Source organism: Scyliorhinus canicula, chromosome 8, assembly GCF_902713615.1.
Source record: "Scyliorhinus canicula chromosome 8, sScyCan1.1, whole genome shotgun sequence".
NCBI lineage: Eukaryota > Metazoa > Chordata > Chondrichthyes > Carcharhiniformes > Scyliorhinidae > Scyliorhinus > Scyliorhinus canicula.
The window spans coordinates 176,091,330-176,151,091 of NC_052153.1; the positions used below are offsets into that span (position 1 = coordinate 176,091,330).

Here is a 59,762-nt window from a genome sequence, read left to right on the forward strand (position 1 = left end):
GATGGGCAGCATGGTGGCGCAGTGGGTTAGCCCTGCTGCCTCACAGCGCTGAGGTCCCAGGTTCAGTCCTGGCTCTGGGTCACTGTCAGTGTAGAGTTTGCACATTCTCCCAGTGTTTGCATGGGTTTCGCCCCCACAACCCAAAGATGTGCAGGCTAGGTGGATTGGTCATGCTAAATTGGCTCTTAATTGGAAAAAAATAATTGGGTACTCCAAATTTAAAAAAAAAGATTACTGGAGGATATAGTCAGGCTGGTCAGATGGGCTGATCAGTGGCAAATGGAATTCCATCTGGATAAGTGTGAAGTGATGCACCTGTCAGGACAAACAAAGCAAGGCAATACATGATGAATGGCAGGATCCTGGGAATCACCGTGGGTCAGAGGGATCTTGGTGTGCTTGTACAGCAGTCACTTAAGGTGGCACAGCAGGTGGATGAAGTGATTAAGAAGCCAAATGGTATACTTACTTTTATTAACCAAGGCATAAAGTTTTAGAGCAGGGAGGTTATGCTGGAACTGAATAAAACGTTGGTTAGGCCACAACTAGAATATTGTGCAGTTCTGGAATCCACATTACAGAGGGATGTGATAGCACTGAAAAAGGTGCAGAGGAGATTTACCAGCAAGTTACCTGGGCTGGAGAGTTGTAGCTTTGAAGAAAGGTTGGATAGTTGTTTTCATTGGAGCAGAGGAAACTGAGGGGGGACATGATTGAGATGAAAAAAAATTGTGAGGGACATAGGCAGACAGGAAGAAACATTTCCCCTTTTTGGAAGAATCCATGACCAGGGGGCATAGATTCAAGGTAAGGGACAGGAGGTTCAGAAAGGATGAGAGGAATATCATTTTCACCCAAAGATTGGTGGGAGTCTGAAACTCACGCCCGAAAGGGTGATGGAGGCAGAGACCCTCATAACATTTTAGTAGTATTTAGATGTGCAATTGCGATGCCTAGGCATACAAGACTATGGGTCGAATGCTGGAAAATGGGATTGGAATACTTGGGTGGTTGTTTTTGAATGGCGCAGACGTGATGGAACAAAGGGCCTATTCTGTGCTGTGGGCCTCTATGACTCAAATGCACTGCACCTATGGTTATTCTGCACATTTGGTAGTATGCAAACTTCTGAGTTAACATATGTCCTGCCCGGTTTTCAATTATTAAGCAACATTTAAGTAGTTCGCCATTTACCACATGAATTAATTCTGTTATTTCCCCCCCATGTCAATGTAAGCTCAGCCTTTGCAATTGAAAACAATTAAAAATCTTAAAAAAGGAATAACTTATTTTAAAATAAATCTATTTTATACAATGGTATATCAATCCCCCAAAAAATTACTCAATGGTTCAGGCAGAATCTGTGGACAGAGAAACAAAGCTGAAGTTTTGGGTCAATGACCTTCTAATGGGTCATTGACCTGAAAAGAAAACTGTTTGACTCTACAGATGCTGCATGACCTGCTGAGTAGTTCAAGATTTTCCTGTTTTTATTTCAGATTTCCATCTTCTGCAGTATTTTGCTTTTGCATTAGCATTCAATTTCATTCTACTCTCCTCTATGATTACTCTTCTTAATTGGAGTAGCTTCCATTCCTGGAGGCGGACCCCTCACCACACATCCAACAAAAAGTTCCCTAAATGGAACAGGGATCGCAGCAAGGAAGAGAAGAACACAATTCATTGTTAACATGTTCTTCTTTTGGAAATCCACATGGTTCCGAATCCCCACCATGTGAATGATCTCCTGCTGTCCTTCGAGCTTCAGTTCTTTTATAACTATAACACCAAAGAAACCGAATAAACTTCATAAGCAGCTTCAAGCACTTAGTCAGAGGAAACCCCTTTGTGTCATCATACCAAAGTATGAAAGATAAGTAACAGTAACTCTGCACGTTCTCCCCGTGTCTGCGTGCATTTCCTCCGGGTGCTCCGGTTTCCTCCCACAGTCCAAAGACATGCAGGTTAGGTAGATTGCCGTGATAAATTGCCCTTGGTGACCAAAAAGGTTAGGAGGGGTTATTGTATAATGGGGATAGGGGGCAAGCGAGGGCTTAAGTGGTTCGGCGCAGACTCGATGGGCCGAATGGCCTCCTTCTGCACTGTATGTTCTATAACGAGATTTTAAAGCCTGCTTGACTCAGAAAATTATAAGCCAAAATACATATCCTAATTACCTATTGGATACAAAAAAACGAACTGATGCTGTATAGTCTTTTTTCAAACTAAACTGAGAAACTATTTTCACAGTAGTTCATAATGCCTAATTCAATGGCTTCACAAACCTTCGTCCGGTACGAATCCAGGGCACCGCACTTTAGGAAAGATGTGAAGGCATTGGAAAGCACGCAGAAAAGATTCCTCAGAATAGTTCCAGGGATGAGGAATTTCAGTTGTGAAGATAGATTGGAGAGGCTGGAACTGGTTCCTTGGCGAAAAGAAGGGCGAGGGGGGATTTGGTCGAGGTATTCAGAGGCATGAGAAGTCTGGACCGACTGAATAGGGATTCATGTGACCACAGGGTTAAATTAAGGGAGGGGCGGTTTTGGTTATTGTGCAAGAGTGAAAAAGGAGCTGAGCGTACCCCATCTCCCACTCCTAATTCCACACTTCCCATCTTCCCTGTGGGTTTACTGTGGGCGGAGAAGGGGGAAGAGTTGATGAAAAGGCAGGGTTCCACCCCCCTAAAAAAAAAATGAAAATGAACAGAGTTTTTTGCAGCCGCAGCAGACAGGCCTCAGAGATTCCCGTACCAGCCTCCCCGGACAGGCGCCGGAATGTGGAGACTAGGGGCTTTTCACAGTAACTTCATTGAGGCCTACTCGTGACAATAAGCGATTTTCATTTCATTAGTCCATTTAAGTTATTAAAGAGAGAATTTAAAAGGGTCTCACAGCGGTCAGAAAGCAGCTATTTCTGCCTGTGAGATCGTGGCCTCAAAATTTCATCTGGGTCACGACCCACAGTTTCTGAACCCTGGTCTAATACCCACGCTCCTCGCCTTCTCCTGGTTTACAAGAAGCTAAACTGAAGAAATATACTCCAGAACTCATTTCCCAGTCATGAGAATCTCAAGTTATATCTCTACAAATAGATTTACATTTATAAAGTAGAAGAAACTAGTAAACATCCAAAGCAACAATCCGGCAAAGATTGCCTCAAATATTAGAACGGATGATGAAAATTTTGTTTAAAGTGGTAGTTTTTAAGGAGAATCTTGAGTCTTGAAAAATTGAGGTTTAGGAAGGCAATTCCAGAGCTTTAAGCCTGGTTGGCTGCCACAGTGAGATACACAAGGGTTGGAAAAATACAGAGTTCCTAGAGGGTTGTAGGACTGCAGACCGAGGGTTGGGTGGACGGGAAAGGCCATGGAGATATTTTAACATCGGGATCAGGATTTGAAAAAGGCATAGTGGACGGTGAGTAATGTATGTCAGTAAACATGGGTACGAAGGGCAGACAAGACCTTGTTTTAAATGATTTCAAGTTTATGGGAAAGTGGAAGATGGTAGGCCAGTCAGGAGATTAGTGGAATAGTCAAGACTGGAGGGAAAAACATGGATGAGGGTTCCAGCAACAGATAAGCTGAGGCAGGGCAGAGATAGGTGGTGGAATAGGGTTAGTAGGTGTGTGTTCACGCTGGAGAGGATGCAACATAAGGAAACTCTGCTCATAGTCAAAAAGGGCATTCTTAAATCAATTCTTAGACTAGGAAGGGGGATGGATGAGAATGGACTCTGACTGTCCAAGGACAATAGCTTCGATGTTTTATTGGGAGGAAATTGAAGCTCAACTAGGAATGAATATCAAATAAGCAGTGTGACAAATCAGAAGGCACAATATATCAATAACTACTGAATTAAGCAGAGGAGTGAGATTTTGTGCTTGGGTTAAGCAAATAACAAACACCGCGCATCTTATAGGGTGATGCTCACTAATTCCAATAAAGTCCATCTGGAATATGATTAACTAATTGAGAGAAATCAGTGGCCATCCAAATCTTACTTTTAAAATATGGACTTAATTTGCAGAGAACATATCAAGGTGGTATTGAAAGGATGAATAAAACAATTTCAATTTTATATTCCTTTGATGAACAAAGGTTCAATTGGAGTATTAGATAGATTTTATTTGGAATTACTATGTAATTATATTCCAAACTAATTTCATAGAAAATTCTTTCACAGGACCAAAAGACTCTTTTGCACTGGGAGTATTAAATAATTTGTGATGGGGAAATGAAGGCAGGATTTTTATCTGACAAGTTGGACTAAAGTTCATACGCCCTAGCTGAAGCTGAGAAAGACCGGATAAGACCCTTCTGAACTAAATGTGGGAGAGATCACACAGGAGGTGCAGGGCGAATTCCACAAAAGCCCAGAGGTATATAACTCCCGAATTAAGTCACAATTTGAAACTTCAGACATCGGAGTTCAGAGAATTCTCACATCCTATAACTTATAAAACCTATTAATAACCTCTATAATTATGGTGTTTAAAACTCATTCTCCAATTTATTAATACTTTCTTGCAAAGATACATAGAAAAACCAGGTTACAAAGAGAATCATGTCAACTATTGAAGCATGTCAGCTACAGAAAGAGAATAAGGAAAACAAGACATTAATTTAACATAAACCATCTTTAAAAAATTATCCTGCTATGCTGAATGAAAACGTTTGCAGTTTCCAGATTTTAAATCGACATGATTTTTTATAAAACCACTTAAAAATAGTTTTGAAAAGAATCATTTGCACTGAATGCATAAATATCATCCAAGTAATGTTGAATCCTTTGGAATACAGCAGAAAGCAGGATCTTACCAACAACTAATAATTTAAGTTTAAAATTTGAAAAATTGCCTAATTGTCCCTATAAAATGTCCTCTCAATCCAAATGATAACTCAGAGTTTTAATCACTAAATTTATACTCTTAATTCAAATGATTAGTCTTTTTAACAGTTACAAAAATTGATTAATTAGCAGGCGTGGACAATGGCTGTGTTAAAGCTTAGCTGCATTTATAATTGTTTTATCTTGAAAAGAAAATATTACTTGTCCAGAAATTGTTGCCATGTTAACACATTTTTCTGAAGACAGACATCTTCTGCCTTGAAAGCTCATCCACCGTGGTCACTGTTTTTGGTTCTGCCATTCTCTCGACGTTTAAAATAGTCGAGGCAATGTCGATAGTTTATATCCAATTTTGCTGTCAAATGTGATGTAACTTTAGGCTTCGATATCTCTGGAGCCCATTTCCAAAGTGACCAACTCCATCATGATCTTGTACATCCGCGAAGCATGGAAAATTTACCTGAGAAAAATAACTTTAATAAACGTTTTCCCTAACTATACCCTTACATTTTTGTGATCGGTTTTCACTACCTCCTAACCACATCCTGCAACTGCCGAGCTGAACATCCCTTCTCTCCCCCAACCCCTGCCATTCCCAACAAAAAGATCTACATTTTGCAGTGAACCGTCCTTGATGACACTGTGGACAATGTATCAGTATCTGCTGCTCATTTGTTATGGGGTGGATTCTAGGTCAATGCATATCCAACCCGAAATACAGAATCTCAATGATCTAGCTTCATTATGCAGGTCTACTGGAGGAGAGGATGTCTGGAGGTTTTATCATAATGTGAATTCAAAATAAAGATTCAGCAAAATAGCTACACACTTTTATGAAAACATTTAAAATTACAATTGAAAGATTTCATCATTTTCTAGTGCTTGGGTCAGTGAATCAATTCCATAAGTGCTTGCCTCAGCAGTACACAGGTCGTCGTTCAGTTGCCTGGAATGGTCTCGACACCAGGTTCATTCTTTGTCCATTGAAAAAAATTACACTGTTTGCCCATTCCTTGTGAGCACACATAAAAAGTACGCCCATTATTAGGCCCAAGTTTCAGCACTGTCCTCATGATGCACCGCTTTCCATGATTGCAGAATGGAAAATGTAAATCAGCCCACTATGAAATATAAAGATGCGTTAATGCTCTCAACACAATCTGCACCCAATAGTTCACTTGTAGTCCTATCTACCTGAACTTTTAGTGACATTAACGTTTACAAAGTTAATTGGAAATACTTCAAGTAGTTACTGTTATGTCAACCTCTATACACATAGCTGTACAAAAAAGATAACTGCATGACACAAGTGTATACAGACGTGCTAACTGTATTTAACTTCTGTATTTTCCGACAAAAAACATGGAACCAGTATGTCGCAGTTGAAAGCCATTCTGTGAATTTTAAAATTCTCATCTCCATTTTCCAATTACAGAAAGTTTGTAACAGTTTTGCATTTGTTACCTTGACGTTATTTCACCTCCAACGTATTAACTATTATGTTTTGCGGAGAATTATTATTTGATCGATTTTTTGTCAATTTTTTAATTTTAGGCTCGAAGAATGATTTTGTATTCTGTATAATGTGGTTGATATAGACTACAGTACAATTCCACAAGTATGGAAATATGTTCCCAAGTGCACAATTACAATTATTAGTGTCTTCAGCTAATTAGTAAAATCCTTTTGAATTGCAGGCTTGATATACAAATCACATATAATTAAACTGAACAAATATAATAAAATTATAAATAGTTGAAATACTTTCACGCCATGTACTGTCGTCTATTAATGGACTACATTCATTACCTAGTGGAGAGACAGCAATTACTGCAATTTCAAAATCATTTTAAATAGTTCAATTCAACAGTCAAACTGCAGTGTCGCTTGTTGTGTTCTGCTGCTTCAGATAACACAGGCTGCTACTTGATGCAGTCTTAACTAAAGGATGCTCCAGACTCTGAAATGAGTTCAACGTGTTTATTGAACTATTAACACAGTTCTCAAATGAGTTTGACTCTCTGCTAATCTAACTGTACAGTCACTAAGCTCCTTCCTCCAGCTGCGCTCCGAAAGCTCATGTTTGAAACAAACCTGTTGGACTTTAACCTGGTGTTGTAAGACTTCTTACTGTTCTTACCCCAGTCCAACGCCGGCATCTCCACATCAATCTAACTGTAGTAACTCAGTCTAACTGTACCAGCTTGCTCTAAGCCACGTGCTGGGGTGTGATGCTGCTGATCAACCCTGGCTAACTCTCTAGATGTTTGTCTGTGGAAAGAGGCAGGGTGTGAGTGCCTCATCTTTTTTGTAGTGTTTATGTCATGCCCCCTTGTGGTGATGCCACCTCCGAGTGCCCTGACTGACCATTGGTGTGTCCTATTCTGACTGTTCATTGGTTGCATGTTTGCATATCATGACACCGCTGATGTTTAAAGCAAATTGTGTAGAAATATATCTAATGTGAGGCATAAGTCACAGTCAATCTGAACACTGCAGTTATTCACCTTCAGGTTTTTGGATGGAGTTGAAGTGCCCTCTTGAGGCCATTCAGTATAATGGTAACTATTAAACGTATCAAGACTGAATCGCCATTGAACTGCAATTACACTAAATTTGGGTTGTAACATATTCAAAAGAAAAAAAAGTTTCAACACTACTCAATGCAGGACATCTATAATTACTGATAACGTTAATAGACTCTTTGCCATATTTATCCAGACCAATAAAACAAAACAGCTAGTGTTAGAACGGTTGTTGCTTTGATGTGGCAATGTTATTTATCTGACTGGATTACTTAAATTGATAAGCCATAGTGTAACCTCAATTTCTAGTATTCTTGATTATTTGTAAGATTTTCATAGAAAATTGACAGCCAATGGGATTCAAGATCAGTGGTATTTTTCCATCATAGCTCTTCTGTTCACATCAGTGAAAGTTCCCCATTCACCTATCACTACCTTTTTTCTCCACCTGCTCCATCCCCTCTTGAACAGTACAGAATCCATCACATTTCTCCCTTGCTTTCGTTCTGAAGAAGTCACACGGACTCTTTTCACTCTCCACAGATACTGCCAGACCTGGGTTTAATCAGCATTTTCTGTCTTTAATCTGCGATATCAGCTGTCAAATCTGACACAAAACTGAGAATGTCAGCCATGTATTGGTTCACCCAGTAGCCAACACCAGATCCACAGATACAAGGGGGAGTGCTAAAAGGTAGTGTATCTTCACATGTAGCAATCTCTGCAGTGGTGATCTTAGTGGAGCAGTTGATGTAAAAATTAGTACCGAACCTACTTGTTTAAATAAGGTTCTGTACTCTTAGGCATAGCACATGTAGAATGCAGCACCAGCTCTGAAATAGTAGGGTTGTGGTTGTCACTGTGGGGAGTATTTTGATGTCATTCTTCAATCAATGGTGTGTCCCGTGACTTGAATCACAAGTAGATCTGGAGGGAACCTTTGAGCTAACAGATAGAGGAAGCGAGGAGATGTGAAAGTGGATATTGACAGCGTACTTAACATTTGGAGCAGCTATTAGCAGGTTATTTGGGGGGCTCAATCACCCAGGAGTATCACTTCCATATCAGGTAAGAGCAAAGAACTAAGTACAGCACAGGAACAGGCCCGTTGGCCCTCCAAGCCTGTGCCAATGACGATGCCCTAACTAAAAAAAAACCTCCTGTCCATACTCAGTCCGTATCCCTCTTATTTCCTCTCTATTCATGTACCATCCAAATGCCTCTTAAATGCTGCTAATGTGCCTGCTTCCACCACATCCTCTGGAAGCATGTTCCAGGCATCCACCACTCTGCATGAAAAAAGTACCCCGTACATCTATCTTAAGCTTTCCCCCTCGTAATTGACACTTCCATCCTTGAAAAAGCCTCTGATTATTCCCGCTGTCTATGCCTTTCATAATTTTGTAGACCTCTATCAGGTCTCCCTTCAGTCTCGGTCTTTCCAGTGAAAATAATTCTAGTTTATTCAACCTCTCCTCATAGCCAACACCATCGAGACCAGGCAACATCCTGGTGAACCTTCTTTGTACTCTGCAAAGCTTCCATGTCCTTCTGATAATGTGGTGAGCAGAACTGCACACATACTCCAAATTCAGACTAACCAAGGTTTTATATAGCTGCAACATGATTTCCCAACTCCTGTAACCAATGTCCCAGCTGATGAAGGCAAGCATGCCATATGCCTTCTTAAATCAGCTTGGCCACCTGTGTTACCATTTTTAGGGAACAGTGGACCTGTGCGCCCAGATCCCTCTGTGTGCTAATGTTCCTAAGGGTTCTGCTATTTACAGTATAATTCATAGCTAGATTTGATCCTCCCAAAATGCATCACCTCATATTTGTCCGGATTAAACTCCACCTGTCATTTCTGTGCCCAAGTCTCCAATCTATCCTGTTGTATCCTCTGACTATCCTCGGCACTATCAGCAACTCTGCTAATCTTTGTGTCACCCACAAACTTACTAATCAGACCACCCACATTTTCCTCCAGATCATTTATATATACTATAAACAAAGGTCCTAACACTGAGCCTCACGGTAGCATGGTGGTTAGCATCAATGCTTCACAGCTCCAGGGTCCCAGGTTCGATTCTCGGCTGGGTCACTGTCTGTGTGGAGTCTGCACGTCCTCCCAGTGTGTGCGTGGGTTTCCTCCGGGTGCTCCGGTTTCCTCCCACAGTCCAAAGATGTGCGGGTTAGGTGGATTGTCCATGCTAAATTGCCCGTAATGTAAGGTTAATGGGGGGATTGTTGGGTTACGGGTATACGGGTTACGTGGGTTTAGGTAGGGTGATCATTGCTCGGCACAACATCGAGGGCCGAAGGGCCTGTTCTGTGCTGTACTGTTCTATGTTCTATGAGCCCTGCGGAACACCACTAGCTACAGATCTCCATTCTGAAAAATACCCTTCCACCGCTACTATAACCAAGACAGTTCTGCCCATCTAGCCAGCCCACCCCAAATCCCATGTGATTTTAGTTTTAGTACCAGTCTGCCATGTGGGACCTTGTCAAACGCCTTACTAAACTCCATATAAATTACATCCACAGCCCTTCCCTCATCAATTTTCTTTGTCACATCTTCTAAAAACTCAATCAAGTTGGTGAGACATGACCTTCCCTGTACAAAAGGGGCTGGTTTAGCTCACCAGACTAAATCGCTGGCTTTTAAAGCAGACCAAGCAGGCCAGCAGCACGGTTCGATTCCCGTACCAGCCTCCCCGGACAGGCGCCGGAATGTGGCGACTAGGGGCTTTTCACAGTAACTTCATTGAAGCCTACTTGTGACAATAAGCGATTTTCATTTCATTTCAAAACCATGCTGCCCGTCACTAACTAGTCAATTTTCCTCCAAATGTGCATGCATTCTGTCCCTTAGTAACTTTTCCAAAGGCTTCCCCATCACTGATGTCAGGCTCGCCGGCCTATAATTTGTTGGATTATCCCTGCTTCTTTCCTTAAACAAGGAACAACATTGGCTATTCTTCAGTCCTCTGGAACTTCGCCTATGGTCAAAGAGGATGTGAGGATATCTCTTAAGGGGCCAGCTACTTCACCCATTGCCTCTCGCAATAACTTGGAATAGATCTCATCTGACCCCGGGGACTTGTCTACCACAATGCAATTTAGGATACTTTACACTTCTTCCTTTGATATATTGACATTCTCAAGGGTGTTCACACACCTGTCCCTGACCTCAATATGTCATATCCTTCTCCCCGCTGAATACCAATACAGAGTACTCATTAATGAGTTCACCCACTTCCATGCATAACTTCCCTCCATTGTCCTCAAATGGGCCTACTCTTTCTCTTGCTCCTAATATGTGCATAAAAAGCTTTGAGATTCTCCTTGACAATGAGCCCTCCTAATTCTACATTTTAGTTCCTTCCTACTTCCACTGTACTTCAAGGGCTTTGACAGTTTTTAGATGCCTAGATCTATTGAATGCTGATAGAGGGGCTGATTTAGCTCACTGGGCTAAATCGCTGGCTTTTAAAGCAGGCCAGCAGCACGATTCGATTCCCGTATCAGCCTCCGCGGACAGGCGCCGGAATGTGGCGACTAGAGGCTTTTCACAGTAACTTCATTGAAGCCTACTCGTGACAATAAGCGATTTTCATTTTAATTCATTCATTTCATTTCATGCTTCCTTTTGACAATATTTAGCACAGGGCTAAATCGCTGACTTTGAAAGCAGACCAAGCAGGCCAGCAGCACGGTTCGATTCCCGTACCAGCCTCCCCGAACAGGCGCCGGAATGTGGCGACTAGGGGCTTTACACAGTAACTTCATTTGAAGCCTACTCGTGACAATAAGCGAATTTCATTTCAATTCCCTTGTCATCCATGGTTCCCGAATCCTGCCATTTCGATCCTTCATTTTTTGTGGGGACATAATAATGAATCCACTAGAGCACAGTAACATACTCACTTGAAAGTAGTTACACTTGGATTCTGGAGGTAAGGAACATGTGTAGAACTGCCTCCCCTTGTTGCTGCCTTCTTTCTTGACCACCCTCAATGTGCAGGGGCGACTGTGCTCTTTGCAACTTGGGATTTGAGAATTTGCAGCAGCAGAAGCATCGTCATTCATATTAGCAGGGTCCCTGTAAACACAGTATTGGTTGTTATTAATTCAACCACATTATTCATCAAAATCATTCAATAAAACTGCTCTTTGTGCAATTTCAGGGCTTAATGCCTGCTGGACAAACAAACTGCAAGCCGAAGCTTGATAAATATTAACATTTTGCAGCAAATCACTGGACTGCAAATAATTCAACAATATGTCATTTTAGAATGATTCTGCCTAAGATGTTACTTTGTCATTCAGATTTACTAAGGGGTGAGTGCATATTCCGTCTTACAAACCCTTGACATCAAAACTATTCCTGTAGTCATTTCTCTCCTGCCAGTAAACGCGTTCAGCTGCAACTAGGAAAATATCAGGGTAGGGATTCGCCGGTCCGCCAGTAACGGGATTTTATCTTCCGTCGCTTGTCAATGGGATTTCCCATTGTAACCACCCCATGCCGCCGTGAAACCCGCTGACAGGAATGCGCTGCCAGCGGGAAAAGTGAATCGCAATGACTGGCAAATTCCAGCCCAGATCTCTCAGTAATCTTCATCCATATCACCCCTATTGAAATCATGTTGCTTGGAAATTGATGTAAAACATTAATACTGAAATAAATAAAAGTGCAGTATCTATGGTACCTTAAATACACCTGAGATGAATCACATTTAGATTTAATCAGTCTTTACGCGATGTCCACATAAATTTGGAGATCAATAAGTAGCAATAGGAAGCTGAGACCCAGGCAGGGGAGATCTTTAGTCCATCTCGACTATCATGTATATTAACGAAAGGGAAAATGCTGGAAAATCTCAGCAAGTCTGGCAGCATCTGTAGGGAGAGAAAAGAGCTAACGTTTCAAGTCCGATGACTCTTTGCCAAAGCTTTGACAAAGAGTCATCGGACTCGAAATGTTAGCTCTTTTCTCTCCCTACAGATGCTGCCAGACTTGCTGAGATTTTCCAGCATTTTCCCTTTCGTTTCAGATTCCAGCATCCGCAGTAATTTTCTTTTATCATGTACATTACCCTGGTGTACTTTTAATAACCTATCCATGTACTGCTAATCGTTGTTGGCTACCAACCATTTACCAGTTTATTTTAATACATCAATATCTATCCCATCAGCCTTTCTTTTTTTGCTCATGGGATGTGGGTGTTGCTCGTAAACCCAGCATTTTTGTTTATCCCTGGACAACGGTTAAGCGGCAACCACATTGCTAGGTTTGTAGTCACATGCAAGTCAGACCAGGTAAGGGTGGAGTTCCTTCATGAAAGGACATTAGTTAAACAAAGGAGTCATTTAAAATAATAATCAATGATAGTTTCATTACTGAGAAAGCTTTCAATTCAGATTTATTTTTAAAAATGGATTTTAAATTTCCATTAGGTCCCATGGTGGAATTTGAACCGCCCCCGCGAAGATCAACCTTGGCCTCTAGATTGCTAGCCCAGTAACATTACCACTACTCCATCATGTGTTCCTTCAGTAATAGCCTGTCAGGTGGATACTTTCCTGAAATCCCATATCGCCTGTCTGTCGATTATCTTCAAATGGGTGACACAGTAGCACAATGGTTATCACTGTTGCTTCACAGTGCCAGGGTCCAAGGTTCGATTCCCGGCTTGGGTCACTGACTGTGCGGAGTTTGCACGTTCTCCCCGTGTCTGCGTGGGTTTCCTCCGGTTTCCTGCCACACGTCCCGAACGTCACGCTGTTAGGCAAGTTGGACATTCTGAATTCTTCCTTAGTGCACCCAAACAGGCGCCGGAGCGTGGCGACTAGGGAATTTTCACAGTAACTTCATTGCAGTGTCAATGTAAGCCAATAATAAAAATTATTATTAGTTTAGGTCAGTTCCTATTTTTATTAATCCTTTGTGCTATTAGCCAAGGCATAACCAAAAACAACTGTAGCTCTTCAATAGCTGCTTTTGTGATCAGTTAACTTTGGGTCAGGATTATGGATTCAAGTCACACTTACAATCATGGCACTCGACTACTGCCCGAAATGCTGTTTTTTGAATGAGGCATAAACTTGAAGCCCTGTCTATCTGCTTTGAGGCTCTCTATTCATCACTATTTTGAAAACAGGAATTCTCCTGGTTTCCTTCTTTCTCAGATTCCCCAAATAGAGGTTATATTCATGTTTATTTATCTCATTTTCCGTTCTGTGACCTTGCTGTATTAAAATTAGATCACATTTACCTACAAAACTGCGAGAGAACTTTGAAAGTAATCCATTGCGTGTGAAGTTCTTTGGACACCCTAAGGTTGTGGTATAATTTCAAGCTCTTTCATCATCTCCCAAGTTGTCCATTTAAACCGAGCTAATCAAGGAAGCTTTCATCTAACAGACATCCATCTTGAAAATGAAGATTGTACAAGCCTCTCTGCTATGAAAGCACAATTGAAAATTACTCTTAATTTGCTCTTAAGTTTATTTAAAGCAAAGAGCTGTCATGTTTTAAATGTACTTTTAAAAGGAGTAATAATGTTTCAACATACGGTTGAGAGAACATCTGATAATCTGCCAACATATGAAAAAATACATGTGCAATTAAAAATTTTGATTTATAAAACGCTAGAGCTGTTAAAATCTGATGTGCAGGTATTACCTGCAAAGGGAAAGGTGAAATAATGTGGTCAGTATGTCAAATTCTGTGCCAATTAGATTAATAGCTGCTCAGATATTAGCTATGACGTTCACTAATTAAGCGCACTGTCTTGATTCATCTTTTGCAAAATCAAGTAACAGAAGGATATATGCATCCACTATAGTATTTGTTCAAAGGCAGCAATGGGAAGCTGTGTTAGGATTACCTTTTCTCTTTAAATAAAATACTGCCTGATGGTGTGAAAGCCAGTCACTCCTACCAAGCAGTTATCTTACTTCAATAGTGACATTCCACAACAACCTTCTGCCACCTGCAGTTCCATTTTAAACTCAAGTCCATGGACTCACCTGAAAACAGAAACTGTAGAAATTGATTTGGAGTCAAATGTTGAATAATGGTCCTTTTTCATTCTTTTGGGAGGATGGTGGAATAAACTTTGGTTGGTGCAACCTAATGATGATGTTGGATTGCTGGCATTGTCATTAAATGGACCTTTCATCCAGAGGTTTGAGTTCATTTCATTTGCAGGACGATTGTTAATCGAAGACAAAGGTCGACGTGAAGGATTTCCGAATGCTAATAGTGTCTTCCCTCTCATTTCATTGCCTGCTGAGAAAGTGGAGCTGTGGCTCTTTCCAGGGCTCCTGAGAGACGTGAGAACCAGTGTTGTGGTACCAAATGCTGCCTTCCGATTCAGCTTCCACTCCACTAGAGGCTTACCAAAATTATTGCATGGGTATTTTATGAGATCAGTGTTAAAATCAGACATCTGAAGAGAAGTTTCCTCTTTAAAAGATGGAGAAGACAGTTAACATTTTGGAAGGAAAACAGAGTTAGCATTACTGAACAGAAATCATCAATATTATTAAAGTGAGTGTTTTTTAAGCTCCCTTCTGCAAGTTAAATATTGTATGTTATCATCAGGTGGCAAAGGGGATTGTGTAAATGCATTAATTTAGTTGTGAGCAAGAAGATGCTCACTAGTGTTAAACTCAGTCCAACAAAATATAAAAGGACTTAGTTGCAAATTGAACAGTTTACAACGTTCATTTACCAATAAAACTAATAATACCATACACTATTGTAGATACAGTAGAACTCTTTTCAGGGAGGGGAGTGGTGAATCTAAGTCCCAGAGGTGGAGGAAATGGTCATTAACATGTAGTCAGTCATTAATGTTTTGTTCATGTATAAATAAAATTCAACACCATGAGAAGCATAATTGACCTTTATAAACATTGTGGCCAAGTTCATCCAAAGTTTTATGTCACACTTCCAACAATAATACATCTCTTTCGACAGATACGGACTGTGACACGGAGTTAAGAAACTGGAGACATAAAATCACAAATGTACAACTGTTAAATTAATTTGAAAACTTAAACTGTTTTGGTCCACTTGCTGAAGATGATACTTACTGGCAGGCCTCTGCGTCAAACAAGCATTACATGACATGGCTGATGGTACATTTATTAATGTGCAAAGTGAACATGTCCATTCTTCCTCCTCTTTTTTGGCAATGGTGTCAGTGGAATGATTTTCAAAACCACCTGCCCAGCCTATCAGGCTATTCCGTTTCGGCAATCTATTGCTTGAGAATAAGACACTTGAAAGGTTAGAAAAAATGGTTTCATTGTGACTAAAGTAGAAATTTTCAAAACAAAATGTAACACATCACTTACAATGTAGGAATTATTGAAATGAAGATTTTCTAGGATAATAATGTCCTAAATGTAGGTGGTGCTTGGATATACAAAAAATATACATAAACCGCTGATTAAAAAAATTACGTTAAGCTTGGCAAACACCAGCAATGCCAGTTTATATATAGAATGTCTATACGTGTACTGTTCAAAATAGAATACACAGATTACTTTAAATGCAGCAGTTTCTCTTCGCACATAGTGATTAATATATTGAATGGTCTTCCAGGTAAAGAAGTAGAAGTGCAACTCAAAAGGTGTTGCAGTGGAGAGGAAGAGGAGACAATGGGTCTTTTCGGATGGATGTACTAAAATAGGACGATGAAAACCTCCCACTTGTATTTATCTTGTGATGTGATCTTGCATCTCACCATGGGCACGTATGGACTGAAGCTACAGAAACGTGATAGTTATTGGAGCAGATCAGAGGCTGGGTAGTTTAAGGCAAGTGGCTGACCTGCTGGCTACCAAACCCTCTGCACACATACAAGGTGCAAGTCTCCATTTGCTTAAATGGGTGTAGCTGCAACAATGTTCAAGAATTCTGATGTCACTTTGGACAAAGCTATCTGCTTGACTGGCACCTATCCACTCGCCTAAACATTCACTCCCTCTACCGAGAACATATCGTGGATGTAGTGTGCACCAACGAATGGTATGGCAGCAACTTGTCAAGGCACACTCCAAACCCACAGCCCACACCACTTATAATATAAGGTAAGATAACATCGCCAAAGTCCCAGATGACCATAGGTTGCTTTCCGCTTTGAGGGGGAGAGCTGACTGGTGGTGGTTTTACCGGAGGATCGGCATTCTTCTGGTAAGGAGCCAGGTTGAGAAGGTGGGACCTTCATGAATAACCTGAATAATAAGGATAGGTGGATGGAGCAACATGCAAGTTCTCCTTCGAGCCACACACCGTCTCGGACTTAGATGCATTCCAGCATGCCTTTGTTGTCATTGAATCCAAATATTACTGGTTGTCTTATACATTAGCTTTGGATGTGAATGTGGGGAGCACGATGGAAAATTTGCAGATGACACAAAAATTGGCCAAGGGGTGGACAGTGTAAAGGATAGTTACAATCTCCAGAAAGATAGTTGGGTTGGTGGAGTGGGCAAAAAAAGTGGCAGATGGAGTTTAACATTTATGGAGGTCAGTTATAGGAAGTACACAATAAATGGGAATATACTAAAGAATGGTAGAGGAAGTGGGAGTCCCTAAAGACTGCAATTCAAGTAGAAAAGGTCATTAAGAAAGCATATGGAATGCTCTCTTTCATTTGCAGAGATATAGGGCGGAATTCTCCGCAACGGCCGACGCCGTCGTGAAACCCGGAGTGTTTCACGACGGCGCGGACGCCGCTCCTCGGCCCCTATTCTCTCCCCCCCCAGGGGGGGGTGGGGCCTAGGAGCGGCATTCAGTAAATCTCGGCCGCCGGGAATGACGCGGCCGGCGCGCCTAATGATGTCAGCCGTGCATGCGCAGGTTGGCTGGTGCCAACCCGCGCATGCGCGGTTGCCATCTTCCCCTCCGCCACCCCGCAAGACGTTGCGGCTTGATCTTGCGAGGCGGCAGAGGGAAAAGAGTGCGTCCCTTGGAGACGCCGGCCCGACGATCGGTGCGCACCGATCGCGGGCCAGTCCCCTCCCAAGCACGACCGTGGTGCTCACTCCCCTCTCCGCCCCCCACAAGCCACAAACGAACCTTTGGCGCCATGTTCACGCTGGCAGCGACCAGGTGTGGCGATTCTCCAAGCGTTTTTGTGGGGGGTGGGGGAAAGAAAGAGCGAATCGCGGGGGGTGCCAGAGCGGCCCTCCCGTGATTCTCCCTTCCCGGCCTGGGCAGCGGAGAATCGGAATTGTATAAGACAGTGGTGAGGCCACACCTGGAGTATAGTGTGCAGTTCTGGTCACCGCATTACAGGAAGGACATTGTTGCTCTGGAGAGTGCAGAGGAAGTTTGGAAGAATATTGCCAGGGCTAGAAAAGTGTAGCTACGAGGAGAGATTGGATAGGTTGGGGTTATTTTCCTTGGAACAAAGAAGGCTGAGAGGTGACTTAAATGATCTGTACAAATTATGAGGGGAAGAGATAGAGTGGACAAGATAAAATTGTTTCCCTTGGTGGAGAATTCTAGAACCAGGGGACATAGATTCAAGTTAAGAGGTAGAAGATGCAGAGGGGACATGAGAAAGAACTTTTTTATGCAGAGGGTACTTGGTATCTGGAATTCGTTGCCCGAGTTGGTGGTGGAGGCAGAGACCCTAAACTCTTTTAAAACGTACCTGGACCTGCACCTTAAGTTCTCTAAACTACAAGGCTGCGGACCGGGTGCAGGAAGGTGCGATTAGAAAAAGGCACCTGGGTGTTCTCGGGCTGGCTGGCCTCCTCCTGTGCTGTAACCTTTCTACAATTAGAACTCCCTATCTGACATCACAGTGAAAACATCTTCACCACACACTGAACAATTCAAGAGGACTCACCCCTACCTTCTCAGGTGCAACTAAGAATGGGTAGTAACTGCCAATGACAGCAGACTGAAAATGAAAAATTATACACAGTGGCTCGTTATAACACTGCGCTGTGCTACCGTGGGGCAGCACGGTAGCACAGTTGCATCACAGCTCCATCACAGTTTCGATTCCCGGCTTGGGTCACTGTCTGTGCAGAGTCTGCCCGTTCTCCCCGTGTCTGCGTGGGCTTCCTCCGGGTGCTCCGGTTTCCTCCCACAGTCCATAGATGTGCAGGTTAGGTGGATTGGCAATGCTAAATTTCCCTTAGTGTCCAAAAAGGTTAGGTGGGGTTACTGGGATAGGGTGGAGGCATGGACTTAAGTAGGATGCTCTTTCCAATGGCCAGTGCAGACTCAATGGGCACAATGGACTCCTTGTGCACTGTAAATTCTATAGTAAGAAGTCTTACAACACCAGGTTAAAATAAAACATGTTTGTTTCAAACACTAGCTTTTGGAGCGCTGCTCCTTCCTCAGGTTCACCTGAAATAAACATGGTGGACTTTAACCCGATGTTGTAAGACTTCTTACCGTGCTCACTCCAGTCCAACGCCGGCATCTCCACATCATGTAAATTCTATGATCTATGAACCTGTTCACCCCATTGGTGTAGGTAATAGTGCAGCCCTTAACAATATGTGAATAGCAAGAAGAAAATGATTAAACTCAGGGAGGGAGGAGATAAAGGAAAGAAAGGCAACTGATAAAACAGGCTGGTCGGACTGTCATGTGATGCCACAATCAAAGTTTTATATCATAAATTGAGATTTGCAACATTTGGACAGGTCACAAAATATTGTCACAAGAAATCTGGATAAATGTTACATAAAAGATGGTACACAATACAAAGAAATTGGGAATAACCAAAAATGACCAGAAGACAAAACAAAAGCAGTCAAATTGAAAAAGTAGTGGGGAATGAGAAATATGGATGAAAATTACAGGATTTTGAACTGATAATTGGAACTGGGAAGATAACTATAAATTGAAGGACTGCTCTACATTTCTTCGATTAAAAGTGAAAATAAGTTTCTACGAATATTCAAGTTGGCCAAGTTCACAATGTTGTGTGATCTAAAATTGATCAAAATTACAATTTCATAATGGCAAGCAAGTTTACATTGCCTTGTCTTAGCTCAGTTTCCAGATGTGTGTCCTTCGTAAAAGGTACTTTAATATATTTTGTACATAATGTATGTAGTACCTAATGTTAACCTGACAGGGATCTTCCTTCTGACAGTCCGAGCAGAAATAGGTCATTCGCTTATTCTCACCAAGGCGGCAGACAGTGACTGTGCCATTGCACTGTCCACATGAGGAACGCTTGTATACTTTGTAATGCTTATACAAGGCTGAGCCCATCTTGCGACACTAAAATTTAGGAAGAAAAATAATTAAATCATAACACAGTATAGTTTGGACTGATGATGAAAACCCAAATCTCCTTCCAGTGGTTAATACAAGAGCACAAATTGAACCAATTACAAGCAGGTATCCGGTGTATTCCTCAAAAGAGGAGGCGGTAGTGTAGTGGTATTGTCACTGGACTAGCAAATCAGCGACCCAGACCCGGTTTTGAATCCGGCCACGACAGATGGTGAAATTTGATTTGAATTTAAAAATCTCAAATTTTAAAAAGTCTAATGATGACCATGAAACCATTGTCGAAAAAACCCACCTGGTTCACTAATGTCCTTTAGGGAAGGAAATCTGCCGTCCTTAGCTGGTTTGGCCTACATGTGACTCCAGACCCACAGCAATGACCTCTCAAGGGAAATTGGGGAAGGGCAATAAATGCTGAGACAGCCTGCGACGCCCACGTCCCATGAACGAATAAAAAATAGTATGCCATAATCTGAATTTTAATACATACCAAGTATAAATGTGTTCACCTTTTTCTCACACTTGATTCTCATGTAAACAACTGATGACAGCATTACCACGACCACCACCTCTCTCCTCCCCTCATCCCCCCCCCCCCCCCCCCCCCCCCCCCCCCCAACTGATGTAACTGATGTAATCACATCAGTCTCCCAAATTACAGAAGGGAAATGGGTGCAGAAATCGGCAGGTCTCTGCCATTTTGAAACGACTAATTGACAAGCTATTAAGCTGGTCACAACTCAATAACAATTTTTCATTTTCCGCTGCATTTTTCAGGCATAAGTCATGAAGAAGCTTGGGGGTAATTTCCAATAGCTATGAGAAGATGGCACATGGGTGGATGAAAAGGCCGTCACCGGAACTGCTGGAAGGTGGCATCAATGCCAATTGCGTATGGAGCCCCATCCCACCTCCAACTTTTCTCCTCTAATTGGCCGGTCCTTCCACCTGCATGGCCACTAAACAATCATCGATGATTGATTAAATGAACTGAGATGGCAGGGGTGTGCAAACCATTAATTTTCTGTTCTTCCTCTCTTATCCCCTCCAATAAATATAGGGCGCGATTCTCCGCACCCCACGCCGGGTGAGAGAATTGCGGGAGGGCCGGGCGAATCACACCACGCCGCCCTGGCACCCCCCGCGATTCTCCCACCCCCCAAAAATGGCGTGTCATGTTTTTCGACAGGCCGCTCGGAGAATCGCCGCTTCTCACAGCGACTGGCAATTCTCCGGCCCGGATGGGCCGAGCGGCCTGCCGAACCCAACCGGTTCACGCCGACGCCAACCACACCTGGTTGCTGCCGACAGGTGAGTGTGGAGCCTGTGGGGGGCGGAGGGAGGATCGAGCACCACGGGTGTGCTCAGATGTCTGGCCCGCGATCGGTGCCTACCGATCGCCGGGCCGGCGTCTGTAAACGACGTACTCCTTTCCCTCCACCACCCCGCAAGATCAAGCCACCATGTCTTGCGGGGCAGCGGAGGGGAAGACGGCAACCACGCATGCGCAGGTTGGAGCCAGCCAACCTGCACATGCGCGGCTGACGTCACTTCGGTGCCGCCGGCCGCATCATTCCCGGCGCGCCACTTTGATGCATAGCTCCCGGGGGGGGGAGAGAGAATAGGGGGCGAGGAGCGGCCTCCGACGCCGGAGTCAAACACTCCAGGTTTCACTCCGGCGTCGGCACTCAAGTCTCCCGTTGGGAGAATCGCGGCCATAAAATCCATGCCATGGGGGTGACAAGAATTAGCCATGGTGCCAGCTCCAGCTGCCGATCCGGCCAGAGAATTGCCGTGTCCAAGGCAGTGGACGCGGCCGTGCCGTGCAACATGGCGCCGGCTGCGCGCGGGCTTGGCCTGCCAAAGTGTTCCCCCCTTTGGCCAGGCTCGCCATCCCCAGACCACCCCATACTAGTGCCTCCAGCCCCTGCCAATATCCCCCCTGCCCACGGATCGGCTCTCCCCCGACTGTGGCGGCACTGTAATGAGTCCGCAGCCACCACACCGAGTTCCCAGAAAAAAAAATAGCATGAGAGACCCACACCGTTGGGAACTTGACCGGTCAGGGCGGAGCATCGGGAGAGCCCTCTGGCAACATTCAGAGGTCGTCCATATGTCGTGTGGCTCACTCCTAGCGTACGCTGCTTTGGAAGGAGCGAAGCATCGCAAAAGTGGCAGCACCCCCGATTTTGTCACAAACGGGGATTCTCTGACCCATCATCGAATGCGATTCCAATGTCATCGACCGGAGAATCCCGCCCATTGTCTTGGGGTCTTTTTACCCTGGCCTCAGGGAACAGATGGGGAACAAAAACAAAGTGCTGAAAAAATTCAGCAGCTCTGGTAGCATCTATAGAGAGAGAAACATAGTTAATGTTTCGAGTGGAAAAACAACTCCTTCAGAACTGAAGGGAGGGAGCAATGGGATGGATTTTATGCTGTTGAAAGGGGAGAGGAATAACAAAAAAGGAGGGCAGAGGGTAGGAGAGATTAAATGACCAAGATTCATGGAACTAAAGGCAAAAAGAGTGGCAATGGTTGGACATTGGGAGAATGGGATGTTGGAATCAAAATTGATTCAAGTCAAAGGAGCAAGCAGTACTTGTACAGTCATTGACTTGCTGAGGAAAAAAAAAGAGGGCCTAAGTAAGACGAGATAGATGGGGTCTTGATGTAATGCCTCACCTGAAAGCCTGCAATGCAGATGTAATTTATTAATGCACTGGAATGTCAAATTTCTGAAGTTGGACTTAAACCACAAAACCTTTGGCTCAGAGATTAGAGTCGTGATTTATTTATTTAATTTGAGAGTATCCAATTTCTTTTTCCCCCCAATTAAAGGGCAATTTAGTGTGGCCAATTTATCTACCCTGCACATCTTTTGGGTTGTGGGAGTGCAACGCGCACGGGTCAAATGCGCATAATCCACATGGACAGTGATCCGGAGCCGGGATCAACCCCGGATCCTCAGCGCCGTGAGGCAGCAGTGCTAACCACTGCGCCACCCAAGAGGTGTGATTTAACCGCAAAAATGTCTATGTTTGGCTTGAGGTTTCTCAGCAGCTGCTGTGACAAGAAACACCCTGCTATTCAACGGCACCATACCATTTTGTTTTAGCCTCGAGGAGTTTCTCTCTGCCAAGGCCGCACTTAAGAGTCATTTCCAGTGGGCGAGCCCAGCAGGAAAGGCTCCTCGCAGATCAGGGGTGCCCGATGTCTGGCTGCCCAGATCTCCCCCCACCCCGTTCCAGAGTGCCGCTCCTCCCCAACCTCAGGGAGGCCCCTGGCAACACCCCTGACTTGTAAAGTCCCCCTCCCCAGTAGTGCTAGGTGCCCGGGTGCCACCCTGTCTATGCGGGGGTCTCCAAATGCCTGGGAAACCCCCAGGTGCCATTATGACTTGTGTACATTTGTGGAAAGCAGAACTAAACGTCACCCTGGCAACATCTCCCAGGCGCGGCTGTTAGGCGCCGGGAGAATCTAGAGGACGCATATTTAATTTAGCCTAGTGACTCATTTAAATATGCTGATCTGCATCACGTGCAGTTGAGGGCGAGACCAAGATCACGATGCCTCACGAGACTCCGTTAAATCTCACGAGGCATTTTGAGCGTCACAAATCTTGAGAGTTTTCTTGTGAGATTCAACGGCCTTGTCTCACATCAAGACCGGCACAACAAGACAATTAAAACACCCCCGTGACTGCTATTATCAACTACAGCTGACAATTATAACAGGGGAATGGGTCTGAATGCACGATAGAACATAGGTGGCAGTGTTTATATGTGCTGTAATTTGAGAAAGGAAGGAGTTTGAAAATCTAGCAAGGAGGACACCGGAGTAACCCGAGTCTGAGACAATGGCATGGATTGATCTTCAGTAGTATTGAAAGTTCAATTAGAGCAGAGATGATAAACATGTAGGCTTGGTGATGGCCAAATATGGTATTTCACTTGTGTTGTGACTCCGGGTCAACTGGGTCTGGAATTGACCGTGCACTGGCCCAGGGTGTTGTAACACATGCCAGCGTTCTCCTCAAAATCATTCAACTGGATTAATCAAGCACCTATCTTTCTTAAATCCATGCTGATTCTTTATCATCTCATATTCATCCAAGGGTTGAACCATTCTGCTCCTAATTTTTCATAGAATTTACAGTGCAAAAGGAGGCCATTCGGCCCATCGAGTCTGCACCAGCTCTTGGAAAGAGCACCCGACCCAAGCCCACAACCCCACCCTATCCCCATAACCCAGTAACCCCACTCAACACTAAGGGCAATTTTGGATACCAAGGGCAATTTAGCATGGCCAATTGTGCTAACCACAATGCTACCGTGGTGCCCTGGAATGTAATGATACATTCCCCACAACTTATGTTAAACTGACAGGTCTGTAGCTTCCATGTTTCTCCCTCTCTCTAAACACTGGATTGACATTTGTAACTTTTTAAAACACAAATGCACAATTCTTGAAAGATTATAGCTAGTGAATTTGCGACTGCCTCACTAATTTCTTTTCATTCCCTGCTCTTTTATACTTTTCCTCTTTACTGTGAAACTGAATATGAAATATTATTAATTTGGTAATTCTGCTAATTTCTTATTTCCCTTTTAGTCTCACTTGAACCTAAAGGAAAACGGATCTTGCATTTATACAGTGCTTTTCACAACCTCAGGCCAGCATAACGGGGATTTTTGAAGCATAGGTGCTCATCCAATGTAGGAAATGCCACAGCCAAACTGCGCATAGCTTTTTGTGTTGCTTTTTATAACACTCCCAATATGTTAGATTTGTACTATTTTGTACAATTGTGTTAACATTTCTCTTTGGGTGGAAACTATTTTTAAAAACTTAATGTGTGTTGATCATAGTTTCTAAGTGAAGATCGTGCATTTTACAGACATGAAAGGATATTTTTTCTTGTGCAACTACTTTAGAATACTGACCAGATTTTGACTGCAATTTTACTCATTAATAGTTCCACCCTGTTTAATGTAATTCATTTATTTCCTGATGTTTGCCTTCCTTAAATTTAAAACCCTGATTGGTGATTCTACCTGCTCCCACTCAAAATTAATAACAAGTTCATATTTTGTTACTAGAAGGTCCCCTTACCATCAGATTGTTAAGTAGTTGTGGTTCTTAACTCACTATTAAATCAAGTATGAGATATTCCACAGGGAATTGAGGTATCTGAGCTGGAAGAAAATAAAGATCAGCTTTGGAATCGCCAAGCCTCAAAAAAAAACAAATCTTGGAAATTAAGCAGAATGACCTAACGATCCCTATTTATATTATTTGTCCATAAAAACAATTTAACAGTTGTTTGACAAGATCTAAACCCCAAGGTTATTTTAAAGTCTCAACAATTTTTAACTAAATCATTCATGTGTTGTGCAAGATTCAATAATGCTGAATTCTGATCCAAGTGGTTTCGCAAAGATATGTGGAAAAGTAAAGATGTGAACCATCACATTGGGTGAAATTCTCCGCCTCGTGATGCTGCAAATGCGAACCACGATCTGGCGGAGAATCAGGCATCCAGCTAAAATAGAGGTCTGCGCCCAGCACTGATATAGGAGCCACTCTCCAGGCCCTTTAGCACTAACTCCAGCCCCAGCGGATAGAAAGCCCGCTGAACCGGGAATTGCTCGGACATTGCACGGGCAGTGTGCTGGTCCAATTGCATATCCTGACTAGCTTCCCAAAAGTGCCCATAACGAGAACATAAATTATACACAATTCAGTCCCAGCAGCAACACTTAAATTAAAATCGCTTATTGTCACGAGTAGGCTTCAATGAAGTTACTGTGAAAAGCCCCTAGTCGCCACATTCCGGCACCTGTCCGGGGAGGCTGGTACGGGAATCAAACCGTGCTGCTGGCCTGCCTTGGTCTGCTTTAAAAGCCAGCGATTTAGCTGAGTGAGCTAAACCAGCTTAGTCTCCCAAACGGAGAAATTTGCCTGTTGTATCTGCTTCATTGATACCACAACATATGCCTGAACTTTCTGCTTGAATAGTATTTAAAATAAACTGTACAAGACATTGCTCAGGTGGAAGTCAAAGTTTTTCCAACTTCAACTAGAAGGAGAAAATGAGTTAGATGATGTAACAATTGAGTTGATTTTTGCAAAGAATAGAGGTAGATTCTTACTTTATAGAACAGAACTGTGAAGTCACGTGTCACTTTTACAAGGTGGTGGATTTGTTCAGCTGATAACCGCCAAATCTACGGGAAAGAACATAATAATAATAATCTTTATTGTCATAAGTAGACAGACATTAACACTGCAATGAAATTCCTGTTTGGGTACACAGAGAGAATACAAAATGTCCAAATTACCTAACAACACGTCTTTCAGGACTTGTGGGAGGAAACCCGAGCATCCGAGAAACCCATGCAGAAACAGGGAGAACATGCAGACTCTGCACAGACAGTGACCCAAGCCAGGAATCGAATCTGGGATCCTGGAGCTGTGAAGCAACAGTACTACTCACGGTGCTACCGTGTTATCTCAGATAATGATTTAGTTTATAAATCAGTGACAATTCATGTTTGATTTTAAACTAACTGACTTCACATTAACAGCCTTTTGAAAATCTGGAAATACACTACTGCCCAGCTTAACCAACAGAGGCTACCTCTCAAAGAAAGGTGATAGAAGTCAGGTACAAAAATGAATTAGTCAATTGTCACTCCTTCACAGATTTACATTATTTTGTATCTGAGTTTATTGAAAAAAATGCAATATTTAGTAATTGTGACTTTTAAACGGTACTGATCAAACTGGTTTGTGGCTCAGATAATCTACACAATAGGCAATATTTAATGGAGGCGGCAGGGGTCCTGTCTGCAGGCTGGAGATCTGGCAAAGAGCCCCGCCGCCTTTTAAGGAAGGGCCCGCTGTATCAAGCACCACTTTGGCACTTAACTGTATGGAAGTGGGCCTATCCCAGGATCAATGACCCTGGAGGTGTAATTCCTGCCAATCGAGAGCTAGCTACTACACCCACCCAAGGCCTAGCATTGTTGCTGAATCCCCGGCCACAGGCGAGTGATGGTGAGGTGGGGTGATGAGAAGAAGCACAGGGTGGGGTCTGTGGAAGAGAATGGGGCTGAGGGGTGTTTGTTGATAGCAAGAGCAGGGGTGGCTCTCACCCCCCACCCCCATTTCTAATGCTGGGTCCCTTGTTCACACACCAAGTGCCTTTGACCAAAGGACCTTCCTGTCCCCATTAGCCCCCCCCCCCCCCCCCCCATCCAATTCACCTCTCACGTCCTCACCCCCTAGCGTGGATCCCGCAAGCAACCTACACGGGTTTGCTCTTCATGCTCTGCTTTGGGACATTTACTATGTTAAAAGTATTATATGAATACATGTTGTTGTTAGCTATAGAACAATAACCTAGTCTATTGCAATCAACTTGAACTCAAGAGGAAAAAGATCATGCTGGCAATGTCCTTGACCTCAGAGTTTAAAAATATAGAGCGTCATTTGCTTCACAATCTCTTTAATCTTAATTTCTGTGACAGCAGCGTTGTAGAATTCAGTCAAGATTGACTAAAATAATAAACTTTAAAATCAGCTAATTGGGTTATAAACAGGTCTGCACAAGAATGTTAGCTTGTATTTAAAATTAAACATGTTTGTGCATGGAGAACTTGGCAAGTGGTTAAGCAAACATTGAAGAGTTGAACAAATGGCATGTGAATGCCACTCATTTATAAATTGCATTTAAGGCACAGATTTAACAAAATAATTGAAAGACAAATGGAACTGGCTCCATTTCTTCTGAATTGTAATAAATACAATAGGGTTGTAACATTCATCATCCGACTGGATTTTGAAGTTTTGAATAATTCCTGCAGCAAAGCTTTGATGCCCTTGGGGCTTATGTAGTGAAGAACTGAGATGGAAAATTAAGATCTGGGTCAGCGGTTATGAAATGGTGGCAATGTCACATGCATCAGTGGTTGTGCTAAAATGGGAGGATTGTAGGCCGGGAAAAAAATGACAGACATAAGAGGCACAGGCACCAGGGGCGCGATTCTCCGCAAATGCGGCGAATCGTAAAGGCTGCCGTGAAACTGGCCGTGTTTCACAGCAGCCTCCGCGCCCCCTCCCGGGACCTGATTCTCCCCCCCGGGCGGGGCTAGTAGCGGGGCCCCGTGAAGCACGGCATCGCGGACTTAGCGACCGTCGCTAAGTCCGCGCGGCAAGCGTCACGCCGTCATCTCCCTCGGCCGCCCCGCGGACTGATCCTGCGGGGCAGCGGAGGGAGAAAGAATGCGTCCGTTACGGACGCACTGCCCGCGATTGGTGCCCACCGATCGCGGGCACATGCCCCCCTTGGCACGGCCGTGGTACTGCCGTGCCAATCGGGGCCCTGGATGCCCAGAACGGGCATGTTGCGGCCGTTTTTACGACGGCAGCAAGCAGGTGTGTTTGCTGCCGTAAAAACGGTGGTAAAGGCCTGGGCACTCGGCCCATCGGCCTGGGGAGAATCGCTGTTCGCCGTACAAAAACGGCGAGCAGTGATTCGTGTCGTGGGGCGGCCGTGTTTGGGGGGGGGGGAGGAATAGCGGGGGGGGGGGGGGGGGGGGGCGTGAAAAATGTCGGGGACACCCTCCAGCTATTCTCCGACCCGTCGTGGGCAGCGGAGAATGTGTTTTGAAAACAAGGGTAAAATTTCAAAATTTAAATATTGTTGGACCTGGAGCCAATCAAGGTCAGTGAGCGCAGGGGTGATGGGTGAACTGGACATTGTGTGAGTTGGGATATGGGTAGCAGAGTTTGGGATGAAATTGAGTTTAAGGAGGTTGAAAGTGGGAGGCTAACTAGGAATGCTTTGCGGTTCTTTGCCTATGACCGGACAGCTAAGAATGGAATCAGATTCAGGCATACCCCCCCCAATTGATGACAAGAGAACGCCATTGAAGGACAGGGCATTGCCAACTGAACCAAAAGCTGCTGACTGTCCAAAATGGATGAGGAGGATAGTTTACCATGCTCAGTCGCACTGGATCATTATCTAGTAATCATGGCTAAAAGCACATGTATGGAGCTCTGCTGGAATGTAGTTTAAGGCCAGCTTACGTCAGCAAGCTACTGGAAGATTGCTTGACAAATGCTCAACAGGACTGAATGGCCAATATTTATAGGGAAGTAGCAAACAGGCCTTTCCGGGGCGAAATCCATAAATCTTGGAAACACAAAAGATCTTGCCGAATTTAATAGCAGGACCCCCTGCCCCTCAAGTGTTGTCAAAAAGCACTTACTTGCTTGGTCTATTTGTTCTGGCCTCCCTTTAAGTGCTGGGTTTCCCTAGCTTTGGGAGACCTAGAGACACAAAATCTAATGACTCAAAACTTGAGGATCGGAGCCTCATTAACAGATAAAACTCTCAGAGTGGGGCACCCCAAACCTGCTGCAGTAACAACAGAAGTAGGTGAGGTTTACATAATTTCTGATTTGTTTATCCTCTGTCTCAGTGGTTGATAAGATTACTTGAATGTTTAGGAGAGAAAATAAAATACAAATAATGTTTGCGAGGAGATTATTACTAAGCTATGCCTTTAAAATACTTTTGAAATTAAGTCACTACTTATTTAATTTTTCGTGGCCGAAAACATGCACATTAGTTTTGAATAGACTCTGCTACACGAGGCATTTACCTTTACTGCAGGATGGAAGCTACTATCAAATATTGATTCATTTTTGATGATATTTCCCACTCCAGGAAGCACAGTCTGGTCCAAGAGCACATCACAGATCATACGTGCACCATGTTTCTTCAATTCATTCTCCACTCGTGAGCAATTAAAATTAACAGAACAAACATCCAGCTCTTCCATTAATTTTACTTTCTGCTCACAATCCGATGTGCTCCTGATAAATAATAGAGAACATTAATGTTAAATTCCATTCAACGTATAACATTGTCAGGTATTTATTGCACCAGAGTTTCTACATAAGTCTTGACTCTCAGCTAGTTTTCAATTCCTTCAAACCTAATGCTTCTTTTCCCTTCCAATTCCACTTTCCCACCCGCTCCACCTCTGTTGATTCACTCAGAAACCAAAAACATGTTTACGTCAGCCTCTGGGGTGCAGAATTTCAAAGATTCACACCCGAGTGAAGAACTCTTTCCTCATCTCAGTCTCAAATGATCGGCCCCTTATCCTGAGAACGTGCCATTCACAGTCAAAGTGTTTGACAGTCACAGAAAGAGTCACAGTCACACCTCACACTTTCCCCCATTTTACTCTATCTGTCAGCTTGTTTCCCACTCACTTAACCTGTATTTCTTTGCTGCCTCTTTGTTTCCTTCTTGCAGCTTTGCATTCAGACTTAGTTTTGTATCATCAGCAAACTTAAGATACATTACTCACTGTCTGCCTTTTCTGATCACCTTTCTGTAATTTTTCTTTTGATATCTATCTTTCAAAGTTATCTTGCCATTCCAATCTGACTTTTTTTATATTACCCCACTGCCCATGATGTCTGCCATTTCATTTGTACAAAAATGAAGTTCCAAGGTCTCTGAGGAGGGGGAAAACAGTCCAGGTGGTAGTCTCAATCATTACAATAGTTACCCAGAAGTTAGAAGAGGTTTTAACTCTACTAACTTTTTCTGGGTGACCATTTGTGTAACGCAGCTGGAACTACCCGAAGTTTGTGATTTAAATTGCACTTTTGGATGATTCCAAGCACAGAGGAAATTTGCACTTCTGGGCAATTGCTACGCAAGACCTTACCTGGGAAGCCGAGAGGGATTCCGAGCTTATCTCTGGATGCCTCTCAAATCCGATACTGGGGAGCTTGGAAGTTAGAGCCCGCGATGTAATGGTGAATTTATATAAATTCTTATTCAGGCCGCAGTTAAACAACTTCTATAGAGCTACCGGCTCTACATTATAGACTACTGAGAAAATGGAGAGGGCACGATGTAGCTTCACTAGGGTACTGGTTGGTATGAAGGAATTAATTTATGGGTTACTCGGTAATTTGACAAGCATTTAAAATTATGCAGGGATGGACAAAGTAGGTAGAAACAGACAGATTCAACTAACTGAAGGTCCAAAACAAAGGAACATTTATTACTAAATGGAATTTAAAAGAAATGGAGCAGAAAACAGAACAAAACATCTTTATAAAATAGTTATGATATGTGGAATGAACACATTTAAGAATAGACAAAGAGGTAATTACAAGAAAGCAGAATGGGAACAGAGTGGGCATATGGGAACACGGCACATGCAGAGGAAAAACTCATGTTAAAAAAGGCCCGATTCCATGTTGTAACTTCTACGTAATTCTGTTGTGACTGAACGCGTTTGCTCTGTTGTTAGTAATAGTGCTGTAGTGTTGAATAACTATTAAGAAGCCAGATGTATATTTGTACAATTAACTTTGTTGGATCATACTTAGACCCGGACATAGGAAATAAATGTAGAGAAATTAAAACACATACTGATGGGACATGTGAAATCCAATCTGGAGTCAAATCATTTTGAAAACAAATTTGTAATTTATTTCCATCAGAGATTAAGGTAACACAGAAATTGGTGAAAAAGAAAACACAAAATTAAACCAGAAAATTAAGTTCATAGACATTTACCTGACATCCATTGTGGAGTCAAAGAAACAAATCAAATCATTGGTCAGCTGGATTTCCAGAACTGCTAGAGCTCCATCCTTTTGCTTTCTCTCAGGTGAATTAATCCACATTGAACCATGCATTCCAAAATGCACCCTGGAATGGCATATAAATTAGATACTTAGTTATTTCAAACAACGAGTGCACCAGAATTTTCCTTGAACAGGTCTGCAGATTATCTCGCAAAGGTTCAAGTCTCTGGGCACAATTCTCCAAAAATAAATCTGGATAGAATCATAGATTCCTACAGTGCAGAACGAGGCCATTCGGCCCATCAAGTCTACACCGACCTTCTGAAAGAGTACTCTACCCAGGCCCATTACTTTGCAATCCCATACTCAATCTAACTGTTGAAAGCTAAGGGACAATTTAGCATGGCCAATCCACCTAACCTGCACATCTTTGGACTGTAGGAGGAAAGCGGAGCACCCGGAGAAACCCCACGCAGATACGGGGAAAACGTGCAGACTTCGCACAGACAGTGACCCAAGCGGGAATTGAACATGGGACCCTGGCGTGGTGAAGCACTGTGCTACCATGCTGCCCTATCTTGCCAGCTAGGGGTGGACGAATCTCAAAATGAGATCTCCCTGCCGCAAATCCTGTTATAGCCCCTCTCGCGAGGGTCTCCAGCTACAATGGGATTTGCGCCTGTGCGATAGCAGCTGGAGAATCACCTCCAAAGTTGAATCACAAACTTAAATTCTACATTTTTCACAGATGCCTTAGATGGGAGTTCCTGGAATATAAAAACAGTTTAACTTTGAACACATTCTTGAAACACCATACCGAAAGCGGTCTTTGTTACTGAACAACTGATTCTTGCTGAACAAGCACAGAGACAGGTTTTAAAAAAATAATGAAAATAAAAACACAAAACCAAAACTATTGCAGGTTCGCAAAACTCTAGCCAGCAACTGAAACAGTTCATCAGGTCTTTCATTCCAATGAAGCTGGTGAGATCTTGGTATTTATTTCCCCGAGACGTGTTTTGAAATGACCCACAGTTTTTGTACATTTTTAGTTTTTATTTATTCTTTCACTGGATGTGGGTGCCAGTGGCTAGTCCTGCATTTGTTGATCACTCCTAATTGCCCCCGAGAAGATGCTGTCTGTCAACTCATTGAAAGAGCAACGACGCCTATACACCTTGGGACTTCACAATTTTGGTGTCGGGCTATGGAGCATCCTGCCCAATGTGTTTATTTTTTTGTGTGAAAATGAGCTGATATAGCTTTGTATTGGTACCAATATGGAATGGTGATGTTTCCTTGTCGTTTAATGGTTAGTGCGATATGTTTTTTTTAAATAATCTTTATTGTCACAAGTAGACTTATATTAACACTGCAATGAAGTTACTGTGAAAAGCCCCCAGTTGCCACGTTCCAGCGCCTGTTCGAGTACATAGAGGGAGAATTAAGTAGTTGATTTAAAATCTTTGACTGTTGATAGTTTAATAAACAAAATGTTCTCAACTCTCAAATGCCTCGTTGAAGGCACACGTGCCATGTCTCAGAGGATGATTACTGCATTGCATTTCAAGCAACCTTTGATGCCTGAACATTGTGTCTGAACTCTAGAAGTGTCAGCACCATAGAGGCAGCAGCCAACAACACTAAAGAGCAGGGCTTCAGCATTGCAGTGGAAGCAGCCGATTGTAGGTCTATATCTTTCTCCAATTCCTTCCAGATACCAAAGTGATTGCTAGTGGCGGTCCCGCACCAGCTGTTCTCATGTTGATGGTGGCAGCCCAGGCGGACATATGATCTTGGATCACTTTGCCCGGATGGTTGGGGGGGGGGGGGGGGGGGGGGGAAGTGAAGGACAACAGTGGTTAGGGGTGAAGGTGGACCCAATGTAAAGATTAATGTGACAGAGGTGTCACATGTATCAGGTGCAACATGTTTTAATAGTAAACATTTGACATTTCCATTCCTCCTAGCTAGATAATGACCCTTACAATGTGGGTTTCAGTGCTTGAAGCCTTTGGGACTCCTCCAATCAGCTACGCACTCGCTGGGAATGCCACTGACATCCCCGCCTGAATGTCACAGCTGCATCCCATCAGCTCTGGGAGAACCTTGCCCAGTAGCTCGACATCTGTCTGGGAACCAGCAGAGTCCTGGGTTCCAGTAGACCTCCTACTTCTGTCGCCCTCGGATACTCTTGTCTCCACTTGATGTGCATAAGCAACTGTGTGGTGATTCATCAGATTATGCCCCAGAAGCATGTGAAATGAAAATCGCTTATTGTCACGAGTAGGCTTCAATGAAGTTACTGTGAAAAGTCCCTAGTCGCCACATTCCGGCGCCTGTCCGGAGAGGCTGGTACGGGAATCGAACCGTGCTGCTGGCCTGCTTTAAAAGCCAGCGATTTAGCCTGGTGAGCTAAACCAGCCCCTGGCCATGTTCACTAATGTCGGCCACCGAGGTGTGTCACTGCACTGGAGGAAGGTAGTAGGGGTGATAGCTGTGACGCTTCAATGGTGGTCTCCTCAGAGCTCTCCTCCTCGGTGGTCTCTTGGGTGGTGGTGAGGGGGGGGGGGGGGGGGGGGGGGGGGGGGGGGTTACGGCGATTGTGGTTGGCCCAGCTTTGTCAGAATGGAGATTCTGCAAGACAATGACCATTTTGTCTGACATGAACTCAGGACATGTCATCTGGGTGAAAGACACTGGATCCTCACCTCTGTTGTGCAGCCCAACCTTGCTGTTGGTGACTGCTGTCTCATTGGGCAACGCCCCCCCCCCCCCCCCCCCCAAGATCTCTGGCAAATCAACCACCCCCCCCCCCCCCTTTTCAACTTATAATGGGTTATCTGTTATCTTCTCCTGTGGGCACAGTAAGAAGTCTTAAAACACCAGGTTTGTTTCAAATCACTAGCTTTCGGAGCACTGCTCCTTCCTCAGGTGAATGGAGGTAGGTTCCAGAAACATTTATATAGACAAAGTCAACGATGCAAAACAATACTTTGAATGTGAGCATTTGCAGGTAATTAAGTCTTTACAGAGCCAGAGTTCTCCTGTGGGAACAAAGGTAGGGTATTGTGAGCCGCACGCTTGATGGGTTGGGACGTCTGTAGGTGGCATGTGTGGGCACTGCACCTTGGCATGAAGGGGTTGTGCTGGTGGGTGCCAGAGGGTTCTGAGGAACAAGCATAAAGATCGGATGTGGAGAGGGTGCGATGCGTCAGCCAGTTTGGGGGGGATGGAGACAGGTGGAACTTAATGATAGGAGTTGTGGTAATTTACCCATGCAGCTCGGTGGACGCCATTAATCTTCTTCCAACATTGGACGGCAGACCTCCTGGTCATGCTGCCCACAGTGACAGGCGTTGCTACAAATTGCTGACCCTGTGCTGATCCTCAGGATGCCCTGCCTCTCATTCACAGCGTCGATAAACCTGGCCATGTCGACATCCCCAAAGCGAGGGGCAGGTCTGTGAGCTGCCATGTTTTTGTGTTGACTGGGCGTGAGTGGTGGGGGAGCGCTTAAAAACAGCTACTTCTTATCAGAGAAAAGCTGAGGCGCGAATCAAACAGTGAGACAGGCACTATGGTGAGAAGCTCATGTTTGAATGATCTCGCCAATGCAGCCATCGAGGGACACCTTGCCAGACGCGGCTAAAATGACACTTCGCTCCACAGATGCTACCAGACCTGCTGAGTTCAAACAGCATTTTCTGTTTTTATTTCAGATTTCCAGCATCCGCAGTATTTTGCTTTTATTTCTGAATTCTTTGCTTAGCATTACCTGTGAAGTCAAACTCTTCCCTTAGTGTATACTAGACTTTGGCACGGAACCATAATTGTTCCAGACTTAGTTCCGAGTCTATTCCAAGTTTAGACCATATTACTGTTACTCTAATCTAAACAGGAATTCATTTCATGAAGCATTCGGGAGACATTTTGGAAGTTTAAATGCAAATTACTGCACAATATGCAAACTTAGTGATATATATTCCTACAATTTTTTCAATTTTCTTTGTAGATTCAGGGAGAAGCACGGATAGAGATGTGATTGCTAATTCAGAGAACTTGTGACTAAAAATAGAAAGAAATAATTGAATTCCAACACTGCTTTCATGATCTCAAGTAATCCAGGAGTAGTTTAACCAGGGTTCAACGCAGGTTTAACATCCACTACTCTGCTATCCCTATATTAATGAAGCATTTTGGAAATCCAATTACACTGAGTGGGATTCTCCGTCGGCTGACCCTGGAATTGGAAAACACGATTGGACAGAGAATTCCGACGATTCCGACACCAAAATTGTGGCGAGCACTGATTTGACACCAAATCACAATTCTCTGTCACCTCGACAGAGGCGTCAATGTGTTCCAGAATGCCCATATAGGAAATGGCTTTGGCATATCATAAGTGGGCCTAACCCGATACTCTACAGGGCCTCCGTGATTCTCCGCCTCAAATGGGGAGCACGGTAGCACAGTGGTTAGCACAGTTGCTTCACAGCTCCAGGGTCCCAGGTTCGATTCTCAGCTTGGGGCACTGGCTGTGCGTCGGCTGCACGTTTTCCCCACGTCTGCGTGCGTTACCTCCGTTTCCTCCCACAGTCCAAAGATGTGCAGGTTCGGTGAACTGGCCATGCTAAATTGCCCTTAGTGTCCAAAAAAATGTGAGCTGTGATTGCTGGGATAGAGTGGATGTGTGGGCTTAAGTAGGGTGCTCTTTCCAAGAGCCGGTGCACACTCGATGGACCAAATCTGCACTGTAAATTCTATGAAATGGGATGAATTCCCCGACGGCGAGGTTTACTTGTGCTTTTAAAAATCGTGAAACAGGCGTAGGGGCTGCTGAGGGGGAGAGGAGGTACGGAAAATGTCCAACATCACCATAGTTTTCTGGCAGTTGAGCCACTGACCGGGGGTGCCCTCTCATCCCAGCCGACTCATCAGTCGTATGGGCACACTCCAGCGCAACCAATGCCATCTTGTTGGCTGGGATGGTGTGTGTGGGGAGTGAAGTGTGTATACGCGGCTGCAGGTTGTCAGCCTCCTGAGTGTTAATCGTGAATCCGGCACCGTTTCTCATTGGAATCAACTGTGTTCCACGAGGTGCCAGCGTTAGCCCCTTAACAGTCGCTGAATTGGTCCAGGTATGGTGCAAGTTTGCAGTGGTGGAAATCCATGAATCCTGTCCCGGCGCTAACACTTAATCTCAGGAACAGAGAATCAAGCGATTTTATCTGTTGCCGGAAACCTGTGACTCAGTCGAAGAATTGGTCACATGTTGGCCTTCCTTTTCGGAATCCATGTTGACTATTTTGATATTTTCAGTTTCCAGATGTTTTGCTAGCATTTCTCCGATTAAGGATTTCATGAGCTTTCCTTCCACTGAGATTAAGTTAATCAGTTTAGAATTTTCTGGACTTGTTTTAGCTGTTTTACATTTAAGCATCCCAATCAGCCTTTTGACTATTCCCTCCACCAGTGGCTTTTTCATGAAAATGTGATAGTGTTTCTGCTAACTCTTCCCTAACTTAATATTCAGGGAAGCAATTTAACCAAACCAAGGATTTTAACCTCTCCAAGTCTGGTTAGTTTATCCCTATTTTCCTTTTTAAATGTCTTTACATCCCTTTTGACCTTTCTTCCATCGCCATGTCCATAACTCTGATAATCTGTTCAAAGCATAAATATTGGTCAGGTGCCACCGGGAAGAATTCTCATTTCTTTTTTAAAATAGTGCCATGGAATCTTTTACATCCAACAGAAGCAGACTGTGATCCACTGATTTATCACCTATAAAAAGCAGCACCCTGAGAGTGTAGAACTCCTTCAGTACAATACTTGTGCTAAAATCCAGGAGTAGGACTTGAATATACATCCTTCTGCCTCCTGGCAAGAGTTCTATCACTCAGCTAAAACTAATGTAAGATTCAGTGACCGAAGGGTCAAATTCATCTTATTTAATACCTTCAGTACAGAACAGCATATTAGAAATTTATTAGAACCGTTTACCTTTCTGCACAGACAAGGCCAAGTTAGAACTTGCCGTAAAAAAAGTTCACGTAATTTCATTCAAAATATACAATGCAACCCTAAAAGTGGAAATCCAAAATAGCTTGAGGCTGCAATTTTAGAACATCAAGGTTCAGTAGAACAAGACAGATCTAAAACCATGCAGTATCAAAGAAATGCTTTGGAGCTGGCATTGTTTGAGCTACATCTCAAGACTTTATTCAGGCAAATTTAAGTTCTATATTCAATACAATCCAAAGCACAGGCAAGAAAACATATTCCAGATGCCATTTATCAGCAGCATCGTCACGGTAACGTTTTTGCAGTCGGCACTGAATTTGAAACACATCGTCAAAGAATGGATTCATCAATGTTTCTTTCAGTGATTCAAAACATGTTCTAACTAACCCGCACTCGCTGCACGATAAGTTAAAAAAATGTGTTGCCAGAGACAATCAGCAATACCTTGCACATACATTTAAATCGATTTAGGATTCCTAATGGCTTAGTAAACAAATATATCAAGCATATTCTATCGATCATAGCAATTTTTAAAATGTCTTGCTCACTCGATAACCCCAAGCACTTTTCATTTATTTTATGAGGCCTGCAAATACATAGAACCAACCATAGATTTGCTAGTGTCGAGGGAGGCCATTCGGCCCATCTGTCCGACCCACTGAAAGAGCACCCCACTTAGGCACACTCCTCCAGCCCTATCCCTGTATCCCCCACCTAACATGCACATCTATGGACACTAAGGGGCAATTTAGCATGGCCAATCCACTTAACCCGCACATCTTTGGACGGTGGGAGGAAACCCACGCACACACGGGGGGAGAAAGTGCAAACTCCACACAGACAGTCACCCAAGGCCGGAATTGAACCCAGGTGCCTGGTGCTGTAAGGCAGCAATGCAACATTGTGCCACCATGCCACAGGACAATTGTATTTCTCTTTTTGAAATTCCCATCTGCTCCTGTATATATGGCTCCTGTAGCCTGGAAGATGAATAGGAGCAACAGCCCAGAGCACAGCCAACAGTGAATAATGTCGATTACAATAGGCTGAGTAGAGTCATTAAAAATGAAGTCAGCCAAGGAAGTCCTGAACATGAATTTTCTACCATGTTATAATTACAGAATGGGGTTGACAACACAATAAATGCACTGTTTCAAAAAGAATGCGTTTCATGCAGTAGTAGTAAAAAAAAAACAAGATATACTACCTTAATGTGGTTAGGCCAAAAAAGATGAAAAGTTCCTTGCCCAATGTCTTCACACCAGTGTAAACCTTTCCTTTGAGCTGTTGGATTCCATCCTGACAGGAAACCTGTCCGTTTACTTGAGTGATCTGGAGGAAAGCATATAAAAACATCTTTTCGGTTCTGACGAAGGATCATTGACCTGAAACATTAAGTTTTAATGTCTCTTTCCCCCCAAATGTTGCCGAACCTGCTAAGTATTGTATATTTTAGAAGTTAGATGGGGCAGCACGTTTGTACAGCAGTTAGCACTGCGGTCTCACAGCGCTGAGGACCCAGCTTCGATCCTGGCTCTGGGTCACTGCCCGTGTGGAGTTTGCACATTCTCCCAGTGTTTATGTGGGTCTCACCCCCACAACCCAAAGATGTGCAAGCTCGGTGAACTGGCCACGCTAAATTGCCCCTCAATTGGAAGAAAATAATTGGGTTCTCCAAATTTATTTTTTTATTAACATATATATATCTACATATATATTTTAGAAGTTAGATATATATTAGTCTTCCAAAATTCTAAATTCATTTATCACACTTAAAGGGTTTGAACTATCCAATCCTTTCAATGCAGCAACTTGACTTTGTCCCCGTTTTAAAATCATATATCTATCCAAATGATATTTCGACTCTAATTTAAAGTTAAAAGCAAACGTTAGGGGCACAGGAACTGCGGTAAAGCAGTCCTTCAAGTTCAAATCTACACCTTTATTCCATTTCCCCACCTTGACTCTAGGTCCCCTAGTACCTTTGCCAAACAGAAATCTAACAAAATAAGTTCAGAAATTTTCTATTTACCTGCTCGCAAAGGCCTTTTCGGGGAAAGAGTAACGGATTTTTATCAACTTTTGTGAGAGCGCGGTCAGCACGGCGGCACAGTGGTTAGCACTGCTGCCTCACAGCACCAAGGTCCCAGGTTCGATCCCAGCTCTGGGTCACTGTCCGTGTGGCGTTTGCATATTCTCCAGTGTTTGCATTGTTTTCACCTCCACAACCAAAAGATGTGCAAGGTCAGTGGATTGGCCACGCTAAATTGCTCCTTAATTGGATTGGAAAAAATGAATTGGGTACTCTAAATTTTTGTTTAAACTTTTATGAGAGAGCGCTTCCTAATATTACTTCTGAACAGCCCACTTCTATTTTCAAGATTGTTCTCCTTGTTCCTGACTTTCCCTCAGGCTAACAGTTTCTCTCTACTTATGCCATCAAATTCTTTAACTGTGAAGTACTGCAGAACTAAATACAGTGCTCCTGATGGAGTCAATGCAGTTTTTATACAACTGGAGCACAAATTCCACCTCTTTGTAATCCTGCCAGTTTGAAATGAAGGCTAACATTAGCTTTTTTAAAACAATAATAATCTTTATTGTCACAAGTAGGCTCACATTAACACTACAATGAAGATACTCGAGTCGCCACATTCCGCGCCTGTTCAGAGGGAGAATTCAGAATGTCCAATTCACCCACAAGCACGTCTTTCGGGCTTGTGGCAGGAAACCGGAGCACCCAGAGGAAACCCATGCAACACACGGGGAGGACGTGCAGACTCCGCGCAGATAGTGACAAAAACCCGGAGTCAAACCTGGCGCTGTGATGCAGCAGTGCTAACCACTGTGCTACCGTGCCTCCCACAAAATGTACCTTAAATCTCTCTTGGCTTCCACAGTTTCTAGCATCTCATCTATTAAACACACTGACCCATCTTTGAGGCCCAACATGAAATGACCACACACTTCAACACATTGAACTCGTCAGTTTTGCTGACTCACAATCTTTCAATTTGCAGATACATAGGTCATACAGTGCAGAAGGAGGCCATTCGGCCCATCGAGTGCACAGACCCACTTAAGCCAATATCCCGATAACCCAATAACGCCTCCTAAAGTTTTTGGACACGAAGAGCAATTAAGCATGGCCAATCCACCAACCTGCACGTCTTTGGACTGTGGGAGGAAACCCACGCAGACATGAGGAGAATGTGCAGACTCCGCAGACAGTGACCCAGTGGGGAATCAAACCTGGGACCCTGGCGCTGTGAAGCCACAGTGCTAGCCACGTGCGCTACCGTGCTGCCCTATCTCGTAGTTTAGTCTCATTCCTGAAACTGGAGTCAGCTGAGTCACTCTCAGCTGCAGCTGGTTAACTGTGCAACTGGTTTAATCCAGTTTCGAAAGCATTGTACGTGAGGTTTATCAAAGGGGAAGCCACTTTGTGCCTGATTGGCTAAACTAGAATGATTTTGGAGTTGGATGAAAACAAAGTTCAAGGGGTAAGGAACATATCTTTTTATTAAAACAGTAAAAAATATATACAAGGCCAAACGCTACAAACGCTAATTTTGCAAGGGAGAAACAGGGTACCCTCCCCTCAGTACCAACATACGGGGAGGGGCGGTAGGATACTCGCATTATTAAGAACAAAGAAAAGTACAGCACAGGAACAGGCCCTTTGGCCCTCCTAGCCTGCGCCGACCATGCTGACAGTCTGAACTAAAATCTCCTACACTTCTGGGGTCCGTATCCCTCTATTCCCATCCTATTTGTGTATTTGTCAAGATGCCCCTTAAACCTCACTATCGTCCCTGCTGCCACCACCTCCTCCGACAGCGAGTTCCAGGCACTCGTGTACCCTCTGTAAAAAAACTTGCCTCGTACATCTCTAAACGTTGCCCCTCGCACCTTAAACCTATGTCCCCTAGTAATTGACCCCTCTACCCTGGGAAAAAGTCTCTGACTATCCACTCTGTCTATGCCCCTCATAATTTTGTAGACCTATCAGGTCGCCCCTCAATCTCCGTCGTTCCAGTGAGAACAAACCAAGTTTATTCAACCGCTCCTCGTAGCTAATACCCTCCATACCAGGCAACATCCTGGTAAATCTCTTCTGCACCCTCTCTGAAGCCTCCACATCCTTCTGATAATGTGGCGACCGGAATTGAACACTATACTCCAAGTGCGGCCTAACTAATGATCTATACAGCTGCAACGTGACTTGCCAATTTTTATACTCAATGCCCCGGCCAATGAAGGCAAGCGTGCCACACTACCATACTTTTCTTAATGCCGTATGCCTTCTTGACTATCTTCTCCACATGTTGCCCCTTTCAGTGACCTGTTGACCTGTACACCTAGCTCTCTCTGACTGTCAATACTCTACTCAATATTAAAAGAGTTCATAACACAGTTGTACAAAAAGCAAATGGTACAAGCACTAAACTTTGTGGTGGACAGACCAGATGCCCTCGATTTCGGGCCTAATTTCAAGCTAAATTAGTTATTTAACCGAGTAAATAAAAGCTGCTCTTTTGATTATTGTAGTTTAGTTGCATTCTTGCAACAGGAGTCAGCTGAGTCAGTCACTCTCAGCTGTAGCTTCTTAACTGTGTCTGTGCGCCGTGTCTGTGTGGTCTGTATATCGTAAATCAAAAGAGAAAAAGCTGGAAAATCTCAACTGTCTGGCAGCATCTGTTAGGAAAGAAAAAAGCTAACGTTTCAAGTCCAGGTGACCCGATGTGAAAGCTGTTGTTAAAGTTGTCAGACCTTGAAACTTAGCTCTTTTCTCTCCTTACAGATACCTGCTTAGATTTTTCAGCATTTTCACTTTCGGTTTCAGATTCCAGCATCCGTAGTAATTTGCATTGATCCTGCATAGCGAGAGACTGCATCTGTACAATGTGTGCGCTGATAGATCTCTATCTGGACTCACCGTACTCCCTCTCAGTTCCACAACCCGCTGCCTTTCTTTCACTCGGCTCCTGATTCTCTCCCCGTTTATCGTGCAGCCAGGTCCTTCCACCATGGTGGCCGCTCAGTCAGGTAGACCAGAGGAAAGCCCGCCAAACAAGTCAAACTGAAGGAGGAGCCGGCACTGCGCCTGCGCCGGGACGAGCCGCCAAAGCCATGCCAACCGGGCGCCGGCACTGCGCATGCGGTTGGGCTCGGAACGCCCGCGGATTCAAAAGTAACGGGCGGGGTCGCGTGGGAGCGGGTCGCAGCAGACGCCTCCATAATCAATGTGTTGTGCTTTAGTCACAAAGACTTTTAGGTACCCTTCTTTATTTATTAGTTTAACCTTTATTTAGCTAGATAAGTCAATTGACAAACTATTCTCAATTGCAGTAACAACCTGGCCAAGGGGGTGAAAGCGGCAGCACCAGGCGGGTATCAGATGCAGCATAGGCTCGTCAAAGGCAGGTCATGTTTTAATTAATTTATTGGAATTCGTTGAGGACATTACCAGTGTGGTGGCCAAATTATGGAGGGAATAGTTAAGATAGAAGCAGGCAGGTTGATTCCACTGGCAGTTAAACTAGAACTAGGGGGCACAGCCTCAAAATAAGGAGGAGCAGATTTAGGACTGAGTTGAGGAACTTCTTCACCCAAAGGGTTGTAAATCTGTGGAATTCCTTGCCCAGTGAAGCAGTTGAGACGACCTCGTTGGATGTTTTTAAGGCAAAGGCAGCTCGTGTCCACCTCCATTGTCAATGGATGGCCGTTTACCAACAGTTCCACCATTACCGGGGTGCCATTGATCGTAATGATGCGGTTTAGTTGCATTTCAGTTGCACCCCTGTTTCGGGTAGTGGCTATCCAGTACTGAGGCACTGGTCACGCTCAACCAGCTGCGATGGGCAGGCCACATGCCCGACACAAGACCCTAAAAACAAGTGGTCTACTCTGAGCACTGCAATGACAAGAAATCAATGGGAGGGCAGAGGAAATGCTACAAGGACACTCTGAAAGCCCCCCTAAATAAATGCCGCATCCCCATCGACACATGGGAATCGCTTGCCTCCGAGGAAATCATTCGGGACAATCACCTTGAGCATCGTATGGTGGAGCACACGGAGGCCAAGTGTAAACAGTGGAAGGAGAGTGCAGAATCCAGAATGTCCCGCCCACCCACCTCATCAAGCACCACTTGCCAAACTGTGGCAGACTCTGGGGATCCAGGATTGGACTATTCAGCCACAGCAGAACCCACCTACCCGGAGTGGAAGCAAGTCATCCTCAACGCTGAGGGACTGCCCGAGAGAGAGGGAGAGATTGATGTGGTTTCAAAAGAGAGAGAGCAATTGACGTGGTTTAGTTGCATTGTGTTTGTTTCTGGTAGTGGGTATACCTGCATGGTACGGACCAGTACTGGCCTTGATTTCTTCCCTGAACAGCACACGCTTTGCCTGTTCCTCAAACCTTGTGCCCTTTGACAGTGCTTGCAATAGTCTATTTGCCACCTTCCGGAACCTGTTTCCTACCATTCCTGGGGCTGTCATTGCATTTCCTTGACTGCCTGGTGGTGCGAGTTGAGCGCTGATACGGTAATGAACTATCTGACATATTGCGTACATAAGCACCCTCAGTTAAGGAATGGTCACTGTTACACTAGACCCCTCCCCCTAACCGGATGACATTGCTGTCTGACGCACCTTGTAGCTCCTGAGCCCCTTTTTCTGCATTTACCAGTGATAGAGGATAGATTACTTTTACTGTTCGTAGTACATATAAATGATTTGGAGAAAAACGTAACTGATCTGATTAGTAAGTTTGCGGACGACACAAAGGTTGGTGGAACTGCGGATAGTGATGAGGACTGTCAGAGGATACAGCCAGGGCCGGATTTAAGCCTATTTGACCAATTTCATCAAATTGGGCCCCGGACCTTAAGGGGGCGCCAGCGCCAGCGGCGACAGAGTTACCGTTTGAAGCCTTTTCTGTATTCTAAGAGGAACTATAGGGTAGTTTTTACTTTTGGGGAACGCACCGCATTACCGTCGACAAATCCTTCAGCCCTGCGCCGCCAAATCCTTCCGCCCGGGTAAGTAATTTTCAAAATTTTAGTATATCAAGCATTTAATGGTTTTTTTTGGTTAAAGACGAGCATACTACACTAAATATAAACATACATTAATTTTTACTTTTGTAGAGTCGGGGCCCCGCCATCACTTTTCTAATTGGGCCCGCAATTCCTAGCACCGGCCCTGGATACAGCAGGATTTAGATCGTTTGGAGACTTGAGCGGAGAGATGGCAGATGGAGTTTAATCCGGACAAATGTGAGGTAATGCAGTTTGGAAGGTCTAATACAGGTGGGAATATACTGAAGACATAGGAGCAGAATTAGGCCACTTGGCCCATCGAGTCTGCTCTGCCATTCAATCATGGCTGATATTTTCTCATCCCCATTCTCCTGCCTTCTCCCCATAAACCCCTGATCCCCTTATTAATCAAGAACCTATCTATCTCTGTCTTAAAGACACTCAGTAAATTGGCCTCCACAACCTTCTGTGGCAGTTCCACAGATTCACCACCTTCTGGCTGAAGAAATTCCTCCTCATCTCTGTTTTAAAGGATTGTCCCTTTAGTCTGAAATGGTGTCCTCTGGTCCTAGTTTTTCCTACAAGTGAAAACATACTCTCCATGTCCACTCTATCCAGGCCTCGCAGTATCTTGTAAGTTTCAATAAGATCCCCTCTCATCCTTCTAAACTCCAACGAGTACAGATCCAGAGTCCTCAAACGTTCCTCATACGACAAGTTCTTCATTCCAGGGATCATTCTTGTGAACCTCCTCTGGACCCTTTCCAAGGCCAGCACATCCTTCCTTAAATATGGGGCCCAAAACTGCTCACAATACTCCAAATGGGGTCTGACCAGAGCCTTATACAGCCTCAGAAGTACATCCCTAGTCTTGTATTCTAGCCCTCTTGACATGAATGCTAACATTGCATTTGCCTTCTTAACTGCCGACTGAACCTGCTCATTAATCTTAAGAGAATCGTGAACAAGGACTCCCAAGTCCCTCTGTGCCTCTGTTTACCGAAGCATTTCCCCATTTAGAAAATAGTCTATGCCTAAATTCCGCCTTGCAAAGTGCATAACCTCACACTTTTCCACATTGTATTCCATTTGCCACTTCATTGCCCACTCTCCTTGCTTATCCAAGTCCTTCTACAGCCCCCTTGCTTCCTCAATACTATCTGTCCCTTTACAGATCTTTGTATCATCTGCAAACTTAGCAACAGTGCCTTCAGTACCTTCTTCCAGATCATTAATGTATATTGTAAAAAGTTGTGGTCCCAGCACAGACCCCTGAGGCACACCACGAGTCATCGGCTGCCATCCTGAAAAAGACCGCTTTATCCCCACTCTCTGTCTTCTGCCAGTCAGCCAATCCTCTATCCATGCCAGGATCTTACCCTGAACCCCATGAGCTCTTAACTTATTTAACAGTCTCCCATGCGGCACCTTGTCAAAGGTCTTCTGGAAATCTAAATAAATCAAGTCCACTGGTTCTCCTTTCTCTAACTTGCTTGTTACCTCCTCAAAGAACTCTTAACAGATTTGTCAGACACGACCTCCCTTTGACAAAGCCGTGCTGACTCAGTCCTAATATACCACGCACTTCCAAGTGCTTCGCAATCTCATCTTTAATAACAGACTCTAAAATCTTACCAATGACCGAAGTCAGGCTAACCGACCTATAATTTCCCGTCTTCTGCCTTCCTCCCTTCTTAAACAGTGGTGTTACATTAGCCACCTTCCAGTCCTCTGGGACCCTTCCTGCCTCAAGTGATTCTGAAAGATCATCACTAATGCCTTCACAATTTCCTCAGCTGTCTCTTTTAGGACCCTGGGGTGTAGTCCATTCGGTCCAGGTGACTTATGAACCTTCAGACCTTTCAGTTTCCCTAGAACCTTCTCCTTAGTACTCACCTCTGCCCCCTGGTTCTCTGGCATCCCACTGGTGTCTTCCACCGTGAAGACTGATGCAAAGTAACTATTAAGTTCGTCTGCCATTTCTTTGTTTCCGATTATTACTACTCCAGCCACATTTTCTGGTGGTCCAATGTCTATTTTTGCCTCTCTCTTACCTTATGTATATTGAAAAAAATCTCTTCCTATCTTCCTTTATATTACTAGCTAGTTTGCACTCATACTTCATCTTCTCCCCCTTATTGCTTTTTTAGTTGTCCTCTGCTCGTTACAGTGGATGGTAGAAACCTCAAGAGTATTGGTGTCCAAGTCCACAGGTCACTGAAAGGGGCAATACAGGTGGATGAAGGTAGTCAAGAAGGCATACGGCATGCTTGCCTTCATTGGCAGGGGCATTGAGTATGAAAATTGGCAAGTCATGTTGCAGCTGTATAGAACCTTAGTTAGGCCACACTTGGAGTATTGTGTTCAATTCTGGTCACCACACTACCAGAAGGATGGGGAGGGTGCATAATAAATTTACTAGGATGTTGCCTAGTGTGGAAGGCATTAGCTATGAGGAGAGATTGAATAAACTTGGTTTGTTCTCACTGGAGCGAAGGCGGTTGAGGGGTGACCTGATAGAGGTCTACAAAATTATGAGGGGCATAGACAGAGTGGATAGTCAGAGATTTTTTCCAGAGTAGAGGGGTCAATTACTAGGGGGCATAGGTTGAAGGTGCGAGGGCAAGGTTTAGAGGAGATGTACGAGGCAAGTTTTTACATAGAGGGTAGTGGGTGCCTGGAACTCGCTGCCGGAGGAGGTGGTGGAAGTAGGGACGATAGTGACATTTAAAGGACATCTTGACAAATACATGAATAGGATGGGAATAGAGGGATACGGACCCCGGAAGTGTAGAAGATTTTAGTTTAGACAGGCAGCATGGTCGGCGCAGGCGTGGAGGGCCGAAGGGTCTGTTTCTGTGCTGTACTTTTCTTGGTTCTTTGTAGATCTATTTAGTTGGATTTTTTTAAAATCGAGTTTGGGTACTGCCAATTTTTGGGTTGTCAATTATTCCGCATACCAATCTACCGTTTGACATTTCGTTCAGGGATGATTCGATTTCACAATATTCTGCCAATTTTTGTAAACCGGCTAAAAATCTGGTGACAAGTTCTCCGGGGATCTCCCTGCTGTGGTAAAACGTTATCTCTCGAGTAAAACAGAGGGCTTCAGATCATAGTGTTTTATTTAACCAAGTCTACCAACTCGTTAAAAGTATTTGCGTCAGGGGCATCTGGATAGGTCAGACTTTTTAATCACGCTGAATGTCGGGGCCCCATATGCTGCCAGTAAGATCACTTTTTGTTTTTCATCACCCTCAATATCAACCCGAAAGAAGTTTTAAAAAATTTTAGAATACCCAATTCATTTTTTCCAATTAAGCGACAATTTAGTGTGGCCAAACCACCTACCCGACACAGCGTTGGGTTGTGGGGGCGAAATCCACGCGAATACGGGTAGAATGTGTAAACTCCACACGGACAGTGACCCAGAGCTGGGATTGAACCTGGGACCTCGGCGCTGTGAGGCAGCAATGCTAACCACTGCACCACTGTACTGCCGTAACCCAGAAGAAATAACGCATGCGCTCTGTGTACTAGGTCCAGACTTCTCCCCTTACATCATCGGGTTGCGGTTTACCGAAGAGAGGCATTTCTTTTCTTACTGGAAAAGCCGCTTGTTCTCGATAACGAAGGTTGCTCAGAGAAAAAAACCTATTTACTCCTTGTCGCCAATGTCACAATCTTGCCAAGGCTAGTCTTTCAACATCACACCCGTTTATTTATCTGGAAAATGTAATAACCAGCAAGGAGCACATAGAGCTGGCTTGATTGTTTTCCCCATGTGGTTCGAAGAGCATGAGCTCCCCCCGCTAACTACAGGGCTATTACCATGTGTGTATGTAAGGCAGCCAGATAGGAATCGACCGACAGAGAGAGAGAAGACCTGGTGAAGTCTAACTGGACCCCTTTGTAAATAGTACGTATTATAAATAAACGTCCTTGTATTAATCATCTGACTCCTTTTGCCTTTATTAAAGAAAAGACCGCAGCTGTGGCATATAGTGCACAAGTTCAAGCCTGGGGACCTACAGAATATGGGCCCTGGTTGAAGCTGCAGGTGTGTGAGAGAAGAAGTGGTGGGTGCGTGAGTGAGAGATGGGAGTGTGTGTCTGTTTGTGTGTGTGTGAGAGTGAAGGGGTCGCTTGTGAGTGGGAGTGTACTTATGGGTGTGAGTCTTGTTCATATCTGATATAAAGAACACAGCACAGGAACAGACCGGCCCTTCAACCCTCCAAGCCTCTACCAGTCATTTGGCCAAAACCCTGAAGAACAATGCAGCACAGGAACAGGCCCTTTGACCTCCAAGCCTCTACTAGTCATGATATCCTTGGCCAAAACCCTAAAGAACAAAGGGAATCCAGCTCTCGAGCAACACTCCTAATGAACAAATTTGTGAGCAAAAGGAGCAACATCACATCTTCCATTTTAAAAATAGAGTAAATTATGCATAAAATAAATAGAAAAACCTATTAATTGGTTGTTTTTGTATGTTTGTACCTATTTGACAACACAATCAATTTCTTGTGGTTTAACTTCTGAATATAATAAGACTGTTTCCTCGGGGTTCTGTCAGTATTCTTGGGAGGTGCAATGTGTTTCATAGCTGGAAAAGTTTAGAAAATCCTGTTCCAGCTTAATTGTGTTGCCACCTTTTGTGAAATAATTAAAGTGACCAAGGGGGTTCATTGTTCAAATTATGGCATATTTTGTAATGAAAATTAATTGAACATCTTGATAGTTGTATTAAAATGGGGAAGACTCCTATTAAATAAAAGCTTTGGATGGTTAGTTTATATATTTTTGAAAATTTAAACAATGCAGTTAATGAATGGACTGCTCAATTAATAGCCAGACAGTGACTTCCAGTGGCGTTTGCAAGCGGTTCGGCTGCATCGAGAGGAGATCCTGCCGATGTCCGCTGTTTACGGCGTTTTCGGAGGTTTCCCCGTTTTTTCGCTTTCTCCCCCCCCCCCCCCCCCTCTCCCAATTTTCGGCGGCCTTTGGGGCCGTCTCAGTTGTCAAGGTGGGCCGGTTTGAGAACCAGCGAGGAACCCCGTGCGAGTGTCGGGCGGCCGGAGCTGAGGTGTCAGGCCCAGGACGCGTGGCATTTGGAGAAGCGGGGGCGGAGCCGAACTGAAGACGAGGCTTTAGAGGTGGCAGGCCCGAAGCCAGAGTGCAATGTAGTGGAGATGTTCCACATCAGGTGGCTCCCGCTTAAAATGTGTTTTTAAGAAGTCTGAAGTCCGGTCCCGGGGGAATTTTTGTTTTAAAGATTGAAAAAAGAAAAATAATAAGTAGTTAAAGGATGCAAAAAGCAGCTGTGAAGAAAGGAGGCAACGCCGTCGAATGAGAGGACCAGCAAAAGCACTGAAAAGAAGGCGGATGCCGGACCGCATGGTGGGGCTGCGCTGCTTACGATGGAAAAGATGACCAAGGTGATGGCTGTGGAGCTGGGAAAGCAGTTTGCGAGGCTGTGGTGAGCCACGCATGGCTGTTGTATATATTATTGTATTTACTCACTGTTACTGTTATTGTTGGCTCCGCCCCTCTGAGAAGGTATATAACCCATGGATCCGGGACAGTCTCTCAGTGCGGGAGGAGCTACTGGTGGGCACATTCTAGCTGATTAAAACCACAGTTCTTGTTAACTACCATTTCGACTGGATTGAATGGTATCAATTTAATCACCTTGAATTTTTTTAACATGGAAGCAGTTTTAAAACCAGAACGCCTCGATGTTGACCCGGAGGCTACGGCAATATTTGAGCATTGGCTCAATTGCTTTGAGGCTTAACTCTGTTCCTTCGCCGCCGAGGACATCCCGGAAATTAAACAGCGTCTCCTCAAATCCCGGGTGAGCCACAATATTTTCAAGCTCATCAGAGAGGCTCATCAGCCTCATACACAGGCAGTGGAGGTGCTCAAACGTCAGTTTGTGAAGCCGGTGAATGAGGTACTTGCACGACACCTCCTGACCACGTGGAGTCAGCGCCAGGGTGAGTCACTGGCTGAATACTCATTCGCAGTTGTAACTGCAGGACTGTCACAGCGGTTGAGCATGCGGAGCTGATGGTCCGGGACACCAATGTGGCAGGTATCTGGTCCGTCTACATCCGGCAGCGGCTTCTAGAAAAGGGGGCCCTCAACCTTGAGGAGACTGTGAAGCTGGCTACCTTGCTGGAAGTGGCCTTCCAGAGCCTGAATGCCTTCCCATCCGACCACGTGGCACCCTCGGGGACGTCGTCCGACCCAGGCGTGCTTCATTCCTGCGCCAGGCGACAGCCATCCAGCTCCGGAGGACCATGCTGTTACTTCTGCGGTCAGGGCCAGCACCCCAGGCAGAGTTGCCTGGCTCGCAACTCCGTGTAACGAGTGTGGCAAGAAGGGGCACTATGCTAAAGTATGCCTAGCTAAGCCTAAAAATCAAAATCAAAAACCAAATGCTTGTCAAGCCCAGTCTGAGACTCTCAAAACCTGCAGCGTAGCATCGTGCCTGCCCGGAGCGCCCTCTACTGACGTGTCACTCGCCGTGTGCGATCCATGGGGGCCGCCATCTTGTCTGACGTCGAACGCCGTGTGCAATCCATGGGGGAAGCCATTTTGTCCGACATCGTCAGTGCCGACATTTTGCGACCAGAACGACACGCATCGCCATCAACTCGGCTCCATTCAACTTGACCAGTGCCATCTTCAAAGCTTGATGATGGCCATCAGCCTTAATGGGCACGAGACGTCCTGCCTCTTCGACTCCGGGAGCACGGATAGATTCGTCCACCCGGACATGGTGAGGCACTGTTCCCTCCGGGTCCTCCCCGCCTCACAAGTCATACCCCTAGCTTCCGGATCACACTCCGTGCAGATCCGGGGGTACTGCATCGCCAACCTGGCAGTACAGGGCTTCGAATACGCCAATTTCAAACTCTACGTCCTCCCCCATCTCTGCGCCCCGTCCTACTGGGTTTAGACTTTCAGTGCAACCTCCGTAGTCTAACCCTGAAGTTCGGGGGACCCCTGCCCCCTATCACCGTCTGTAGCCTCGCGACCCTGAAGGTCATCCCTCCCTCGCTCTTCGCGAACCTCACCCCAGACTTTAAGCCCATTGCCACCCGGAGCAGACGGTATAGTGCTCATGACAAGGCCTTCATCAGGTCAGAGGTCCAGCGACTCCTAAGGGAAGGGATCATTGAGGCCACTAATAGCACCTGGAGAGCACAAGTGGTGGTTGTCAGGACCAGGGAGAAGAACCGGATGCTAGTCGACTACAGTCAGACAATCAACCGGTACACACTGCTTGATGCATACCCCCTCCCGCGCATATCTGACATGGTCAATCAGATTGCGCAGTATCGAGTCTTCGGGGCAGCACGGTAGCACAAGTGAATAGCACTGTGGCTTCACAGCGCCAGGGTCCCAAGTTCGATTCCGCGCTGGGTCACTGTCTGTGCGGAGTCTGCACGTTCTTTCTGCGTCTGCGTGGGTTTCCTCCGGGTGCTCCGCTTTCCTCCTACAGTCCAAAGACATGCAGGTTACGTGGATTGGCCATGCTAAATTGCCCTTAATGTCCAAAAAAAAAGGTTAGGAGGGGTTATTGGGTTATGGGGATAGGGTGGAAGTGGGGGCTTAAGTGGATCTGTGCAGACTCGATGGGCCGAATGGCCTCCTGCACTGGATGTTCTATGTTCTCTACGGTAGACTTGAAGTCCGCGTACCACCAGCTCCCTATCCGGCGGGAGGACTGCCAATACACTGCCTTTAAGGCAGATGGCCGTGTCTTCCATTTCCTCAGGGTCCCCTGCGGCGTCACCAGGGTTTCGGTCTTCCAGCGAACGATGGAGCGAATGGTCGACCAGTACGGGCTGCGGGTCACGTTCCCGTACTTTGATAATGTTACCATATGTGGCCATGACCTGCAGGACCGCGACGACAAGCTTCAAAAATTCCTCTGCACCGCCCGACTTCTTAATTTGACATATAATTAGGAGAAATGTGTTATCAGCACAACCCGGCTAGCCATCCTCGGATATGTCATGGAAAACGGAGTCCGAGGGCCTGACCCCGAACGCATGCACCCCCCTGCAACTCTTCCTCCCCCACTGCCCCAGGGCCCTGAAAAGGTGCTTGGGGCTCTTCTCCTACTATGCCCAGTGGGTCCCCAACTACGCGGACAAAGCCCGCCCACTCATTAAGTCCACCACTTTTCCCCTGACGGCTGAGGCCCGCCTGGCCTTCAACCGCATCAGATCCGAGATTTGCAAGGCCACGATGCATGCCATGGACAAATCCATCCCGTTCCAGGTGGAAAGCGATGCGTCTGACTTTGCCCTGGCAGCCACTCTTAACCAGTCAGGGAGGCCTGTCACCTCTTTTCCCCATACCCTCCATGCGTCCGAAATTCGACACTCTTCTGTTGAAATGGAGGTGCAAGCCATTGTGGAAGCTCTGCGGCACTGGAGGCATTACTTGGCCGGCAGGAGATTCACTCTCCTCACAGACCAATGGTCGGTTGCCTTCATGTTCAACTACATGCAGTGCGGCAAAATTAAGAACGACAAGATTTTGCGGTGGAGGATCAAGCTCTCCACCTATAACTACGACATCTTGTATCGTCCTGGGAAGCTCAATGAGCCCCCAGATGCCCTGACCCGTGGCACCTGTGCAGGCCGACTGGTTACGGGCAAGCCACAACGATCACTGTCACCCGGCTTCCCCACCGGTCACCCGACGTCTCCACTTTGTCAAGGCCCACAACCTGCCCTACTCCTCAGGGGAGGTCAAGGCCATGACCAGGGACTCCCAAGTCTGTGCGGAGTGCAAGCCGCACTTCTATTGGCCAGACAAGGCTCACCTGGTGAAGGCCTCCCACCCTTTTGAACGTCTCAGTATGGATTTCAAAGGGCCACTCCCCTCCATTGATTGTAACGTGTAGTTTCTCAACGTTGTTGATGAGTACTCATGTTTTCCTTTCGCCATCCCATGCCCTGACATGACCTCTGCAACAGTCATCAAGGCCCTGCGCAGCATCTTCACCCTGTTCGGTTTCCCCACTTATATTCACAGCGATCGGGGATCCTCATTCATGAGCGATGAGCTGCGTCAGTACCTGCTCAGTAAGGGCATCGCCTTGAGCACGACTACCAGCTGCAACCCCAGGGGAAACGGGCAGGAGAATGCTACGGTCTGGAAGGCAGTCCTTCTGGCCCTACAGTCTAGAAGTCTCCCAGTCGCCCCTGGCAGGAGGTCCTCCCTGACGCGCTCCACTCCATCCGGCCACTGTTGTGTACTGCCACTAACGAGACCCCTCACGACCGTCTATTTGTCTTTCCCAGGATGTTGATTTCCGGGGTCTCGCTTCCTACCTGGCTCACGATTCCTGGGCTGGTACTCCTCCGGAAGCACGTGAGGAGTCATAAGGCTGACCCCTTGGTTGAGAGGGTTCACCTCCTTCATGCGAACCCTCAGTACGCATACGTGACACACCGCGACGGGCGGCAGGACACAATCTCCTTCAGGGACCTGGCCCCCACGGATACCCCTGCGTCCACCATCACCTTACCGCTTCCTTCTACCTCCCCATCGACCCCATCAACTGGTACCCCTGCGCCCATCATCACCTCACCGCTTCCCTCTACCTCCCCATTAACTCATCTGGGGTCCATTAGCACCGCCCCTGCGCCGTCACCCTGTTAGGACGACGTGCTCCCGGAGTCGAAGGTCTCGACGCCAGCGCCGACACTACGACGTTCACAGTGGACAACACACCCTCCTGTGAGACTGAACCTGTGAGTCCACTTCACCCCCGCCGGACTTTTTTTTAACAGGTGGTGAATGTGGTGAGCCACGTATGGCTGTTATATATTCTATTGTATTTACTCACTGTTATTGTTGTTGTGTTGATGTTGTTGGCTCCGCCCCTCTGAGAAGGTATATAACCCATTGATCCGGGACAGCCTCTCAGTGCAGGAGGAACTACTGGTGGGCACATTCTAGCTGATTAAAACCACAGTTCCCGTACCAGCCTCCCCGGACAGGCGCCGGAATGTGGCGACTAGGGGCTTTTCACAGTAACTTAATTGAAGCCTACTCGTGACAATAAGCGATTTTCATTTCATTTTCATTTTTCAACTACAGTTTTGACTGGATTGATTGGTATCAGAGGCACATGAAGACTTTGAGGAAGAAGATGGCGGTCACACTGAAGTCATTGGTGGAGGAGGCAATCGCCTCAGTGAGGGTATCTGTGGCAAAGACATCGGCCGAGGTGAGAGAGCAGGGCGAGAAGATGAAGGAAGTGGAGGAGGCCATGTCGTAGCACAACGACCAGCTCACCTCGATGGGGGAAGAGCTGCGGAGGGTGGTGGAAGTCAACAGCTTAGCTGCTTTGTATAAAGAGTCAAAGGTTCTTCTCCTTTTCACAAACACCTATTTCACTTTAACAGACTGCACAAAACTCTATCTTCACATCACCTGACGCAGAGGCCACCTGAAGCCTCTTTACATATCACTGTCAATTATTGGATACTTAACAGACTAATTGGAATGTCTCTTAACCCATTACTTAACACAGAGGACTCCGACAAAGCTCGAGGACTTGGAGAACCGCTCGAGGCGGTACAATCTGAGAATTGTGGGCTTACCTGAAGGGACAGAGGGCTCGAGCCCAACAGACTACTTTGCTAAAATGCTGGCGGAGTTGATGAGGAAGGGTAAGAACACCTCCCGGTATGAGCTGGACCGAGCTCATCAGTCGTTAAGGCCGAAGCCCAAAGTAAATGAACCGCCAAGAGCAGTAATTACCTGCTTCCATAAATACCACATGAAGCAGAAGCATGAGGTGCAGTGGGATAGTGCTAGAGTTCGGATTTGCCAGGACTTAACGGTGGAGTTGGCAAAGAGACGAGTGGCGTTCGGTCGAGTAAAGGCGGCACTGTACAACAAAGGGGTGCGATTTGGTATGGTATGCCCAGCGAAGCTGAGGGTGACGTATAATTTTAATTTTGAAACAGTGGGGGCGGCTGAGGCGTTCGTGAAGGTAGAAGGCTTGGGCCAGACGTGAGGAGCGGAGCTGGAGGAGAGACTGGACTGTGATGGGGAGCTGGAAAATGTATAAATGCTATAACTTTCTTTTCATTGACTTGCATTGTAATTTACTTCACTTTACATTGTTATAGAGTGTAAGTTTTTGTTTGGGTTGATTGGCATTCTTTGTTATGACGGTTACAGGGGCTGGTTTAGCACAGGGCTAAAGAGCTGGCTTTTAAAGCAGACCAAGGCAGGCCAGCAGCACGGTTCAATTCCCGTACCAGCCTCCCCGAACAGGCGGCGGAATGTGGATCCTTGGAGATTTCTGCACCCGAGGGAGCGGAAGTACTCATTTTTCTCGGCAGTTCATAAGGTATACTCGTGGTGGGGAAGGCTTTGCTGGCTGGGGTTAAAGGGTGAGAGTACTCGGCAATTGCAGTATCAGATCATGTTCCGCATTGGGTGCATATGGTACTGGAGAAGGGGGCAGTACAGAGGCCGGGGTGGAAATTAGATGTAGGACTGTTGGGGGACCAAGGGTTCTGTGACAAAATTGAAAAAGTAATTGAGGAATATGTAGGTTTCAACTGTACAGGTGAGGTGTCGAAGGCAGTTGTGAGGGAGGCTCTAAGGCAGTGGTGAGGGGTAAGGTGATCTCGTTTAAGGCCAGGGTGGACAAAGTAGACAGGTTGGAGCGGCTGAGGATAATAGATGAGATGCTGGAGGTACATAGGAGTTATGCAGACGATGGGGACCCAGCGAAGTTGGAAAAGAGAAAGGAACTACAGGCGTGCCTTGGCCAACTATCTACCAGGAAGGTGGTGCACCAACTGAGGCGAGCAAGGGGTGCAGTTTATGAGCATTGAGTGAGTCCCTGCCCTACGCAATGGCAGCCTCCCCACCCCTGGCCGAGACACCACAAAATACTCATTCTTGTCTAGATGTTAGCGGGTCAGCTTCGGAGGGAAGCGGCGGCAAGGGAAATTGTCCAGATGCGGGACAGGGAAGGGAAGTTGGTGGTGGCTCCGGATCTGATTAACAAGGTCTTTGAGGAATTCTATGAGAGGTTGCACAGGTCAGAGCCACCTGGGGGAGACCGGGAGATGCAGGAATTTCTAGATGGGTTGGAGTACCCAGGGGAGGGGGACAGGGCACTATTAGAAGGAGCGATAGTGGAGCAGGAGATAAAGGATGTGATTGGGAGGAATCAGTCGGAGAAGGTGGCAGGGCCGGATGGGTTTCCAGTGGAATATTATAAAAAATTCAAGGATAAGCTGGCACCCCTGATGGTGGGGATGTTTGAGGAGGCGATAGGGAAGGGGGTGTTACCACAAACTTTGGGGCAAACATCGATTTCCCTGTTGCTTAAAAAAGATAAGGACCCGACGGAGTGTGGGTCGTATAGGCCCATATCACTTTTGGACGCAAAAGTATTGGAGAAGGTACCTTGGAAGAGTGCCTCCCGAAGGTGATAGTTGAAGATCAGACTGGGTTCGTGAGAGGGAGGCAGTTCTTTTCGAACGTCAGAAGGGTATTAAACGTGGTTATGACACCGGCGGAGGGGAAGGAAACAGGTGGTTGTGGCATTGGACTCCGAGAAAGCGTTTGACCGGGTGGAATGGGGATACTTGATGGCAGTTCTGGAGCGGTTTGGGATTGGCCAAAGATTTGTGGACTGGATAAAGCTACTATATAAGGAGCCGAGGGCGAGTGTATGCACAAATGACATCAGTTCGAGGTATTTTTCTCTCCACCTGTCCTATGTCCCCCCTGCTGTTTGCACTCGTGATTGAGCCGTTGGCCATCGCGTTAAGAAATTTAGGGGTATGGAAATGGACAGTGCGGTGGTTGGATAGAGCATAGGGTGTCCTTATATGCCGATTACTTGTTATACGTGTCGGAACCGAGTGGATCAAATGGGGGGTATATTGGAGCTGCTTCGGGTGTTTGGGTCTTTCTCGGGGTACAAATTAAATCCCGACAAGAGTGAGTATTTTGTGGTGTCTCGGGCAGGGTGGGGAGGCTGCCATTCCGTAGGGCAGAGACTCACTTTCAATATATGGGGGTGCAGGTTGCTTGGGAGTTCCATAGGTACAACATTTCTAGTTTGGTGGGGAGAGTGAAAGCTGATCTGGCAAGGTGGGATGGTCTCCCTCTGTCACTGGCTGGTCGGGTACAGGCGGTTAAAATGAATGTGTTGCTGCGATTTCTCTTTATTTTCCAATGCCTGCCGATTTTCCTGCCAAAGGCATTTTTTAGAGAGATTGAAGGAATGATTACCTCATTCATCTGGGTAGGGAAGGTGGTCCGAGTTAGAAAAGTGCTGCTACAGAGGGGAAGGCAGGCAGGAGGCGTGGGTCTTCTGAACTTGATGTATTATTACTGAGGGAGAATGTGGAGAAGGTGCGGAGCTGGGTCAGAGGGGTTCATTCCCAGTGGGTCAGAATGGAGGAGAGTTTGTGTAGAGGGTCGGGATTGACGGCGCGAGCAACAGCAACGCTCCCGATGGCTCCGGAGAAATACTCAGGGAGTCCGGGAATAATAGCTTCATTGAGAATTTGGAGGCAGTGTCGCCAACACTTGGGGTTGGGGGCAGGGTCAAGGGAAATGCCGATTCGAGGGAACCACAGATTTGGGCCAGGGAAGTGGGACCAACATTTTTGGAAATGGGAGGAGAAGGGGATTAAGACACTAAAGGATTTGTTTCTTGGGGGTTGGTTTGCAGGATTGAAGGAGCTGGGAGTGAAATATGGGCTGGAGCAGGGAGAAATGTTTAGATAATGCAGGTTCGAGATTTTGCCAGGAAGGAGATATAGAGCTTCCCGGTGGAGCCGGCCTCCACATTGCTGGAGAAGGTGCTGATGACAGGGGGACTGGAGAATGGAGTAATGTCGGCAGTTTACAAGGCTATTTTGGAAGAGGAGGAGGCACCACTGGAGGGGATCAAAGCAAAGTGGGAGGAAGAGTTGGGAGAAGGTATGACGGAGGAGGGGTTCTGGTGTGAGGTGCCCTGGAGAGTGAATGCCTCCACCTCGTGCGCGAGCTTGGGGCTGATACAGCTGAAAGTGGTATATAGAGCACACCTCACAAGGGCGAGGATGAGCCGGCTCTTTAAGGGGGTAGAAGATGTGTGTGAACATTCCGGGGGGGGGGGGGGGGGGGGGGGGGCTGCAAATCACGTTCATTTGTTTTGGTCCTGTCCAAAGCTGGAGGATTACTGGAAGGAGGTTTTTAGGGTAATATCTAAAGTGGTGCACGCGAAACTGGATCCGGGCCCTCGGGAGGCCCTATTCGGGGTGTCTGACCAGTCGGGGTTGGAAACGGGTGCTGAGTCAGATGCTGTAGCCTTTGCCTCGTTAATCGCCCGAAGGCAGATCCTGTTAGGGTGGAGATCAACCTCTCCACCCTGTGCCCTGGTGTGGCGGTGGGATCTGCTGGAATTTGTGACGCTTGAGAAGGTCAAATTTGAACTAAGGTGAAAGATGGAGGGGTTCTAAACTTCATGGGCGTTGTTCTTTATGCATTCATTGGATAACAGCGAACATTAGTTGAGGGGAAGTTAATTGTGACTGGGTGATTCCTGATTCTTTTTTGTTATTTGTTTATGTTCACATGCGGGCGGTTGTTTGGAGGTTGGTGGGAGAATGGGATTGTGTTGCTGATATGGGGATTGACATTATATTCGTTACTGCTTATTGTTGATTGTTGGTGGGTGCAAATTTGGGAGAAAATGTGAAAAGGAGGAGAATAAATATATATTTTTTTTAAATAGCCAGACAGTTAGCAATCCTGAAGATAGCCTCATCTCAATTTTCTTAATGTTTGGAAAGTGGGCATTGCTGACAATCCTACTTTTATTGCTCATTCCTGATGCCCTTGAGAAGTAGGGTTGTCAACCCTCCCGGATTGGATCAGGATCTCTTGGAATTGAAAATCAATTTTTTTGTCATTTCTTTGAACTTTTCTCTTTACCAACAATAAAAATATTCCGAATTTTGGGGGGGGGGGGGTCTTTGCCTGATGTCAAGCATCATCCAATTAAATAATTAATTTTTTTGCTTTCCAATTGGTGTAGGAAGGCTGTACATCATAAGAATAGATGTTTGGCAGACTAATGGTTGGAGATTGGAAAACGTCACGCGATACATCACCACTGGGAATGTATTTCATCAACCCTATTTCGATTGGATTGGATTGGATTTGTTTATTGTCACGTGTACCGAGGTACAGTGAAAAGTATATTTCTGCAAGCAGCTCCACAGACCATTCAGTACATGGAAGAAAAGGGAATTAAATAAAATTCAAGAAAATACATGAGAATACATAATTGGGCAACACAAGATATACAATGTAACTAC

General features: G+C 45.3%; 2 protein-coding genes across 2 annotated transcripts in view; both read right to left on the reverse strand.

The window, feature by feature from the left end:
• Positions 1–4,491: 4,491 nt before the first annotated feature.
• neil3 (nei-like DNA glycosylase 3) lies at positions 4,492–42,499 on the reverse strand. Its single transcript, XM_038805753.1, has 10 exons — positions 42,274–42,499; positions 38,542–38,666; positions 31,297–31,431; positions 29,351–29,564; positions 25,829–25,903; positions 19,495–19,661; positions 15,491–15,663; positions 14,420–14,858; positions 11,312–11,486; positions 4,492–5,974 (listed from the first exon to the last, which is right to left on the reverse strand). Exons 1-10 carry the CDS (start codon positions 42,364–42,366, stop codon positions 5,792–5,794), a joined length of 1,779 nt encoding a protein of 592 aa, XP_038661681.1. The 5' UTR covers positions 42,367–42,499; the 3' UTR covers positions 4,492–5,791.
• Positions 42,500–50,795: 8,296 nt separating this feature from the next.
• LOC119969937 (endonuclease 8-like 3) overlaps positions 50,796–59,762 on the reverse strand; it is a 23,794-nt gene continuing 14,827 nt past the window's right edge. The window contains exon 5 of the mRNA XM_038803905.1: positions 50,796–50,801. Coding sequence (XP_038659833.1) covers positions 50,796–50,801 — 6 coding nt within the window. The remainder of the gene's footprint in view (positions 50,802–59,762) is intronic.

Coding starts and splice junctions, on each gene's coding strand:
- neil3 (XM_038805753.1), bottom strand. CDS start 42,366: ATGGTGGAAGGACCTGGCTGCACGATAAACGGGGAGAGAATCAGGAGC. Junction 31,432..38,541: donor TTTGGCCTAACCACATTAAG/GTAGTATATCTT, acceptor ATGCCATTCCAG/GGTGCATTTTGGAATGCATG. Junction 29,565..31,296: donor GACTCCACAATGGATGTCAG/GTAAATGTCTAT, acceptor ATTATTTATCAG/GAGCACATCGGATTGTGAGC.